The 60939-nt window shown below is 28.3% G+C and overlaps 1 protein-coding gene across 2 annotated transcripts; it reads right to left on the reverse strand.

Annotated features, from left to right (window-relative positions):
- Positions 1-369: 369 nt before the first annotated feature.
- Positions 370-45064, reverse strand: LOC107448516 (organic cation transporter protein). Of its 2 annotated transcripts, XM_071183304.2 has the most exons (11): positions 44545-45064; positions 18840-19312; positions 13014-13117; positions 11662-11816; positions 9661-9829; positions 8546-8675; positions 6903-7018; positions 5405-5610; positions 4370-4551; positions 3548-3711; positions 370-986 (listed from the first exon to the last, which is right to left on the reverse strand). In XM_071183304.2, the coding sequence occupies exons 2-11, from the start codon at positions 19200-19202 to the stop codon at positions 389-391; spliced, it is 2187 nt and encodes a 728-aa protein (XP_071039405.2). In that variant the 5' UTR covers positions 19203-19312; positions 44545-45064; the 3' UTR covers positions 370-388. The 2 variants fall into 2 exon arrangements, with proteins under 2 accessions (XP_071039405.2, XP_087024179.1); XM_087168053.1 differs by lacking the exon at positions 44545-45064 and having other exon boundaries at positions 18840-19720.
- Positions 45065-60939: the final 15875 nt, after the last annotated feature.

Raw genomic sequence — 60939 nt, forward strand, 5'->3', positions numbered from 1 at the left:
AGTTGGATAACAGAAGAACCACGCGTTGAACTTTAGAAAATAAATAAGAAGAATTCCGGTATATTTTTCTTCTATTTCGTATATCTTTTATACATTGTAATGCGAAATAGCTCCGAAATTATAAATATTTAAAATCTGGTCATTTATTGTGATAATCCTGAACAATATTAATGCGATGACATTGAAATAATTTTTAGGCTTGAAATTTCCTTCATTTTGCTTTCGTTCAATAACTAACATTTCCAGCAAAAATTTAAAATAAAATGAAAAATAACAATTATTCTAATTTTCAGATAGCTGCATCCCCATCAGCGTTCTATATACACCACAACGAAAATTTATATTATTTGGTTGTTTTTTTAATCATCATTTTATTTTTGACTTCATTTCATCCTTCATCAGAAAAGTTTTCTTTGGAGTTTGAATCATTTATCTTTCCACTTTTTAGTTCACGATGATGAAGATTTGATGGTGATTCATCAGTTTTTGCATCTAATTTATTCACATTTTCTGTTTTGTCATTAGTTTCAAACACCTCATTTACATACGAAAACTTTTCTCTGTCCTCTTTTAAATTTGAAGCGTCTGTTCTGAAACCCGCTTGAACCTCGTCATTTTCCGTCTCTGTTTCTGACACAATAGCTGAGTTTTTTAATTTATCGTTCAAAGGATTAAGACTGTTTGGTGATTTTGGAATGGGCGCAATAACATTCCCAAGATCATTTGACGTAAAATTGTTGATGGCGTTAAGACGGTTTTCTGTTTCATTTGGAATTGAATTGTTTTTAGTGGATCCATTCAAGCCTTTAATGGAGTCAGATACCATTAAGGTGTTTTCGATGCCGGGCACCATTTCAATATTCGTAAATATTTGGGAAGATCTTTGCTGTTTAGAGTCATGTTCTTCCATTCCGCAAATCGTATCAAATCCTTTTGTTTTCAACCCAAAGGAAGCTCGTCGTTCTTTACTTACTGACCGTCTTCGCCTGGAAAAAGAAAAAAAACTTAACTGTCAGTTTATAAACCAAAAGCAGTATATATATATATATATATATATATATATATATATATATATATATATATATATATATATATATATATATATATATATATATATATATATATATATATATATATATATATATATATATATATATATATATATATATATATATATATATATATATATATATATATATATATATATATATATATATATATATATATATATATATATATATATATATATATATATATTTGGTATTGGTATATATATTTATATATATATATATATATATATATATATATATATATATATATATATATATATATATATATATATATATATTTGGTATTGGTATATATATTTATATATATATATATATATATATATATATATATATATATATATATATATATATATATATATATATATATATATATATATATATATATATATATTTGGTATTGGTATATATATTTATATATATATATATATATATATATATATATATATATATATATATATATATATATATATTTCCAATGCCCACCTGTAGAATGACCTGGGTCATACAGGCATCTGAACGGCAGATTTGTTGACCACTCTTTCTGGGGCACCATATTATGTGGGCCAACGTTGCTCCCACAGTATGGACAGATAGTACAGAGAATGAAAGAACATCCATGACTCGTCTGGGATTCGAACCCAGAATATTTCTCATGCAAGGCCAGCTCCCTGACCCCTGCACAGGCCGGTTGGCTTCAAGAATTTATATGCATAGTTAAATTAACCCTTTCAGGTGTAGAGATACGAAAATAATTCCACTTAATTCTGGCAACATTATAAACTACGTGGTGTTTAATCAACTTCCTTAAATTTTGAAAAGTAAACATATAAAGCAGATTTCAGGATTTGTATTCGTTGATTACAATTGATATGATTTTTCCTTCAATAAAAACTGGAGTTGAAGTTTTTCTGACCAGTAAAGAGCCTACATATTTCAATTAACTAATAGATTAATGAATTTTTGATTATCCTGATTATATAATGAATCTATACGAGGTTAAAAGTTCGATATATAAACATAAATTTTTATTTTATAAATTTTAATATCCAAATTAAGGATTCATTTACTGTAAAAAATTTCCGATCAAATCACTGTAAAAAGAATCGGCACTCTCGGGATGCAGGTACATTTTACCGTAAAATCAATTTTTACCGGAACATATAACGGAACTAAGATGTAGTAATAATTACCGTTTTATCACTATATCACTTTAATCAAATAAATGTTACTTAAAAGCCACGGTATAATATTTTATGGTAGAAATTGATGCAATAATATTTTACGGTAGATACGGATGATGCATTCAAAGTGCCGGTACTTTATATCGTTATTTTATCTTGAGTTTTTCACAGTGGGATTATGTAATAAACATTTACGAGGTGACTAGAAATTTTTTATATTTTTTTTCCAATGCCCACCTGGAGAATGACCTTCGTCATACAGGCATTTGAAGGGTAAAACTGTTGGCCACTCTTTCAGGTAATTTGAATCAGAATTTTTTAAACTGTAAGGATTACTCACTGGCATTTAGAGTATTTATTAATTCAAAAGTATTACAATGAAGTAAGACTTTGATAAGCGTCATTTATTAGACTCAGATAATGAAATACTTATTTCTAATTATCAGCAATTGAAGAATGTGCAAATACTCTAAAAAAGGCTATATTAAAATATTCAAAATATCAATGCAATTTTGCAGATATAAATACACTGAGAAAAAAATATATAGTCAAAACTGCCAGAATATTGTAAAAGTACAGTGTTTCTGGGTCTAGGAACATCAAAAATACAGTAATTTTTACCGAAAAAAGCGATTTGATAAAATTAACAATAAAACATTATTTTATAATCTCTGTGTTAGAATTCGGTAATTGGTTGTGAAATTTGGTAGTTTTTTCCTTATACCTGGCATAAAAAACATTTATTCAGATACATTTACTTTTCAGATTTGTATATGTTACTAAATGTGTGGTAAAAAGAACTATAATTTTGAAAACCCGAGCTATCTCTGACCGTTACCATATAAACGAAAACATTACGAAATAAAGAGTTTAAATACTGTATATTTTTACTTTTATTTCAAAATTAAGGTATTGCTTTTTAACAGAAATGTCTCTACCATAAAGTTTGGTAATTTTATCAGGATTTTTTTTCTCCATGTAGAAAGATATTTTATTTTATGTTTTAATATATTAAGGCAACAAAAAAAACGTATAACATATTACTATATATATTATAAAAAGCTATATCTCTCAAGAATTGCTTACCATTATCTTTTGTTACAAAGTAGCTTTTGTTTTGATAGCATTGAGTAAGTAAAATTAAACATTGGGTAAGCAAAATTGAAACTATTAAAGATATTTTATTTGAATGCAAAATTTTTTAAAAAAATAGATGTTTATCAATAATACCCGGAAATTAAAATTCTTTAGGAAAATTTTTTTAAAAATCTCATAAAAACAAAAATGGTCTTTCACCTGTTCCAGGAAAAGAATTTTTGAGATCTACCAAATTCCTCAGCTTCAAATATACTTTGCGGTAGATTTTCATTCAGAGTTTCTGGAAGGAGAGATGCTAGTAGACCAGAAAGAATGCAGCACAACCCAATGATCACAAAAGGAATAGCTTTGCCATAAACACTCTGAAAAGTGAACATCAAGTCATATATAAGTCGGCAAAAATAAAAAATATAGTTAGATTCCAGACTTAAAATCACGTTCAAACTGTAAGTAGTTGCTTTAACATTCGGAAAGAGATAATGTTTCATGCATGTATTTTATCTTTACAGTACAGAAAAATAGTAATTTGTGATGTTGCGAAGAAAATATTAAAAAAGATAGTTTTGATGAGCTCAATTAAATACTTAATCTGCTTTTGAAAGATTTGCAGAAGAAACATTTAACATCCAGTTTCCAAGAAATCGAATTTCGGGAAATGTTTGCTATTATTTTAAAGAAAAAAAATATGGCTACGAATTTGCAGAAGTTAGAAAATGTTTAATAAGTAAAATTATGATTCTTTCGTGCTTAAATTTTTGATTCAAATTAGTTCGTTTTAGTGTTCCACGAAGATCATCATCAAAACCTCCCTCAGCCATCTTAATGAGCAGTTGGACAATATTTATTAACCAATATTATGATTGTTTCCTGTGCTTGCAACTAGAGAAAACTAATTGCTAAAAATTCCAAGGGCATAAGAAACAATTAAATGATACATTAATCTTTATAATTACCAATGGATAATTGAATCATGTTCAAAAATGATTTAGAAGAGAATTTATAAAGAGCTTAATTACTCACCAAGTAAACCAGGTAAGGGACAATAAGTGTTGCTACCATGGCTATAGTGCTGCTCATTCCCATTCCCAAAGATCTGATAACAGTAGGATATAGTTCTGAACTTTGTTGATATGTAGCCATGAACGTTCCAGCAGCAAAAAATTTACCAATCATGGAACATACTACATCCATGTAAGGTAAATCTGAAAAAATGAAAAACAATAGATTTAAACCTTTTTCTATCGGAGATTGTGATACTGAGTGCCCCAAAAATAAAAGATCCATGCATGATCAAAAATACATTAAAAAATGTCGTTTTTCTTAAAATAATTCAATATGTGTTAGAATATAGCATCTATGCCTCAACTTTCTTTCTTTATTTATTTATTTTCTGCGTCTTTAATCCAATTCGTAGAAATTCATTATCCCACTGTCGGTTTTGAAATATTTACATCTTACCGTTCTTATTATGGCACCTTAATGTACTATAGAAAGAGAGTCTATAGGAGGAACAAAGCAACTGCTACTTTTTAAAAGAGCTTTGAACCTTCTTCTACTCTAAAAACACTTAAATAATGTCACTTTATGCATCCATCCACTTAGAAATTTAAAAACGAGGCAAATTAAATTAATGCTGTAAAGTTTGATGATACTAAAATAAGATTTTTCAGGTTCCTGTCTTACTCTCTTTCTCAAAATAAAATGTGAATCATTAAATTTTTTTTTACCGAAATCATTTATTTATTATTAAATAATTTGAATGACCGATTTATGCCCATTTTAGAGACTATATAATTTTTCAGTCTTTGTTAAATTTAACTGTTAAATATTATAAGAAATTAAACCTCACTCCAATAAAATATAGATTTACAAATTTACCTCTCCATTCAAGAGATTATTAAAAATTATTCAAATATTTATGTTACAAATATTCAATTTTTAAGGTAATAACATTTTAAGTTGGAACAATTTAGATAAGAATTAGATATGATAAGAATTGCTTCGATTCCATAAATAAGTGGAAAAAAATTCAACATAACAAATAAATTATTTTACCAATTGATGGTAGCATGCATGCTACGCCACTCAGCAAAAATCCCACAACTGAACACCATCTTCGGCCAAATTTTTCCATGAAAACCCAACTGACCATGTACCCTGGCACTTCAACCAGTGACAGAAGAAAAAAGTTAATGAACTCGTTACCAGCAAGATTGGACACGTTGATTTGTAGTCCATAATATGCCATTATATTTGCCATCCTAAAATTAAAAGTTTCAAATATAAAGATCTTAAAACAACTTAAAAAAGACCTCAAAATATTAAGGAAAATACCTATAATGAATTAATTGATTGCTAATTAATACTATTAAATTGTGTAACGTTTTCTGAAGATATAATTGGAGCTTTGACATGGTTAGCTTTTCAAATAAGTGTTTTAGAACATTTGCACATTATTAACCTATAAGTAGTTGGTTACCAGTGATGGAAAAGAACAATGTGATTTCTTCACATTCAATAAATGGACAATTGCGGCTTTAGCCAAAGCCTAGTGAATCTTCATTCATCGTTCCGAAGATGTACGGATGGTCCATAATTATACGGACGGTCATTTTTTGTGCGAACCAAAAATTGTCCCTTTCTTGAAATCAGATAATTAAATCATTGGATCAGGGATTGAAATCAGATGGAAGATTATCTTTCACACAATTAATGGCAATGTTTTGTTCCTGTTTCCTGTAGCCCAAAGTATCCCTGGATATTGGTATTTCAGAATAAAATGTCAATCCCATGAAGCAGTCTTGTGCAGAAATCCTTAAGAGTTCAGTGTTCTTCGTAATTCGCATTTGAATTCAGAAAACGAAATTTAAAATGTTTTCTAAAAACAAAAGGTGTGTCCTCTTTTACGAAAGAACAAAGAAAACTAAAAGCAAGAAAAACTTAAAGAATTAAATTTGCAACTTTTACTTTCACGAAATTTGCTTCATAAATCGTATTCTTTCCACAGTCGTGCTGATGCCTGCTGAACGACTGTATGAACGATGCCTGTTGAACGTTGATGCAAGTGTAGAATGTTAAAATGAATATAAAATTTAGTTCTTTTTTGAATATTTCAGTACCGAGTTTATGTTTATACGTGTTTAATAATTTGCATTATACAATTTTTTTATTCCTGGTATTTTTAAACCTTGCATATCCAGCTATAAGCTGCGATAAAATTGTTCGAACAGCGTGACAAGTTTTGCAGCGTGCCTTAAGTTATGATACTCAAACCATGTAGAGAAAATGCGGTAAAATCCCGATGCCCGTGATTTTATCTTAATGATCACGCAGTTAGGAAATATGCGCAATTCGTAAAATGCCTTTGGAAAAAAGTTTTTAGAAGAGCCTCAGAAATTTTATGCAGAATCTTAAGAATCCGACACTATTCCTAAGTGCTTTTAAATGACGAAACTAATTCCTATTGGATGAAAATATATGTCTGTAATTACAAAGAGTTCTTGTTTTCTTTGCTCATGGGATAATTGTATAAAAATGGTTGATTGTTTAATACCAGCATGTTGTGATGATTAGAAACTTTTTTCTGAGCTGCGGATATCGAAGGAGATCTAATGATGAGTTTTGAACGCCATCCACAGTTTTCTCTTTCTTCAATTTCTCTCCAATTGTCTGAAAATAAATACACCATTAATTGTAGAGTGAGTTAAAAAAAAATAGTTTCTTTAAAATTCAATTTCTCTGGAACTATTTGACCGATTTCGTTCAAATTTTGTATTTTGCCACGTAATAATACATTCTTAAATGATGTAAGAAATTGCATACCTTACAATTCAAAATTTTTCCGATTATTTTTAAATAAAATGACAATAAATATGTATAAGTGTTTGTGTTAGATGTGTTTCACATGTTAACTTTTATTGGAAATTATTTTTAGTTGAAATAAAAAAATCACGTGTCTAATAGTTTTACATAAAGAACATATACTGATAATTATAACAAAAATCAAAAATGCTAAATATCCATACTTCCTGATTTACTTTTTTTTTCTTCCAGACGTGGACACGTACCTAGGTTTGCAAAACCCTTAACCGTATAGTCCACGTCTGGCCACAGGTCTAGCTCGCATAATACATAGGTGCATCACATTAGTTAAAAATAAAATTTAAAAAAAAAAACGATTAAAGAAAGTGGAAATGAAAAACAAAATTTTGAAGAAAGTTACAATAGATGACAGTAATTAAAAACTTAATGGATAAGTAACATTGAAAGGTGAAAAGATCAGAGTTTCTACATGCAGGGTATGAAGCGCTCTCTAAGAGGATGTAAAATAGGAATTTTGAAATACTTGGAAAAAAAAGGTAATTGAATCTCGTAGAAGAAAAGAAAATGAGTCTTTAGAGTTTCTTATTAAGGGGATCAATTCAACTAGAGTTTGTGAATAAGAGAGTTTTGAGCATTTCTCATGGAGAATTATGAGTTCAACTGAAAGTTTGTGAATTCAAGAAGAATAAATTAAAGTTTTGAAGTAGTTACTGACTATAAGAATGTAGGAGTCACTGAAACTGCCGGGGTGGAGGCGTAGAATTTTGAATCGATACAGATCTCTGTGCGCAAAAATCGCACAGGAGGATAAGTTAATGTGGATTAAAATTTGATCGAAGTGCGGAGAGTGCTGTCTTGTAGCTTGGGCAATCTGCAACATAGGCAGGGTGATGGGGATTGTGTGAAGTACCAAAGTACGTATTAGAGTGCCAGCAGTTGATGCAGTGATGGGTGTTTGAATTGCATTCGCTGGAGTGATGTTGGCTACCACAGATCACACATGTTGCGAATTCCTGTTGACATTGATGAGTCTGGTGGTCAAGACCTTGACACCATGAACATCTCCTGAGGATTGACCTTTTCTTAACTATGCACTTATTCAGTCCTACGAAGATGAATCTAGCCGAAAGGAGATTAGTTGCGAGTCTATGGGAGACGTTGACTATGATGTAGTGTTTGTCTGTAGCTCTTTTATGAGGTATGGAAAGTTAAAAAAAACAGGTTCTCAATATGTTACCTCCAATGAGAATATTTTTTTGACTTAGTTTTTGACTACTATTAAAATAAAGGCCAGTGATTGTGAAACACTCAGAATAGACCTTGTAGTATATAACATTCTTTTTAAGGCTCTGATATTAAAAAATGCTTCTGTACCTTGAGTTTTTGTGAGAGTACATTTTCATCCTGTTGTTTTCCATTCTTTTTAGCAATTTGCATCATGATGTCTGTGGCTTCTTCGTATCTTTCTTGAGAAACAAGCCAACGGGGAGATTCGGGGAGAAATCTAAAATAAAAAGTAATTAATTTTTAATCAAACAAAACATTATAATAGGTATATACATCATGGACTTTTCTAGAATTATTCTGATGAACCACGATAAAAAGCTCGTCGTCATTATCTCACAATATTTTTTCCCTAAATCTTGCAACCATAAGTTAATATTCATACTTTTTACGATTTTACAATTCGCAGCTCTAGTTAACAAAGAGTTTTTTTTTAATAATATTTTGTTCATTATCATGTGATTGTTAAAATTAAGCATCTGAAAATATTGTTTTCTGCACTGTGAAACATTGCAGATTACATGAAATAGTATTCTTAACTTAAAAATGGGGGAAATATATGCTTACGGAAACCCGTTGATAGTTAGGGCTTTTAATAAGTTAGACAAATTTCGATTGCGTAGATTTCAATATTTCGTAAACATTTTTATGTATCTAATAATGATAATAGGTGTAGTTTGTATAAAAAATTTTAAGTACATAATTTTCATTGTGGAGCTAGTTTCAGAACATAATGTTGCAGGTTTAAAACAACATTAAATTACACAATGTATGTAATTTTGACCTTAGAAAAACCTTTTTGCAATTCTTTTTTTTAAATTTGTTAAAAAGAAGTTTTCTGTAATTTGTTTGAAAGATTACAATGTTAATCAACCACTGTTTCACTCAGGACTGATATTCCGCTGGAATTTTCTAGAAGTATTTTGTTTTTAATAATATACAAATTATAGAAAAATCTTCTAACACTAAACGTTGCATTTATTGAAAAATTAGTTTCAAAAAATTTATTCTCATTTGTATAGAACGTTGCTTTTTCAAACTTTGAGTAGCATTTTACTCAAGAAAAATGTTTTATATTCTTCTATTAGTAAACTTCTTTAATATTTACCTTATTTATATTAAAAAATTCACAGTTTGAGCATTATAATTTTAATTTTTACTGCACGCTTGTACAAAACTGAAGCATAGACGTCAGTTATACTTACTTCCAATACAATCCATAAATGAGAGTTACCGATGATGTCACTAAACCCAAGATAACCCAACTTCTGGAATAATAAGCTAGAAGAGGCAAGAAACAGAGACCAACAGTCCACGAGCAATTTACCAGTCCGTTCATTCTTGTTCTCATTTCTGGAGATACGAGTTCCAAAACTGTTGAAAAGTCAGAAATAATAAGCATTCCTTGCCTTATAAAATGAAAGATCTCCCAGTATTACATTTTAACTCTTACCAAGTCCAAAATTGACTGATGAATTTTTGAAATCAAAATTAGGGAACGTATTAAAAACGTATACTTTATGGCTTTATGCTTAAAAAAAACTAGGTAATTTCATTCCACCAAATTGTGCACTAGGTGGTGCCACAGGCATTCGAGAGACTGTAAAATTTTGTTTGAAAACATAAATTTCAGTCGTATTCAAAAATCGAGGATTATTCAATAAGTAATTAATTTACATGATTGCCTAAAATAGCTCAAGTATAAAATAAAATTTCAGACTACTTTATGAGGAAATAATCATAATGGCAAACTTGATTGGGTAAAGTAATCATAATTATTTTATGAAATTAAAAACAATTAAAAGGAAATTATTCTTGTCCATTAATATTACTCGAGAATGTCTTTTTAGTCACAAAAATAATTTTATTTTATTTCAAATTTTAAGCTTCAATAAAAGTTTTCTTTATAAACTTAATCAAATATTAAGGGTACAATTTCTATATCAACAATTTGCGATAAGACATGCATTTGATTTCATACAAAATCATTAACTCAGTGGCAATTTTTTAAAATATTGAATATACGGCTTTAAATAAAAACTACTGAATGCAATTTCATAAGTATTCGAAATATTTTTGTAACCCTGGAAAACAAATTTCTAAAATTAAAAAAAAGTGAGAGGTTCTTTAAAAAAAAGTTTTTTAAGAAAATTAAGAATTGGTATATATACATACAAAAGTATTTTCACAAAAGTTTCCTGGGAAAATTTTTAATTTATTAAATGGAGGAAAGAAAATGACAGTATCAAAATAGTATTAAACTTGTATTTTCAGTGAGATAAATGTAAGCTTCCATTTTTTTTTTTTTTTTAGAATTATGTATAATATGTATTTGCCTACATATTTTTTTTAGAAAATTCATTTTCCTTACATTTTTTTTCAATGGATGTTATTGCTTATAAAATTAGAAGATAACACAACCCCTAGATAAATAAAGTAAAATTGGTTGATCATGCATAATTTACTGAAAGTTAATTCAAAATGACGTATAGCCTCGTATCAACTCTCATTTACTACTAAAGATTCTTATCTAAAGAGTTGAATTTCTTATGTTAAGATAGTAATAAGATTACTCAAATCATAGAGTGCATATTTTTCGTTTGAACATAAACTTTAAAATGATAAGATGCTTAATCTTTATCATTGTTTATAAACTGAAGAAGTAATTATACTAATCATTATAACTACTTTTTCATCTCATAAGCAGTTTCACTCAATAACTTTACTCACTGTTTACTGTTTTTATCTAAATAAATTGAAATTATTTTGTTTTGTCTCATAATAAACTAAGATGGATAAAAATATATCTTTAGACACGAAACTCCAAATCTCAAATCTTTGGCTACAATAGTAGTCAGTTAAGTGAATGGTAGATCTATATCACGATATATATATATATATATATATATATATATATATATATATATATATATATATATATTGGCCCAACACTATTGTTTTACTTTCTATGAAGTTATTTGAAGTCAAAGGTGTATGTCAAAAACCCCATATCCACCTGTATATTGATGGAGATTCATTGACGAAACGATCAATGATAAAATTTAGCCACATTATTGTAAAATGGTCATGAAAACTTTTTGCAAAAGAGTGTGCATGTGCCAGCAAAGCCAGCTGTAGATATCATCTGCCCGATGTGCTATTTTATACATAACCCTATCCTATATTGTACCATAATGTCCACTTACCAATAATGTAAGGTAATTGAAAAACAGATGGCATGAGGCTCCCGTTAATTGTTTTGATGACAATAAATGCTATGAAGTTATCCATGACGACTGAAGTTATTGCAGTGACAGCAGTGACAAAAATGGTGATGAAGAACGTTATTTTTCGACCGATTCTGAAAGAAAAAAAAAGGAATTGCAAAGTTTTAAATATTTATGTTGCGATATTTTATCTCGGTGAGAAAATTACTAACATACATCAACACATCCACATTAACTTAACCACACTTAACGTATCCACTGTCCTTTTTTAGTGACAGTTCTCAAAATCCAAAATAAACTTGCCGGAAAATAGTTTTTCAATACGAAATATTTCCAAGTATTTTAATTATATTAACTGGAACATGTATCGCGCATTTGCTTTTTCTTTCCGCATTCTGCCTTTATACGCTTATAATCTTGTTGTACAATTATTTGTACGGATTAAGCATTTTAGATCCAAAGTCGTTAAACTCGAGATCAAAAGTTTCTTTTTAGATATACCATGCTTTTTTATTATTATTGTTGTTATTATGTCCTGAATAAAAATGATGTTAAAATGTCAGAATCAAAATTTGAAATAAATCGGTCAAATAGCTCCAAAGAATAAATATTTTTAAAAAGAACGATTTTTTAAGCTGTTATTTCTCGAATATTATCCAATGCATGGTATCGGGTGCTATTCTATCTTTCCTAACTCATATTTTGAGTGGGTGATTGTGTTTTATTTATTTCATAATTAGCGACGTTACTTTTTTAATAGATGCAAATCTAATCGTAGGTCAAAAGTTATTAATGGTATTTGAATTGGTCCTTTTATTCTTATTTCCTAATATAATCATAGTTAAACTAAGAGTTTCAAGATGCCAAAATTTAAATTTGAGATAAATCAGTTGAATAGCGCCTGAGTAAACGATTCCTACCATGATTATGGCGGGTAATTGCAATGATTTTGGCGTTACGGCATTATGATGATGGTCATGTGTTTCATACGACCAATATTAATCCAGTTGAAAGTTTACTCAATAATGATTATTATAAAAAAAACTCAACACATGCTTTAAATATTAAAAATATTTCTTTTAATTTATAGAATTTTATTTACTTCATAAAAATATAATTGCAAATTAAAAATTGGAATTGTAAGTAGAAACTTGAAATAACTGAAAGCTTTAAATGCCGAAAGTTTTTAGGAGAATAGAATGAAATATCTAGTGACATCTAATGTTCTACCATTCGATTCTTAACACTCAGTTTAAACATCTTCACGTCTTACGTGTAAGATCGTGAAAATTTTTAAGGTAGATAAATAAATTAGAGAAAAAGTACCATACTTATCTGACAGCATCCCGTAGATGGGAGTTCCTAAGATACTTCCAACATTGAACAGAGTCAAAACGAGACTGTTATAATGACCGTCGTCACACACCATATTCCACTTAAAAAATGAAAATAAATAAAATAATCAAAAACCAGTTTGTTTGTCTAGTGAGATTAGAATGCATTCGTTTATTAGCAGATACCATTGAGTTTATACTTTTCCATTTAAATGCTTGTTTGCAAACACTGAAGCGCTTAGTATTTTATTTTCGACAAGGGTTTTAAATAAGTAACCTAAGGGTAGCCATTACGAAACACTTTGTTTACAGTGTGAAATTATGTGGTAAAACTTTCTATGCCTTAATTTTCACTTTCAAGGAATTTTTATCGATGTTTTTACTTATTTATATAGTATCACAGAATTCAAGAAACTTCTTTTGGTAAGACTTTTACCCTAGCTGCTGCCATCTCACTTTCTCACATACGGTGTGTTAGAATGTATTGCGTCCGAAATAGCAATCTGCAAACATAATGATTGCAGAAAAGCATGTAAAGTTAGACTTTGATCCTTATCTAGCTTATGCCCACATAATATCGAACACTCTGAAATTTACATTGAATTAAATTTGTGCCTTATAAATTGCTATTAGAATTCATTAAATTCAATTAAATATATAGAATTGTTTTGCAACTTTGTGTTGCTTATAGCTACTTATTGCTTTTTCTTATGACTTTCAACGCTTTTTCTTACAACTTTCAACTCTTATAAATTTTTTCTCTGCTGAGCAACTTATCATTATTCTTTATGTAGAGCTTATATACTTTTCTGACCACTATGTTGCCACCTCATTTATCAAGATTGTGTAGTCCATCCTTACATCATTTAAAAGTTTAGTTCAACATGTTTCATACAATAATATCGAACCCCAGTTTTCTTATTCGAAGAAAAAATTCTTTAGAGAAAACTGGTGGTTAATCTTAACCATGTACCCATAAGAAATTACAAAAAAAATAGTTCTCGCATAAACCATAAAATAATTATTATGAAATAATAAGTATATGAAAATGCATTTTAAATTCTTCAAATATTATTTCTCCGAACCTATTTGTTATTTATAAGCTACAGTATTATTATTATTTTTGCAATACTATATTACAGCAATCAGAAAAGCATTTTTGGTTTGACATTTACTGCTTTGTCTCAACTATAACTCATCTTTTTTCTACTATTTTCATTGAATTACATTTCATATTTTGAATTACATTTCACATTACATTTCATACTTTCATTGAATATTAAACAACCTCTCACAAAACATATATAAATGGAACACCCGATTAAATTAATGTATCTACTTTGCGGGACATCGTCTGCGTCTTGCTCTAAATAGCGATTTTTTTATAATTTAGAAAATTAATTAGCATATCATTTCGGGTCAAGTTTCGAAACAGAAAAGCAGTATTTCACTTTTTTCCCCTCTCATTTTCTCACTGAAGTAATAGAAAACCGGTGTGTCTCAAATCAAAATAGAAAAAGAAACACTTTCGATATTATTCCTAATCGTTTGTAAAAGAAGCGCATTACATAACGATTACAATAACAGCTATTTTGCCATTTATCTTCTTATTAGAAATTCAGTTTTGTCCTCATTCAATCCGTAGGGAAATTGAAGAGAAAGGTTAAAAGCCGATAACCTATATTGTCCTATCGGTGGAAAGGTGAGCTTGACATATATAGTGACCTGATGCCCTTGCAATTTGCATCAAGGAATCCTGCAAACAAGATGACCACCCTTTTATTTTTCAAATGGAATGAGTAAGTTACTCTCGTTTTCGTTTACCGCAGTGGGTCAGTCACGCAGAAATCCAACTTGACCTTTGTCAAAACAATAAAATAGGGTTGTTTGTTTACATATTCAGAAGCTCGTGTGTGAGCGTTTTGTTGATTTCGGGTTGTTTTCGAGTTGTTTTTGCCACTTTTTCTTTCTTTTTCTTATTAAATAATTTGTGAGATATTCAAGAAAATTTTTAATTGAATTTCTGATAATTGTAGCCAAAATTACACCTTTATTATTAAAATATTGTTTGACTCTAGATAGTAAATTGAAGAGTTCACTTTAACTATAAAGGATTTCATTTCCTCATTGATGATCTGCGGAGAAATGTATAATCGCTGTGGTTTAACTAGCATGTAACATGTTTCGTTTCCGTTTTGCTGATTTTGAATAGGTTTTGAATATCGTAAATTTTTATTTTGCACATTTTTTTTTCTTTTTTCATTAAAAAAATTGATGAAGTATTCGTGATTGTTTATACATAAACATTCTAAGAATTATGACCAAAAATGAGCTTTTGTGATTTAATTAAACTATTGATTAAGTATAATAACTAAATTTAAAAGTTCTCTTTAGCCAATAAAGGGATTATACTTCCTCTTTGTTGACTTAAGGAAAAATGGAGAAATGTATGAATGCAGTGACTTCAACAAAAAACTAATTAATATCTTAGAATAGTTTTCGTTTCATTTTCGCTTTGCTGGTTTCGAGTAACGTAAATTTATATTTTGCTATTTTTTATTTTTGATTTATGAAATAATTGCTGAAGTATTCGTGATTATTTATAACTAAACATTCTAAGGGTTGTTACAAAAACTGAGCTTTTGTGATTTAACTAACCTATTGATTAACTCAAAAAACTAAATTTAAAAGTTCTCTTTAGAACAAAAGGAATTTTACTTCCTCTTCGTTGACCTACGGAGGAATATCTGAACGTAATGACTTAATTAACATAGAACTGATTAATGCCTTAGAATAATTTTCGTTTACTGATTTCGAGTAGTTTTCGAGGTTTTAAAGATATTGTTCGGAAAAGTTCTGAAACTGAATTCTGAAACTTCGGAAAAGTTCTGAACTGAACTGACAACTGAATCGCCTTTTCAGTTGTTTGATTTAAAAGCTCGTCCGGGGGCCAGTATTCCTAATTTGAAAAATCTGACATTGTTGGCTTAATTTACAGCATGCTTTTAAATTCTCTTTATGTATTTTAAACGAATTAGAGTATTTTTAGATATAATCTTAGACAGCATAAAAATATTATCACTTATATTCTCTTTGCATTTCATTTTTTTTATTAAAACAAAGAATAAGTATAAAAATTATTGATCAATATTGATAACTTCAAAACTCATGTTTTAAAAATTAACATATTTTTCTAAGGTTATTGTGTACTTTAATATTTTTTGTGTGCATCAGACAAATAAACGCCATTTAATTATTTTCCTTTTATGTATTATCAAGCATATTATCTTTGCATATTAATTTTTTTTAAGGAAAAAATAGAAAAATATTTAAATTCAATACTTAAAATCGTGACAAATGCTCTCAAGGTCGAGAATAGTAACGCTTTGACATAGCAAAGCTAGCTGAGAGTTTTATAGCCTATTTTCCCTAATTAAGAAAAATTAGGCAAATATTATGTTAAGACAGAGAGTTTTATATTTAATAAAAATAATTAGTAGAAATATTTAAATAATACCTACACAAAAGTTGGATTCATTTATTTTAGTTATTATTAAACATTAATTTTGAAAGAATTTAATAGTCTTATAAATAAATATTAAGCGGCTTTAAAACTTATAAGAACAAATAAATATAAAATCGAATTTGGTATCATTGATGTTAAATAACATTATGAAAGAAGTTCTGAGAAATTAACAGTGAATTTTTAAATCGCAATAGATTTAATGTCACCCTTCATGAGTTGGCCGAAAGTTTTCTCTATGAAACAGTTGAAAGATTACTATATTATCTAATTCTGTTCTCAAGTAAATTTTCTTCAAAAAAAAAAAAACTTCCATACATTCGTCCATACATTTTATTAAAAAATTCTCTCGCAGAGCTTTAATGTCTCACGACTTCTATGTTCCAATGAATGCTAGCTATATATATATGTTGTATATATATATATATATGCTGACCAATATTTGTATAAAAGGTGACATGAATATTCAAATATTATGTAGAATGTTTGATTTTTGTGAATAACAAATGACCATACAATTTTGTAATAATTTATTATTATTATGTATATATATATATATATATATATATATATATATATATATATATATATATATATATATATATATATATATATATATATATACCCAGTAGCAGAATGTACGGAAGAATTAATTTGCAGCACTATTATCAAAGATCCAAATTTATCTGCCACTTCAACATAGCCACTTCAGGCATAGAGTATTATCATAAAAACTCCTCTTTAATCTAATTCACCTACACCCAATTTTGCAAATTTAAGGTCCTTAAAAATTATACATAAAAACATTACGTTATTTAAATTTAAGTTGAATTTTATAAATTGATACTAAAAAAATGAAATAAGTTTAGGCTGTAATCAAGTAACAGAACTCTTTTCTCTTTGGGTTTTGTGGTGTTTTCTCAATTCAGTTTTCAATTTTTTTTAGAAACAAGTTTAAAGATGTTTTAAATGGGAATTTCAACAATTTTCCCCTTTTTTGTTTCATTTTCAAAAATAAAATGAAAACTTAAATGAAAATATTCTGCTGATGCTGTCTATAATCTGCAGCGCCTGCTCTCAGCGTAGCAGGGTTTCTGCTTAGGGGTATATGCAGAATTATTCATAAAGTATATTAATGCACAGTCATATGAATTATACAATATTTAATTAAATAATAATTTATATATATAATAATAATCTTTATTTTTTAAGGTATTTGTAACTTTGGATCATAATATTATAAAAGCAGCTTTCAATCAACAAAGCGCATAAAACTTAATTTGTTACAATATACTTTTTTAATTAAATTTTAAATGTAATAAGTCATTACTTATTAATTGTAATAAATTATTTTTAATAAATGATATTGTAATAAATTATTTTTAATAAACGAGTTCTAAGATCTTGTACTATTTTTTAAACTCATATAATTATTTGCAGATATATAATTTAAACAGAGAATGAGAAAACTTGTGATATCTCTAATTAGTGAACACGAACTCATCTTTAATCTAGAAAAAGCCTGGATTTGAAAATACACCGGGTGGTTAGAAAATCTTGCCTTAGCATCAAAGTCTACTTTTTTCCATTGACTTTGTGTAAAATGGTTAATATTTACAATTCAATCGTAAATTAAAATCGTAATTAATCGTAATTAATTATCTATATGATAATAATTAAAGCAATGTACATTTTGCTATGAGACCGAAAGTTTTCTTGATACATACTTTTTATTTTATTTTAGTGAGCAATTAAAGTTAATTATGTATTTACCTAAGCGTATATATATTTTTTAAACCATCGTAGTATATATATACATTTTAAACCGTTTAAACAGCTCACCCAATTTTGAGTCTCTGACTATTAGTGTTTAACTCCTTATCCCAGTAATTTTGAACCCAATCTAGAAAACAAGGGAACTCCTGAAACATGTATTGGAAGAAATTTGCCTTCGTGGAGGATTTCTTTTCATAGAACTAACCTTCATTTGCGTTACAGGGACAGGGAAACCACGAAAACCACCCACGGTTAGCCTGACTGTGAGGAGACTCTAACCAATGATCCAGCTATCACTGAGAATATTTCACGTTACCACTGTGGTCAGTGTGAGCCGGGTGCGGAATTCGTATTGACAAGCCATCGTTAGGATTCGAACCACCGGGTCACTTTATTTGAAAGCGAACTCTCTTTTCCTTGAGCCACCGCGGCTCCGCTTACATATAGTGGAATTTATCATTATTAGTACTTTCAAATATTAGCATGCCATGGTATTTAGTGAAGTAAAACATAGGTGTACTTACCTTTGTCGAGGCTGTGGTATCCCAGTAAGTGTTATCATATTGCCAGCCATGATTGCAAGGCCTAGTCGTAGTATTTTCTGGAATAATATAACTTCCATTACTCAAAAAGTCCGTGAAGTTGATATTGTACATATGGCATTTATCTCCGGGAGGACTAATGAGAGATCTTTGATCAGAAATGCTTAAATTAGATGAGACAAGTTCTGGCACATTACACCAATGATCAGGTACGGAGACCATGAAAAGAATATTCATAGTAAACCATGGTAAAAGAGATGCAGCGGGTATTAAGAAGTATTTTATGAGGCCTTGTTGATATTTTCCGTAGTCACCCACGTCAAGTAAAATGTCCTCAAAATCCATCTTGGATTGTCTCTGATGACTGTTTGGAAATATTAAAAGTCACTTATTCGGTGTAGTTGTCACATCTGTATGATCAATTCTAACTGTTAATCGGTAGCATCTTGTCACTTCTGGAAGAAAAAAAATTGTAAGTATCAATTTAACAAGCTCCAGTTTGCTTTATTTTGATTATTAAAAGTTATAGTCGAGTCTTCTGCGACTGATTCAAGTTCTTCCCAACAAAAGCAATCTCAAAAGTTCTGTTAGGATTTTATCAATGGTGGATAAATTGCTTAGCAGCAGAAGGACTGAAGGTCCACGGTGGTGTGACCTTCTAAACTGTGGTATCGGTATCGGAATATCAGAAGTGGTTTTAAAAAAATCGAGCTCTATTGTGAGAAGATACATAGATATTACAAAATTTCATGTGGAAGCGCAAAAAAAACTGGGTATTATCTCAGCCAATCATCGTTCTAGTTTATTTTTTTCTTGTCTCTCTATCAAAATAAAGAAAATTGTGTTGAAAGAAAAGAGTGGGAGAAGAGTACATTTTAACACTCAACATGAAATCTGAGGACGAAAAAAAATGGTGAATATGGTATTGATAATAAGGATAATGGAAAGTAAATTATTCACACGGAATCAAGGCAAAAAGGGAAAAATATTTCCTCTTATTTATTCAGTGGTTAGGTATCATCACGCGTATTGCAAAGTGAAAAAATATTTTATTTTCATTCCTTTTGTCTTGTATGGATTCTTTTTTGTTCAAAAATGATATTATGATATGCATACAAAAGGAATGCATAATTGGCGTGAAAAATAAAATTTAGTCATAAATTGTCTTGTTTGTTTGATCTCATATGGCCATCAAAAATCATAAAGGAAGGAATTTGTTTTCAAACTTTTTCTTCTCTCTGTGTTATTTATTCATGTGTAACTATAAAGGAAAATTCTTTTACTATTTTATAGTAGTAGTTATTAGGGTAAAAATAGAACCCAATAACATCATTTTAGTTCAAAATATTCCACAATAGAATTAAAAAAATTTAGAAATGCACCCTGAATCAGAGCTATGGTGTCAAAACTTGAAATCCTAACTCCGACTCCAGAATTTTCTGTGAATCCGATTCTGACTTACACTCCAGTTAAAGGTTTCTTTTTCATGTTATTAAAATATTAATATTTTTACTAAGTAATAAATATTAATTTCATATTATAAATTTCTATTTTTTTCTAAATTAGAATTATTTTAATTTTATCCAAAATTATAAACATTATTTTAACAAAATTTATTTTTATGATGTGGTGATTAATTTTACAAATAAATTGACCTAATAACAAAATATTTGAACATTGTGATAAGTAAAAAATGTCATAATATTCATATAAGCAAAATTTTTGTTTACATAATCCTAAATATTTTGTCTGAACTATTGGATCCAACTTTGTAACCAATTTATAATATGCACTATAACATTCTACAACATTTTTATTAATATTCTACAATATTCTTTTGTAATTTTCTGTAATATTTTTGATAAAATTCTATAATCTATATATATCTAGATATATTTTTCTTATGTGGCACTATAAACTCCGATATTTCTCTATTTATTGTCAACACTGTAGTTATTGTTCATTTTGTTAGATTCTCTTAAATATTATTTAAGTAGTGTTAAAAAAAATTAGTAATATTAAGTACTTATGAAGATTCATTTTGTTAGTCTTAAGTAATAATTTAAGTATTGTTGAATAGTTAGTTACATGTTAATTATTTATTTAGATTAATTTTAAATTTATATAAAAATAAAAACTTAGCTGTAAAGTAATTATTTAGATTTATTTGTGATTCTTTCTAAAATGGCTGTTTTCTTAATTTTTTAAACATTAACGATGCTATGGTAAGGCACTATGTCATATAAATTATTTTTGGCTAAGCCTGCCATTTTCTAGAAATAACTTTCATACGATACTCATGTTACGGATCAAGTTAGAAGTGCGTGAGAAACCGAACGCGAAAAAAATTGGTTAATATATATTGTTCAAAACTAATTAAGATGTAAAGATCGGAGGAAGGATTAAAGAAATGCAGTATTTCAATACGGTTGTGCAGTGGCTTGGCTACATTGGCTTGGTTACTATTAAAGTTTATATGTTGGACAGGATAATTTTGAAAGGTGAACAAGCTAGTAGCCAAAGGGGGCTAGTATTCTATAATATTCTATAAAAAATGTCTTTTCCTCATGTTCTTATCTACCATTCCAATGTATTTTTCATAAAATTTTAAAAGATATCTTTGACAAATACTAAGTTTAAAACAATTTTTCATATTAATACAGATTTTAAATGTTACTTTTGGTTTGTATCTCTGTCAACAACAACAACAGAAAATTACTGACTTAAGAAAAATGATAATTGATGGCGTTTCAATAAGAAACATAAAATAAATAAGTTTTGAGTTATGAAAAATATTGAAAAAGAAAGAAATCATCACCTTTTTTAATTGTATTTTATTTCTTTTAATTTATTTTTTTCAAATAATTTGAAGCGATATTGCGAAAGCTATCAATTTTCTCTAATTTTAATAGATAGTAAATCATTTGGATTTATTGTTTATTATAATCTTGATCCTCAAAATATGAGTTCCGAATAAATTAATATTCACTTTTATAAACATAGTTTAAAAAGTTCTAAGCAATTAAGTTCGTTCTTGTGAACTCCAATAGAAGTATATCTCAAACGTTTTTCAGATACTTTATTTAATTTAATATTTTTGTAGTGTACAAAATTTAGAATGAAACACCATTTCAGTTCTTTCTTAAGCACAAAAAATAACATTAATGAAGTTTTCTGATTTGTATATCCTCAACCCATTTATTTTACCCCATATTACTAACCCATTTATATCCCATTAATAACTTTTTATCTAATAAACAAATTTATACGTACTAAATTTAAAATCATAAATGTTATGTACGCTCTAAAAATCCTAATTAGTTATAATTTAAGAAATGAAATTATTCGAAAAAAGGTTCTTTTTCTGAATAACATATTTCTTTATCGACAGAAGTGAATTTTTAATCCTGAGGGTTGTATCTATATATATGTTATAAAGTTTAAAAATATTAAAAAAAATAATTGGCTAGCAAAAGCATGAATAAAAATAAAAATATTAAAAAATAACTGGCTAGCAAAAGCATAAATGAAATGAATAAAACGCATAAGGAGATAAACAATAAAATAAAAGCAGACGATAAAGTTAGAAGACCTTTTTAGAACAACTGAGAGTTGTTGTGGAATTTGAGTTTTCATATATCCTGTTACGGGCACTTTATTTAGTTTGCTTTATAATATTTTATCTATCCTGTTGCTGGTGAGTTTTCATATATCCCGTTAGGGGCACTTTTTCTAGTTTGTTTTATAATATTTTATCTACCCCGTTGCTGGTGAGTTTTCATATATCCCGTTACGGGCACTTTTTCTAGTTTGTTTTATAATATTTTATCTATTCCGTTACGAGTGAGTTTTCATATATCCCGTTACGGGCACTTTTTCAAGTTTGTTTTATAATATTTTATCTATCCCGTTACGGTTACTGTATTTGTTGTGGTGTGAAATAAATGTCCTTTAATAAAATAAAAGAACTGTTTCTTAATATAGATTGATATGTTACAGTGTTGTTTATATATATATAACATTTTATCTTTTATAACTGGAATTGAAGGTTTACGCTTACATTTTAGTTCTAATAATTTTTACCGTTTGTTCTTCTCTACGTTTACATTTTGTCTTGCGTATTTATCCCTAGAACTGAAAGCGTATCTATCGTGTTCCTGGAACTACTAAATAACAACATCTATTGAAGAAAAATATAAAATTTTAACGTAACTTTTCTCCACTTAGACATGCATTTTCAGCGTACCATAAATATAATTTTCAGCCAAGTGTTTCTTAGATAAATTTTCTTAATTCATTAATGAGTTTAATTTAATTACTACATAGTAAATATGTCGAATTGTGTAAATTGCTTAACGGCTCTGAAATATTAAGTTTTATTCTGCTTTAAATCCCCGACGATAATTTTAGAAAGAAATCCTAACCACTAAAACACGGATCGGAAAAAGAGCAATCTACACCCAACTTATAGTACAAAGATCGAACTCCGGTCGAACCGTTATAAACGAAAGCTCTACCCATCACATTAAATAAGAATCTAGTTTTTGCTGAAATAAATATTAACGCATTGAAATAAGAAAGTCCCTTGGAAGAAAAACGTAAGGGAAAACCGGTATTTTTCGTAACTTCGTTAGCTAGAAACATTCTCCAATTAAATTTTGAACAAGAACTTGACATTCTTATTTTTTCTCTTTATCTTTTACATATTCAGTGTCGTATCATCTTTTTAAAAAATGAACTGAAACTGTTTCCCATTCTAAAAATGTGCCTCCAATCAAGCTTAAAAGTAGAAAGAATTTCCGGTATTGCGCTTTTACACTATATCTTGCAGTCCAGTCATATTCCGCTTATACCGCTGTAAAGAGGTTAAAGAATTTTTTTTACTGTATGAATAAAAATGCAATTTCGATGTAAATTATCGATCAGCTCGGCATCGAGTCACTGCAGCTCAAGGGATAGAACGCTCGCCTCCCAATTAGGTGTCCGAGGTTTGAATCCCTAGGGTGGCTGGTTGATTGAATTCTGAACCCGGCTTGCACCGACCACAGTGCTGACGTAAAATATCTTCAGTGGTCGATGTATCATGGGTTAGAGTTTCCTTGCCGTCAGGTTAACCATCGAAGGTTTTCGTGATTTTCCTCTCCATGTAACGCAAATGCGATTTAGTTCCATCAAAAAGTCCTCCACGAACACAAATTTCTCCTAATACTTGATCAAAGAGTTTCCTTGGCTTCTGGATTAGGTGTAAAATTACAAAGCTGCGGAATTGAACATTAGCAGTCATAAACCCAAGGAATTGGGTCGACTGTTCAACGACGGTTATAAAATAAAATAAAATGGTAGACGAATCATTTGCCATCGGGTTAACTGTGAGAAATTTTTGTAGTTTCTCTATCCGTGAAACGCAAATAAATGCAGGTTAGTTTCAACGAAAAGTTCTTCACGAAGGCTAGTTTGTCCCAATGCTTCATCCATGAGTTAATGACAAGGCTATGGAATTGAATATTGATAGTCGTAAACTCAGAATTGGGTAAACTGGTCATTATTAAAATAAAATAAAAATATGAATCGGCATTTAAATTTTGTATATTGTTCAAAAATTGCTTTTTTTAAGAAACACGTGTGAGATATTTAATATTTATATTTTAAAACTAAAACATTCAAATTTTAAAGTATACTTTTAAAGTTAGTTGCATAAAAATTGGCAAAATTTAAAAGCTTATAACTATCCTTATTATTTTTTTAATACGTAAGCAAATAGGCAGTATACAAATGTAAAATACAAAGATAGAAATAAAATGCAACAAATTATCTCGAATAAATAGATAATAAGAATAACCCGTTGCAAGGATATCTTAGATCGAGTATTGATTTTAATGAAGTGGTTCTCGGAAGGAAGAAATAAATGTTGTAAACAGAAATCTGTGTGTGCGATTTAGAAAGAGATAAAAACCACAAAATAAATTTTAGAGAAAACACACATATTTTATAACGCAAGAACATGATTTTTATTTATTTGATTATTATTGTTATATGTTTTATTTGAATTGTTGCTAATAATTGTACAACTGTGTCATATATTTGTATTAGTTAATATTTTATCCGTAGGAAAGATAAGTCAAAACGAAAAATTTCATTGATTCACGCAGTTTTCAGCTCATTTCATAACGTTTCATCTCATTTATTTCATAACATTTTTCTAAACATAAAAATGAGTTTATTGCTACATGTTATGAGTGATTGGTGTCCTATAAATATAAACTTAACAAATAAACAATGTCATATTTATAGATTTATTTAATATACAATGTAGAAAGTATCAAAATAATGAAAAGAATGAAAATTAATGATTAGGATAATGATTATACAGGGTGAATCCTAATGAATTTGATGAAACTAACCCACCTTTGCGTTTCATGGAGAGGAAAACCACGAAAACAATCAGTTACTTAACTGCAAGGGGATTTTAATACACGATCCATCTACTACAGTGGATGTTTTACGTCAGCACTGTGGTCGGTGCAACCCGGGAAAATAGCTTGTATTAACCTACTATAGCTGGAATTCGAGCCTGGGAGCACCCCATTGGGAGGCAAGCTCTCTATAACAGAAGCCACCATAACTTGTTTCAGGCTAATTGAAAAGGCTAATTTACTTTTGTTGAATCCACCCGAAAAGCCTCTTTTAACTCATACACTATATTGCAATGGTAGCAAAAAGTTCAGCTTGAAACCCTAGCATCATAATAAGCACTTATATTAGACTAAAATCTCAGTATTATTGTGATATACTCTTTTTTTCATGATGCATAAGTATACGAAATATATAGGATGTTAACTATTGAATTATGTGATATAAAAACTAAGTTTTTTAAAAACTACTAAGTTCAAAAACTTCATGCAAGCAACAATTATTCAGACTTAGTTTACGGCATCGACGCATCGATGCAATGCACGCTTTAAACATGGTGCATTTCGACAATGAACCAGAATGCGAGTCCGCATGCTCAAACATTATCCCAGCGTGTCCTGCCTTTAATAACCAAGTTAATAACTGAATCTCGTCAACTGTTCCAAAACTAACTATGATTTTTTTAACAATAAAAACTATGAATCACTCTTTTTAGTCTCGTCAGTTTCCTGTTACAATAGTTTTCGTTAAATCAAAGAATAAAAGAAGCATTTTGCATAAAAAGGATATTTAAATTGTGTCACTAAAGAAATTACTAAATTCTATGCTCTTACAAAATTGTCAGCGTTTAATCACTGCAAAATTTTAACAAAGCTCTTCTTTATGAATAGCTTCAAATGCAAGGTCAAACCAAGTTAAAACAATTCATTCAATAGAAAACGCACGCTTACATGCTGTTTTAAATTAGTTGGGTACCTAATTTTCTTATTGCAGAATTGAAAAACATATATTATATTCCACTTACAACATTATCCTTTAAACCATATGTTTGTTTGTTTTTCAAATAAAACAGCAAACCATCACGGCTATATTACCAAACTATAATTGCATAAGTAAATAATAACGTGATAAAATAAAACTAATAATTTTAAAAACTACGTTTTTCAAGTAGACTTAAATGGAGAAAAAAAATTTATTTTGTTTGACCTAATTTTAAAAAATTATGAGACGCATTACTTTCAAAAGACGTGAGGAAAGTTACATTGGCAATCGAAGACTACCACGAAAATGATGCGACTTGCATTTTCCTTTATAAAACTATTTCTTACTTGAAAAACATAATTTTTAAAATGTTTGTTTTACTTTATCATTTCCTTTCGTTTTGCGTCTGCTACTTTGTTTAAGTCGTAATGTGGACAAAATTTCTAAAGGCTATAATTATTGCTTAAGAATTTAGGAAACAATGGAAACTTGTGTTAGTCAGAGGCACAAAGCTGAAATATAAGCACTGTAGCTAATCGGAAAGTGGTAGAGATTTCGATTAACGATAAAATCTATTTGAGCAATAGAAAGCGAAATAATTTCTGCTTGCGACAGTCAGGTGACAATGGAAACTTGTATTGTCATACAGCAAAGAGTTCCTGTTTCTTTTAAAACACTCTAGCTAATCAGAAAATGGTTGAGATTTGGATCATTCGATCTTCTAGCTTCTGCTTATATCAATTAGGAAACGATCGAGATTTGCATTTTCCCTTAGAAAACAACTTCAGAAGAAATTTAAATCATTATATCAACATTCTTAATTTATGTTTCAACAAAATTATGTTAGTATACGCTTCAAATACATTAACTATACTTTTTTTTATTGAGAAAATACAATATTTTTTTAATTGTAAATAAATTATCAATTATTAAAAGAACACAGAAAAAAATGCATTGACAAAACTACCCGAATAAATAAGGTAAATTTTACAGTGTTTCAGGCACTATAGGAACACCAAAAAGATATATAATTTTTACTGAAGAGCTTTGGTGAAATTAACAATAAAATTCAGATTCATAATATACGATGAAATTCGGTAATTTTATCAAGATACACTAGAGCATGTTATAAAAACATTTATTAAGTTTAACTTCAGTTTTGTATTTTTAACTAATTGTGTGGTAGTAAGGAATATATAATGTGCGGTAATAAGGAAAGGAAATTAGAATTTCTGGTTAACCATTACCATATGAACGAAAAAATCACCAAATGAATGGTTTAAATACCCGATATTTCACTTTTATTAACCAGAATTATGGTTTCTTTTACCTGAAATGTCATTACCACCCAGTGCGGTAATTTTACCAGAATTTTTTTCTCCGTGTAGAGTCACCGTGTAAGAATAAAAACTTTAAATACCGTTACTTACCTTTAGTTTAGAAACCCACATAGTGTTTTATAACATAGTTTAATGTTATTGAAGTTCCAACAGGGATTTTCAAAATAGAGAGAAATACTTCACAATTTATTCTTTTTTAAGCATGAATTCAACAAGTATTGCATATATTTTCCGTTTTCTTATCTTGAATAGAAAACACTATTTCTTAAATTGCTAGCTAAATAAAATGAAAACTAGTTCAGGTCATTATTTACGACAAAAGACTAATTTTATGCTTATCTTCAATTTATATGAATGCAATCTGACCCAAATATTTCTGTAAACGAAAGGGTTGATACTGCAGTTTTTTAATAGTACCTACACTTTCATGCTTGACTTATTTCAATTTTCTTAGAAATTATTTTTTTGAAAAATAACAAGAGAAAAGTGCCATCACGTAAGAGGTAATCTATCTCTATCTGCTTATCGAAAGTGTTTGTTTTGGTACTAAAAATAGTTAGATGTAATTATCAAATTAAATCGCGTTTTGTATTTTCCGTTACTCTTGTATATTGCAATAAGAAAAACAGTAATTAAAAAAATATCAATTCTGCAGTATGTATATGCATTTTATCGTTTCTAGTCTTAACTTATGGTATTTAAAACTATTTGTCGATTTTTTTTATTGTAATATCCTTGTTTAGATTTCCTTATTTTTTTCACTTTATTGTATGAACTTATATTGTTTTATTTTTTAGTAACTATTACACGGAGAAAACAACTCAGAAAAAATTCTGTAATGTCAGGTAATTACATTTAGGGTAAAAAAAAAACATAATTCTAGTTTGAAAAAAAGTATATGGTGTTTAAACCGTTTATTTGATAAAGTTTCTGTTCATGTGGTAATGGTTTACCGGAAATTTCGGTTTTCAAAATTATTGTTCGTAATACCACACATTTAGTAAAAAATACAATATTGAAAAGTAAACTTAACAGAATAAAGTTTTCTCTAAGGTATCATGATAAAATTACCAAATTTTGTTCTATTTATCAATTTTTATCTCATATTCTAAAACCATATTGTATCGTAAATTTTACCAAATTCCTAACCAAAGTGCTTCAGTAAAAGTAACCAATCTTTCTGATGTTCCCATATGGCAAGAAATAAACTAAATTTCACTATATTCTGGTAATATTGACTATACTTAGGGAAATTTTTTAAGAAAAACATATTTTTATTAACTTAATGACTTTATTAAACATTAGTATTAAAATAAAGAATGATAATGAACAATAAACATATTATGATACACATTTTAATTTAATTAAAAACTGAATTAAAGTATTCTCAACATAAGGATTAGAAATTAACCGAAATAAGATTTGCATTTATGATATAGTTTTTGCCCAATAACTTACGTACCAATAAACTTAGCTTTTTCCATATAACATAACTAAAAATCTGAAAAGAATCACAGTAAATAAAAAGCGTAAATGTCATACTCCAGATTTCAATAATAAATATTATAGCGTTTACAAAGATAATGAATTGGTTCTTGCAAGAAGAATTTTAAAAGTAAAACTGAAACCTAAAATATTCAATTTCATTTTTTGCTGTTTAATCATATACATTAGGTAAATTACCAACTTTCAAACATGTAGCATTAATTTCATGAAACAAAAAATTAAATCAACTTACTCAAAAATGAATGGATTTCCTTGAATATAACTTTTCTTCTGTTAATTTTAAAGCATTAATAGTTAGACACAAAGTAGTTGCTAATGAACTGAGCTAATGAACTAAATGAACTGAGTATTAAACAGCGATAATAAATATTAAATGAAGTATAAAGAAAAGGTCTATTTTAATTAAGTAAAAAATTCTTAAATTAACTTACTCAGAAATACGTCGATTTTCTTAATATAATTTAACTTCGAAGAATTTTGAAACATTAATAGTTAAATACAAAGCAGTTGCACTAAATGAACTACGCATTAAACAAATATAATAAATAAAACTCTAAGAAAAACATACATTTAATTAAATAAAAAAATCTTAAATTTACTTACTCAAAAATGAATCGATTTCCTGAATGTTAATTTAACTTTTATTGATTTTAAAACTTTAAGAGTTAAATACGAAGTTATGCTAAATGAAATGAGCATTAAACAAAATTTTATTTTTAAATTCTTTCATAATTTAAATAATTTTAATTTAAATTTGTATTAAATCTGTTATTTTAACTTTAATTATAACAATACTTTCTTTAATCAATATAATATAAAACAAATCTCACTCATTTATCTAAGTTAGGAACAAAATATTTGTTTTTCGGATAAGAAATCTAAAAACAGCATACATACACTGAAATCTTTAAGCAACGACAGTGAGAGACGAATTTAATTTGAAGCTTTTAAATTTTAGCAAATACCTGCAAGTATTTGTGTTTAATAAATGTGTTAAAGAGTACAACTCAATGTCAAAATTGGTCTAAATAAAATATCGGCTCACTAACAAGAATGTGGCGTGACTCAGTTAGTATTACTTCCTATGTTAATTCAGTCATTATATCTATCGCAGAGGATTTTGTTTTTTGTGTTTTAGTTAAAAACAAAGACATTTAAACTGATTTAAACAAACTGTTCGAAAATATAGACTCAAGGAAAACGTCACTTCGCTGTTTTTAAAAAGTCTGTATCTCGATGTATCATGTTTGATGTATCAAGGAGAAAAACGGGAAACTTAAAACTTGAATGATTTCAATGAAATAAAGAACGACAGTTGTTTTCGTAATCCATCCAGAAAAACTGAATTTTGTTGTTCTTAAACCATCAACTGGAGTTATTGAAATTTAATAATAAAACCTGTTGCGTAACTGAACTATTTGATTCCTGTATTTTAAAATAACTAAGAAAAACTTTAATATTTAGAATTGTAACACTTTTTTTTACTTATGTCATAATTTTCAAATTTTTATTTTATTTAAGGGGAGTCGGTAGGGCATATACCAATAATGCTAAAACTGATCTTTTTCGGTTTACCTTTTCTCAGCATCTAAACAAGATATTGCTTCAGTTTGCTTGTTTTTTCACAGAATATTTATATATACATGTTTACACTGTGATAACTGTTAATACAGATTTTTGCCAAGAAATACAAACAACTGATACATGCAGCATACAACTTACATAATCTGTAATATCCCCCAAAAAAATTTCAAAACGATATCATAAGAAGGCCATCGAAGAAGGCCAGTTTTAGCATTATTGATATATGCCCTACCGATTCCTCTAAAGTAAACTGAGAAAAATATTAGCACAATGTTTTAAATATTGCACAACATACAATTTACCAAAATGGATTTTCAATATATCTATAAAAATCAAATGGAAACGTTAAGTAAATAATCCCATGAAACCGAAGCGATTGGATATTACTTGATGAAAAAGAAACTTCAAAGACTTTATAAACATGCAGATGGAAATAAAAGTCTACATGTTTCAACTGCTCAATAATTGGCTCCCATTCTCCAGACGTGCCTGGAGTGAACGAGAAGACTTTCAAATTTCTTTTGTTTCTTCTCAATTATTTCATTCTCATTTTTGTTTCTTTCCTTTTTTTAATCAAGCAAATATAAATGCATTTACTTCAAAAATATACAGATTGGAAATCACTGTAGCTCATTTTTTAAGCGCTCAAAAATAAGAGCCGATTTTCAGGACTTGCCAGACGCGAGTGAGAAGAAACAAAAGTGATTTCAAAGATCTTACTTTTATTTACTGTTTGAAAGATCAATTTGCTTTTGTTTCTTATGACTCACGTCTGACAAGTCTTGAAAATGGGTGTCTATTTTTACGGTGCAAGCCGGGTGCGGAATTCGTTTCGACCAGCTATCGCTGGGATTCGAACCTGATTCACCTCATTGGAAGGCGAACGCTTTATTCCCTGAGTCAACACGGCTCCAAAGTCAATGTTTATCATCACTCTATTCTATTATCTTATATTTTTAATTCTATTCTTTATAATCTTTAAAGATAAAAAAAAAACATATGTTGTTAAAAACAGCAACTGTTCTTAGCCCTAAGCCAATGATTTTAATTTGTGATTTGTTCAGTTTCAAGTAAAGGTGAAATTAAAGTTTTCTCCAGAACTGAGTCTCAAAACTGAGTCTAACTTTTCCTAACCTAGCTTTCAGACTCAACGTGTTTGGATTGATGTTATTTCGTATCATCTCTGGACCTCCACGCCTATGCAGTCTTTAGTTAGCAACTTCTGATTATATATCTACCTACCTATCCTCTTCAAGCCAGCTGACTTCAAGTCTCTTTTCCAGGTCCCTCGTGTCCTGAGCCAGTCCTCTTGCCTCCTCCCATCCGCTTAGTTTCGCTTTGCACAGATCTTGGTGCATATATCTTTGCCAAGTAAGTCTCGGCCTTCCTTTTTCACGTTTTCAATCCAGTGCACAAGTAAGTGAGATATTAGCCCGTTTCAAATGAAGAGTATCTTCAGTCCATCTCCTTCTTCTCTTCAAAATTTCTTCATAAATGGGTGATAATTTCTTCCATTGTTAATAGATCTTTATTTGAAATAGTGGTAGGCCAGAAAATTTCAAATAATTCTTAAACATTTGTTCAGAAATCTTCTGATTATAAATACCATGCAGATATTTTACCTTGACCCCAATTGGGCTCAAAATTGCCTCAATATAGGTCCTATAGGAATATGCACCAAGCAACCAATGTTGGTGTGTCTAGATTTTTCAATATTGGTGCTAGAATGTCTTTTAATATTGGGCAAAAACGATTCTATATAGGGTCGCTATTGGTTGAAAAGTGACTATTATATATCCGATGAAATGGACAATTCTATACATGGCCAATAATGGCTGAGGCTGGATATAAAATATAAGGTTAATCTAACAATTCTACGAAGGGCCAAATATCGGAAAAATATCGGCCTTTTTTACCCTTATTGAGTCAAGATTAATGAATATTAGACCAATGAGGACCCAAGTTATTTTTCTGCTAAGGTGTCCCTGCATTTTATTTTATTCAAATTACTCTTTACCCGTAAAGTGAAGACTATGGGTTATTTGAAAATCGCACGATATCTGTAAAGTTTTCAAACAAACCTATCAATCAGTGATATTCCATGACCTCGAAACTTAATCAAAGCATTTAGTTCGAAGTTTTTTTTCGACACTTTTGCGCAACTTAAGGATCTTAAATGGATTACACTTTAAGTAGAAATATAGTAAACAGTAGCGTTATGATTTACTTGAGTGAAGTGCTTCCAGAAATGTGATACCATCATTTCATGAATGAATTGCTTTTACGCTGAAATAAACACTTTATTTTATAAGCGAAAATATACTTAATTCTTTCAGAGACTTTAATAAGGCATCAAGATTGAAGTGCGCGTTTCCAGTTTAAAATCAAAGTCCACTCTGCGAGGTTAATTGCATTGAAATCTTTATTATTTATGTATAAAGAGAAAGATGTGGCGTTTATTAAGCGCAATTTGTTATTTAAAAATATCACTGATTCGATATTTTAATTGTTTCATTTATGTATGATTGAACACCTTCATCTATATATAATCAATTTTATATTTTATAGGTTGATTGGTTATTAGTTGGTAAGTAATGCCAAATAGATTTGCCACCTTTAAACAAAAATATGGAGGCCTACTATCGGGAGGTTTGTTAGGAAAAAAAATTTTTATCTTTTAATTTGAGAGCAAAAAAAAACTATATTTTTGTAGCTGGACATGCCTAATGACCCAGCAATTTTTAACTCGTGGTATAATAAAACTATTACTATTATTGATTCCGTTCAATTTAAACTCACCATAAAATTTCAACTCAGTATTTTAAAGTGCTCAGGTTGTATATATAGATCAAATAATTTAAACCACTTTATGAGAAATATCCAATACATAAGTGAGAATTTTATTTTCCACTAAAAATTGTTATGCACACTATCACGAAAGATGAAATATATATAAATATAGCTAAATATTTTTTTACGTAATTATCATGTACCTTTTAATTCTGCAACTTTACTTTTGCTTGAAATTACGAATTTCTAACAAATATTACATTTCATATAAATTTTATTAATAAATACTAATTTCACTTTGTTTTTGAAATGCAAGAAAATATAACTCTCTTTGCCTATTTTCTTTTCTAAATGAAAAAAATGAGAAATGAAAATTTAAAACTCTTACTTTATCTTCAATGGAAGAAAATTTATTTAATATAGTTTAAGAATCATAGCAGCACTATTCATCTGAGTAACTCAATCCTCTCACATAAGGATAAAAAATATTTCGGTGGTTTTTCATTTATACACCTTTACATTCGAATGTAATCTTTTATTCATTTTTCAGCTTAATTCAGCCGATTCATTGTTATTTATTTTCGATTATTGTTAAAAATCAAATTCCTTGACTCGTGTCTGATTAATATGCAAAACAGCAGAGTTGACACTTGAAATCTTTAGTGGTAATACGAACTCTTAAGACGTATATTTGTAATTTTAAAATTGATTAGGGACTATAAAATTTTAATACTATAACTTTTTTTAATCTATTTTCTATCAGTTGTTTTAATCTTTTAGTCAGCAAAAAAATATCATTAATTGTTTATTTTTCTATGCTCTTTTCAATTTTTTTATTAAACTGAATTTTAGTTTCAGATGTTGAATTAATGAAATTTAAGTGTCTTCTTTTGAGCTCGTGATGTCGAGGTTTAATAACGTTAAGAACAGCTATCAGTGGCATCAAGTGTCAGGTTTAATACCCTTCTTGTCAGCATTAGAATAATAAGAGGCAAAAATGCATTTAAAAAAATATGACCACGAAATTTATTTGCGATTTCCTCATCACAGCGCTGTAAAAATTTGTGTTCAAACTGAAGTTTCTGTATAATAAGGAGTCTGTTTCTTTGGAAAAATCCTATGGGCAAACATTTCGTTAATAAGAAGAAGTCAGTTCCTTCTTTTAATCGAGGAGGATACGAATTTCATCAAAAGCTTTAAGCATGATGCAATGCATGTCAAATAGCATAATTGTTTAGGAAATACAGCATAAAATAAAAGGATTAGGAATGAAAGAGAATTTATTAATTGCTAGAAATTGAGCCTGGGAAATCTTTTGTAGAATCAAATGCACAAAAACCTGTACCATCCCGCTATACATCGAAAACGGTTTTAAAAACAGAAAAAAATGTAGGAAAATTCTTTATGGCCCAATAGACAAAAAAATTGCTACATGGTCTTCAACTGACGCTAATCTTCACTTCTTTTGGCGTATAAATAACTGTAAAAGTTAAACGTTACTGATGTAGATATTATATTTCCGAGTAACATTATTTTAACAGTCGGGAAACGGTAAAAATGTATAGAATGTAATGAAAGTCAAAGGAATGAGAAAGCTGTTTCGTTGAATAATTAAAGGATTTCGTTTCGTCAAAAATAAATTTCTTTCATGACAAAATTATTGTAAAAAAAAGAAAGAAAGAAATTTAGCTCAAGGACTGCTGTTAAAAATGAGCTAAATTTTCGATAGTTAATACAGAAAATCATGCGAAATAGCTTCTTGCAATTTATTTGTTAGTAAATGTTCAAATGTTTTAGTCTCTTTTAACTACTGTAATGAGTTAGGTTAATATAATTACATTTTCACATTATGAACACAACAGAAAAAAATAAGCAAAATTATATTTCCATCTTAAAAGAAAAATAAATTTACGAATCTTACCTTGGTTCTTAAGTATAAAGTATGTTATATACAATATTTTTCTTTTATTAAACTATATAAAATTCATCATCAATAAATAGTGAGTTGTTTGAAAGTATTTTACCTTTTCAAAAAAATTGTCAATTAAGAACTCAAACATAGAACATATATATTTATTCACTCCTTTTTTTCAGGAAATAAGGAAATGATAATTACTGATAAAAAAAAATAAAAAGCAGTTATATCAAAAACACACCTGGGCTATGTTTGCAGCTTTATCGTATTTCCCTTCAATGATTCATTTCCATTAAAATGGTCCTTAAAAGTAATGAATACTTTTTTTTCCAATTTGAAACTTTTTAAGAAAAAAACTTCATTTTCAGACAAATGAAGCTTATTTCGCAAAAATGCAGAATTAAAATCTTATTATTTAGTTAGATTACCAGGAAATAATGCTCACTTTCGAAGAATTGAGCAGAAGTAAAGAAATTCCTGGGCTTGATATTTCAAAACAATGAAAAGTATTAGTATAAAGTAATTAGTTGAAAAAGTTAATAAACACTTATGAAAAATATTACAAAGCTAAAATGATTGAGATAAAAAGCTGAGAATTGCGGGATTATAAAATGGAGTCATCGAACGAAATATCAACTTCAAATAATCGTGTGTTGTCAACTAAGTAATTATAAACGGTAAGTCATATAACAGGGACAGACAAGTTCTAATGAGATAATTTATTCCATTTCAATTCTGCATGGAAATAATGTTATTGGTACTTAAATGTGCCGTCTACGTAAAGGAATAAGAAAAAAATGAATTTTAAAAATATCTATTTACTGCTAATGTTTAATGTGAGTGCTCACATCAGTGGCTCAGCTCATCGAAAAATTAAATAAATCAACGTAAATTTTCAAAAATCTAGTTAACAGCGATTGCGCAGAAGCACAATGCGTCGAGACGTACACATCTACCCTTTCTGTGAACCTACCATAAGAAAAAGTATTCATCTGTGCCCGTGTAACATATTGAAATCAATATACTAAACCATTTTCTAATTTACTGCACTAATTAAATTTTGCCTATATGATTACTTAAATTAAGCACAAAAAAAGGCACAGTTAAATAAATACTTATCTAAGGCGCAGAATTTTCTATACTAATAAGCGATATACGAGTATATGGTTCAAAGGATAAATCTTAAATATGTTAATTAATAAAAGATACAATATTTTACAGCTACGAAATCAGACACAAAAACGTACTTTTTCCGAATAAATATTTTTCTTCAAGGTTTAGCATTTTTGACTCTGATGGGTAAGCGTAACCAAAATTTCAAATATTTGGTTTCTGTAAATAAGTCAAAAAAGAAATTAAATGCTTGAACAATTATTTTTAATTTTGCTTTTTGCTTATCTTGTCTTATCTCTGGAACTATTGAAGGGAAATCAAGAATTACCCACAAAGATAAAACTCGATTGTTCAAACATAATTGCTTTAAAAAATAATTTATCATTTAAATATTAATAATTATAATATTAATAATAATATTACCAATATATAATATTAATAAATATAATAATTATTCATAATTTACAAGCATCATTTTTATTATTTCAATTAATTTTATAATAATCACATATTTTTGGAATTGTAAGGTATAAAAAATTTACTTAGCTTAGAATTGTGTAATTTTAAATGATAATATCCATATTTTCCAGATAAAGGCAACCTGCACGCCTTACTTTAAAGATTAAACCTCCAAATACGTTCAAAAAATGTTTTTATTTAAAGAAAGTACATAGTACATTATTATATCTGCAACATTAAATTGGTTTATTAGGATGCGAAAATCGATCATTTGATCAAAAATAATTCAAGGAGCTACATTTTAATCACTTTATATTTCAATAATGAGCAACTACGTAATGTTCTTTTTAAGCCACAATATTAATATTGTGATTTAAAAAGAACAATTAAACCAGACGAAACTTCCTATCTACTTTTAGTAAACTTTGATCATAATTTAATGTTAAAAGATAAAATCTTCATCAATATCTATGTGCAACATACAGCATTTAATTAACAGTTTATTTGCAACCTAAAGTAAATTTTTAATCCGAAAAATAATAAACATAAATCATTATGAACATTTTATTCTGCATTTTCTACAGTAAAATGAATTACATTGAACTCTTATCAAACAATTAAAAGTTATTACTCTTTTAATTACTAAAAAATCTTTTTATCTGAATTATCTACTTTTAAGTAAATTTTTTATTAGGATTTATGTAACATATAATACCGGAAAGAAAAAAGACTATCTATTCACTTCGATATTTATTTCAACTGTTATGCTGAGTGACGGCGTGAAAAGTTGTTTACGGAATTTATCATTTAAAGATTTTTATCTTTTAAAATACCTTTAAGATTTAGTAACATTTCAGAATTTTGATTTTTTTTTCTCTTGAATCAGCGAGAAATTCCTAACAATTATTCAAGAAGGCGTCGTAATTTAAAATATTTTTAAAAAAACTAACTATTTTTAATTAATATCAATAACAAAAAAGATATCCATAAATTCTATTTTTTATAAAAATACAATGAAGCAAAATAAACGTAACAAAACAACAAAATAAACGTAAAATATTTTAATTATTTATTTTTAAAGTACTGTTTAAGAAATAAAAGCAAGCCTCTGATTCTTAGAAATGTTATAAAACTCCCTGAAACTTCCAAAATTGTGTATATATATTCTCCATACATCACTATGACGAGAGTGTAAGAGATGGGGGTATGTAAGGAATAGTAGCAAAAAACTAAAAATTTTCACAAGAATTTTTTAAGTCTCTCAGTGCCATAACCAAATAGTTATGATACATAAGATGCATGTGGATGATTTTTTATGTGGTAGAAATATTTGTCACCGGGAATGTGAGCGTACTCAGATGGAAGTATCCGAGGAAATTGGAATGGCCCAGAGTGTCATGCCTATGCTTTGGCAACGATTCCAAGATGATGGAAATGTCAATACAGTACAGGTAGTCTTCGAGTTACAGCGCTGAATGAAGACCAGAATTCGGCTGTAACTGCCAAAAGTAGCAGACGGAGCACAGATACCAATCGTCAGCCATCTGCTGTCACCGGCACCACAGATTCAAGGCAAGTCACACACAGACGTCTGAGAAATATTGGTTATAATATTATATGAAAAATATTGGTTATAATACTACCAGATGTGTTCTGCTCACGAAAACTCGCTGTCGTCAGCGATTAGCCAGGAGTAGAGAAGATGCAATGTGAACATCGTCACAGTGGGTATGCGTGATATTTTCTGACCGGTTCAGGTTTGGTTTGCAGTCTGATTCACGTCGGATTTTAATATGGAGAAAGCCAGGTCCCCGTTCCCTCCAAAACAACATCATTGAACGAAACTGTTACGGTGGTACAGGGTACATGATTGTTCACTTATGGTGGAATTATTTTAAGCTCCAGAACAGATCTGCATGTTCAAATCGAAACCATGACTGGCCAAATTAATCGGGACATCATTCTGGAGCAACATGTAAGTTTGTTTAGAGGTGCCATGAAAGCAGGATTTGTGTTTATGTGTGAACACCCGTTCTTATCGAGCCAACATCGTCAACGAATGCCCTCAATCTGAGGATAGAGAATGGCCAGCATTCTCGCTTGATTTAAATCTGATAGAACATGTGCGGGATTTGCTTGGCCGACGGGTTACAACCCTTCAACCATCTCTGCATGTGTACAGAAACTTATGAGAGCATTGCTTGCTGACCCAATGAGGTGAAAAATTCTAATGAAGGGACCCAGATTTGAATAAGAGCTTTGGCTGGTCGATACGAAATCTGCTCCCTGCTTGCACCAACCACAGTGCTGAAATAAATCACCCGCAATGGCTAAAATTCCCATGCCGTCAGGCTAATCAGGAAGGTTTTCGTAGTTTTCCTTTTCGTGTAACGCAAAAGGGAGCTAGTTCCATTGAAAAAGTCTTTCACGACCAATTTGTTCAAATGCTTGATCCAGGAGTTGCCTTGTCGTCTGGAATGGGTTCAAAACGGATATCGAATGCGATGGAGTTGAACATTGATATTCGAAAACTCAGAATCGTGTCGGCGGTTCAACCTTGCTAATAATAATTTTTAAAAAAAAAGATCAGCTCGATAATTTGATACTCTTTATGCCTAGGCATTTCACGGGCTGTATTTCATCACATGGGATACATACTATGTATCAACCATCGTACCAATCATGAATAATATTAAATTTTTAAAAAAGAAATATTTTTCATAATTCCTCCGCATAGTGAAAATCGCAGTTTTAATTAATCGTTTTTGTTCTTTATCTTTTGTTCAATAAATAGGCTTTATGAATAAGTCACGTTAGTTTTGTTTCTGAACCTTTATTTGCATTATCATTTAGGGACTTAAGTGTATGTAACACAACAACACGAAGAAAACAGGAAAATAACTCATAAAAGAAATAAGTTTAAGGAAAGTAAGATTTTTGCTTTTAAGAATTTTTTCAAGTTTTTAAAATGTTTAATAATTTTAATTCTTCGTTTCTAATATCCTTTTTTTTCCCTTTACTTTTTTGCTTTTTACTTATTTTTTTTCTCGTTATATATATCATGGGTTGGTTCGTAACTGGATTTGCACAAAGTAATTATATATTATACTGGATAATTCGAAGTTTAAAATAATAAAAGGTCAAATTTTAATGATTTCATTTTAATTTTGAGGTTTTTTTTGAGAAATTATGAACATCAATTGAAAAAAATCTATATTAAATATTAGAAGATTTTTTACCACGAATTTGTACTCGGCAAAAATATCAATCAAGATAACAAAAAAATATTTGTGATCTAAATTGTCATTTTAAAATTCATATTTTGGAGATAAAATTACCGTCAACATTCATTCAGGAATAAGATGTCAGTCTCTCTTTTTCAGTTTTAGTATTTTAATACTCACCGATAAATAAATAAATAAAATCTGCTTATTAATTTCTTACTGATCACAGCTGAATGAAGATCTCTGGATCTTTTTCATTTATTATGTAATAACCTTGTTTAAAAAGTCAATAAGTTTGTGAAAGAAAGTCATTTGATACTATTAAGTGTTTACCCGGGATTTTCTGGCATATGTTTATTAAACATATCGAAAAATTTCTTTCTCTTATATTTGATTTTTTTTAAACAAACTTAATATTTAGACACATATTTAAAACAAAAGAAAATTTTTTCATTAATTAATATTCTTTTGCAATATACAATTACTGCGAGTCATGCAAATTACAAAAAAAAATAATAATAATCACGACATTGTTCTGTTTTCTCTTGACGCTTGAATTTAACACAAAAAAGTTTAATGAATGTAGAGAATGACAAAAGTTGACACATCACCTACATTGTTCTTATCTTAATAAATTCCACCTTTTTAGAACGTATGTTTACATATAAAACTTCCGATTCTTATTATACAAAAGAAAAGTGTTGTGTAACTAAGCATATGAGTGCCTAAAGTTATTTCAACGTATTTGTTCACCTTTTAAGTATCATAACATAGTGCATGTTTTTCACGTTGAATATGCTTAGTTTGTTCTTTAAAGAACAATAAAATGTGAACATTAATTTGAGCTTAAACAATAACGCATGCTCATTTCTTGTACGTTATTTAAGAAAGATTGCGTTAGCTAAAAGTTTAAATGATAATTAAAGAAAAATTGGTACGCCTAATTTGTTTCAATATCTATATTTATTAGTCTTTCCTATGATGAACTTATAAGGAATTTTGATTAACTTTTCCGTGGTTACTTTAGTTCTTGATTAATTCTCCTTCTTATGGATGTTCTTTGTGCATTTTCAAATTAAAAAAAAAGTTTATTTTTGAAAACATTAGAGAGTTTTTCTCTTGAATTTATTTCAGGATAATAAAATTTTTATAACAATAGTTTTTTTTTTCTTTTACACACTTAACAATTCTAAAAATTCAATTTTTTATTTCAAACGATTTTTTCCTGAATACAATGAAGGCCACAAACTTAGCGAATCACAAATATTAAAAATAATTAAAGTAAAATTAAATCTTACATATAATCAAAAGCCATTGTCAAAACTTCAGATTTATGAATTGATGTGAAGAGAGAGAATCAAAATATAGAAACGGATCGAATAAAGAATAAAAGAGGATTTTGACTGTAGTAATAATCAGAAAAATATTGTGGTAGTTACGATGGATTACAAAAGAATAAATATTTTTTAAGTAGAATTCAGAGAGTTCTTTAGTTTTTATATGAATAAAAATTTATTCTATTTATTAGATTAAGAAAAAGCTATTTATCTGTTAGCTTTTTTTTTTCACAATATCTTCGGCCGTGGTAGCCCAGTGATTAGAGAATCTGATCGATACGTGCTAGTAAAATCTGTGGAATCGGTCGCTATGACAGGTCTCTGAGCAGTGACAAACCGGTAATTTTCTTCCTCTTTAGATCTATGTCTAAATTGAAGAAGTCGCCTTACAAATGTTTGGTGATGCAATCTATACGTGGAGTTCTGAGCCAAGACGTTCTTTCAACCTTGCGGTGCTCTCTTGTCAAACGAAAGGCGCACCTTCCTAACTTAATTTGAAGGCCAATGCCTGCCAAGCTTGACTTTTCCAATTGTCATTAGAAAAAAACATTCAACAGAATGTCTTTGTCACTTTGACATTTTAAAAGACCGAAATTGAGAATAATCAACATTCCCCAGTAAATATCAACATTCACATAGTCGATAAATATCCAAAATATTTGTTAGATTAGATATTAATTTATTTATTAATATTTTTATATTAATTCGATATATTAGGATATTTTGAAAAACAACAAATAAATGTTTACCGGGGATAATAAATGTTTACAGGGGAATGTTTTTAAGGTCAAAAACCTTAGTCTGATATTCCCCAAATTGATGTTTTTTAAGGCAAGTTCCCCTGCCCGGTATTTCCTACACAGTTGTTTTTTAAGGTTAAGTGTCACTGTCCGGCATAAGCTTGCCTAATATTCCCAACACTTATGTTTTTCCAAATCTGCCCTATTCGGATATTAAAATATCGATTAATAAATTAATATCAATTCAGATTTCAATTCAACTGGATTCCGAAGTATTTCGGGCATTCACTATGTGATTGTTGAAATTTACCGGTGAAAGTCCACATTCTCCCAGATTTCGGTTACATCTTCAGCATAATTTTGGAGGTTCAAAGTTATAGGAAATTTCACAATATAATAGAAATTATCTTCAAAAAGTGCTTGGTCATAGATTGCATGCATGTCATGATCATAAAAGTAAAATAAAATAAAATAATAAAATAAAAGATTTTTATAATTAATGCGAGATAATAGATTAGATCACTATAATCAAAATATTTCGATTATCCGAAGTCCCGTTGGATCTAACGGGACCGTAAAGAACGGTCCCGTTGAATTACTTTGGATAATCGAGGTCTTACTATATTTAGTACCAATAAAGACACTTTTTTCACTCCTTTATTCCATTTCTTGAGCTTATGCTATTAAAAAATGAAACAAACATGATTAAATAGAGCAAAATACAAAACGGAACAAATGGTTATTGATTGAAGTGATAATTCCATCAGAATAATTTATTTCTGGTAAAATATTAGTATCAGAGAAAAGGGAATAGCTTTGCTACAAAACAAATTGTTAAATAATAATGCCAATTGATAAGCGAAGCGTGAACTATAATTTTCAAGTTTTAACAATAAGAAACAATGATACCAAGTTTAAGGTTTATCGTCTGATAACACGCGACTTCTTGACTTTTCACTTTCTGGTTTATTGTCTATAAGTGAAACCGGAAGTTTTAATTATAATTAAAGTGCAGATAATAGCGCCATAAATGGGTTACTAAAACTCATGCTATAGTAATATATTTCACTTTTTAAACAAGTGTGAAGGAATTAGTTGTTTCCATTTATTTTTTCATGTCTAACAGTTCAGATATCAAGTTGTTAAAAACTATCAAATAATATTTTATCTTTACTTTTATAAGGTGCCTTGCACATATTATTTACATTTGCAAGCATTGTACAATCCTCAATTCTTTTTAAAATATTTTAGCATTTAAGAAATAGTTTTAAAAAAACATTAAACGGAATTTTTTTTTAATAAAACAACATTTAAAGCATATTAAACAACAACGACAAACATTTAAACATTTAAAAAATGTTAAAGTATCATTTATCAAGCTTTGATACCAATTGATAAAAATTAGTAACAGCTGAACTAGATTAAATATTCCATTAAAACTACATCAATTCTATATTTTTATTTTACTTTTATTTTATATTTATAGTTACTTATTTTTCTCTAGAGTAAAAAATATTGAAAGGCATATTGGAAACTTTTAAAATGAATATCCGAAAAATATCCTAATTCGGAGACAAAATAATTTAACAAATAAATTATTTAAAAAATATTCAGAGTATAAGAAAGTAATTATCTGTCTTTTGGTTCCTTGAAAGTATCGGAATTGTTTAGGAAAGCGATTTTGGTGAAAGGATACCACAGTTTCCATGTCGGTAATGGGATATTTTTAAGTATTCTGCAACTTCTCGAAATCACGGAAAAGTTAAAATACTTATCAGGAAACATTACTAAAGAGCAGTTAAATTCATAAATGTCACATATAGAAAAAGTGAGGTATATTACTATGTAGCCCAAAATCAATATTATTCTTTTGGTATAAAATAATTAAATAAAATAATACTTATTTCAAAAGATACTATCAGAAATAAAATGAAAATTAAAACATATAGTAACTTGCCACGTTTTCATATTGTTTAGGAAAGTGATTTTGGTGAAAAATACCACAATTTTGATATCGGTAATAAGATGCTTCTATATGTTGCGCAACTACTAGAAATCACGGAAAATACCCATCAAGAAGCAATATTCGAGAGAAGTTTGATTTATGAAAGTCATATTTGAAAAAAAATGAGACATATCACTATAAAGCCCCAAATCACTTTTATGGTTTCTGGTAAGAAATGACTAAATAAAATAATACGTGTTTCAATAGATACAATAAGAAATAAGAAAAATTTAAAGAATATATAAACATACAATTTTTTTTTTTGAAAAAAATACCGCTTACCTCTGTTCATAAATTCATCTGATGTGTGTGTAATCAGGAAACGGTCAATTTGAAAGTTTCTAACCTTGGTTCAAAATTAAAATCACATTTTTTCTTTAAAAAAAAAAAAACATAGAATACCCACAAAATGTAGAAAGGTCACACGATCTTCTTGCTCGATTGAATTTACTTTCGATTTCCCACAACAATTTCAATATCCGTCGATAATGATATAAAAATCGAAAACATAACGAAATTTAATTTCAAATAAAAAGGAACAAAGCAGTTAATTATTGCAGAATTTCTGAAACAATAAGTATTTTTTTTTCTGACTGCGATAATATAATTTCATTTTCAACTTTCCACTTGAATGAAACTTGATTAACACAATTATAAAAATCAGTGGTGGAACATTTTATTTTTTAACCCTCGACTCGTTTGTTCCCTATCAACCTGATTCTGAGAAGTGTGTGATTTGGCCACATCCTCTGTGACCCCGGTCGATGTATGTCGACATCGAAACATTCACTCAAGTTGTATCTCATTCATTTAATGCAGCTTATTTTAAAAGATCCGCCTACAAGTAATGTAAAAACAGTTGATACATTTGATACTCAATATAAATTTAACTTGAAAAAAATTCAAACATTTGAAGTATATCTGAAAAAGATTAAGTTGTCCTTTGCTAAACTGCATTAAAATTCATATTCTACATTTTCTTTAAAAATATATAAAAATTATATATTAAATATATGTATAAAATTTTTATACATTATTTTTTTCAAGTTGTATCTCATTCATTTCAATGTAGCTTGTTTTAAAAGATCCACCGACAAGTAATGTAAAAACAGTTGATACTTTGATATTCGATACAAATTTAATTTGAAAAAAATTCAAACATTTGAAGTATATCTGAAAAAGATAAAGTTGTCCTTTGTTAAACGGCATTAACATTCATATTCTATATTTTCATTAAAAATGTAATTATATATAAAATATATGTGTAATTATGTATAAAATTTTTATACATTAGTTTTTTTCAAGTTGTATCTCATTCATTTAAATGCAGCTTATTTTAAAGGTTCGTCTACAAGTAATGTAAAAACAGTTGATACATTTGATACTCAATATAAAATTAACTTTAAAAAAATTCAAAAATTTGAAGTTACATTTATATCTAAAAAAGATAAAGTTGTCCTTTGTTAAACTGCATTAAAATTCATATTCTATAATTTCATTAAAAATGTATGAAAATTATATATAAAATATATGTATCAAATTTTTGTACATTATTTTTTTAAAGTTGTATCTCATTCATTTAAATGCAGCTTATTTTAAAAGATTTGCTTATAAGTAATGTAAAAACAGTTGATACATTTGATACTCGATATATATTTAACTTGAAAAAAAAAATCGACAATTTGAAGTTAAATTTATATTTGTAAAAAATAAATATTGTTCTTTGTTAAATGCATAGAAATTCATCATTTATATATTTCCATTAAAAAATGTATAAAGATTTGTTTTTAAATTTTTATACATTATTTTTTCCGCGTTGTATCTCATGCAGCTTATTTTAAAAGATCCGCCTACGAATAATAAAAAAAACAGTTGATACATTTGATATTCAATATAAATTTAACTTTAAAAAAATTTGAAAGTCTTAAGTTACATTTATATTTAAGAAAATAAAGTTGTCATTTGTTAAAATACATAAAAATTCATCAATTACATTTTCATTAAAAAATTTATATGAAATTTGCTTTTAAATTTTTATGTATTACTTTTTTCACATTGTATTTCATTCATTTAATGCGAGTTATTTTAAAAGATCCGCCTACAGATGATGCAAAATCAGTTTATGCATTCAATCTTGATACACATAAAATTAACTATATAAAAAAAATTTAAATTTAACCTTACACTTACGTCTGAAAAAAAATAAGGTTGTCCTTTGTATGCATTAAAATTCATTATTTATGTTTTCATTTAAAAATATATAAAAATTCGCTTTTAAATTTTTATACATTATTTTTTTAAGTTGTATCTCATTCATTTAATGCAGTTGATTCTCGTTCATTAAGTTGATTCCGGTTCATTTTAAAAAATCCACCTACAAGTTATATAAAAACAGTTCATGAATTTGAAACTCAATATAAATTTAACTTGAAAAAAAGTGAAAATTTGTAGTCACATTTATATTGCTAAAAATAAAGTTGTCCTTTCTTAAAATGCATAATAATTCATCATTTATATTTTCATTAAAAAGTGTTAAAATTGGTATTTGAATTTTAATACATTATTATTTATTTCAAGTTGTATCTCATTTATATAATGACGTTTATTTTAAAAGATTCGCCTACAAGTAATGTTAAAACAGCTTATGCATTTGATACTTGAAAGAAAATTTCAAAAATTTGAATTTACTTTTATGTCTAAAAAAATTAATGCTCTTCTTTGTAAAATTTCATAACAATTGATCATAATATTTTTGCTAAAAAATATATAAAAATTTGTTTTAAAATTTTTTTAACATTTGAAGAATTCCATGAGCAACTCAGATGCATAGTTTTTAGCCATTTGACTGATAAATACTATTAAACATAGTTTCATACTTTTTTCATTATTTTGTATTAATTTCGGTCTATATAAGAGAAAAATATTATATTTATCATTCTAATAATTTATATTTATGAAATACAGCATGAAAAACCGGTGTCTTTTTTCTGCGTTAAAAACAAAATCTTCCAAACACGACTCACTTCCTAACAAAAAGTTTTCAAATTTGCCCTTATTTGTAGTTATTTAGATCTAAGAGAAACTGTTATTCCTCATCTAATTTTCTTTCATTCAAACAAAATTTTGGATTTTATATTTCAGTACAAAGATAATTCCGATAATCTAACAAACTTTTAGTAACTATTAGACTGCTTTCTATTATAAGAAAAATACCAAAATATATTTTTGTTTGTAATTAGAGTATCAAAAAAAATCTATAATAGGGACACCGGTGTCCCATCTGCTTCAAATGGTTAAGGTGAGCGAAATTAAAACTCTCAGTGTTTGTAATTGGAATATAAAAATAAATCTACAATAGGGACACCGGTGTCCCATCTGCTTCAAATGGTTAAGGTGAGCGAAATTAAAACTCTCAGTGTTTGTAATTGGAGTATAAAAATAAATTTATAATAGGGACACCGGTGTCCCATCTGCTTCAAATGGTTAAGGTGAGCGAAATTAAAACTCTCAGTGTTTGTAATTGGAGTATAAAAATAAATCTATAATAGGGACACTGGTGTCCCATCTGCTTCAAATGGTTAAGGTGAGCGAAATTAAAACGCTCAGTGTTTGTAATTGGAGTATAAAAATAAATCTATAATAGGGACACTGGTGTCCCATCTGCTTCAAATGGTTAAGGTGAGCGAAATTAAAACGCTCAGTGTTTGTAATTGGAGTATAAAAATAAATCTATAATAGGGACACCGGTGTCCCATCTGCGTCAAATGGTTAAGGTGAGAGAAATTAAAACGTTCAGTTTCAGTAGTTCTCAAAATTAAGCATTTGAGGGAAAAAAAATGACAAATATTTCTTTCATTTGTTAAATACTAGCAATATGATTTTTTTTTCTTAGCTTCTTAGTTAGCCTAATTTAAACCAATGATTACTTTTTACTATTTGTTTGAAATATTTGGGGTGACATTTTGAGATTTCTGATGCCCATTTTTCCCCACGATCATTCCTTACTAAAAGAAATGGTAATGTAGATTTTTATTTACACAGGTAATTTAATCCATCTTATTTTCTGGGACATTTACTTTTAAATTTGTTATCAAAATTGAGAAACGATTACAGTATAATTATTTAAAATTCAGCTAAATTTTTAAAAAAATAATTCTCAATTTTTAAAACATTTAAAAAAAACATCCCTTAATGCGATAAATGGTTATGAAGGTTGATGTTGACTAGACTTCCGTATTCTCATTTTATAATATCATTATTACCGAAATGAACTTTAAAAATATCAAAGATTTTAAAACTTTTACATAGTAGAAAAGTTTTTACCCTGTAAATATTTATACACAAAAATCCGATAAGGTAACGATTTTTCTTCATTTTTTTTCCTTTTTCCCGCTCTATTGCAAATCACAGAGACTTGTTGAAAATGCAAAATTGTTTGGTTGTAATTTTACAGGTCATTTTTTTTCAAAACATATTCTAACATGTTAAGTAAAAGGAAGGGGAGTCTGTAAGGCATATACCAATAATGCTAATGCTGACTTTCTTCGAGGTACATTTTAAATCTCAGCATCATATTGCTTCAGTTTCTTTTTTCACAGAATATATACATATACATGTTTACACTGTGATAACTGTTAATACATATCTTTTTCAGAACCATTTAGAAAAGTTATGAACTGAGAACTTTTAATTTTTTAGCAAGTTTCATAAAAAATCTTTCATAATTCACAAAATATTCCCGTTAACGATAAAATATTGTCACAGAATACAACCGACGTAATCTCAGATATCCCTAAAAAATTTCAAAGCGATATCAAAAGTGGTTTCTCAAAAAAGGTACTTCAGAAAAGGCAAGTTTTAGCATTGTTGATGTATCCCCTTGAAATCATAATTTTATTACAACATTTAATTTGTATTTAGCATTTCTTTTTAAAGAAAGGAATGAGAAATAATAAGGTAATCAAATTGGAAAAAACTATAATTTTTACTGTCGCAAAAATAGCTATTTTCCAAGAGTTAATTTGAAATTACTTAACACAGCCTTATTTAGCAATCAATTGAATTTTGTTAAATAATTATTCAAACGTTTTCTTCAACGTAACGAATTTCAAACGTTAAAACAAAACAACTACCAAAGAACAATAAATTTATTACACTTTAATATAATTTTATGTTTCAAATATCAGTTTCTGAGTTTGTTTCTTTAATTTCATACATCTTGAACACAATCATAATTCTTGAATATACATTCTCTTTAATAATAAATAAATAAATTTCATTGACTTTAAAATATAGTACAACCAAACAAAGTACATTCGAATACATTTATTATATACTTCATTGCAAAGTTAAAGATTAAAAATGGCGATCAAAATTAAAACTTTTCACCAAATTTCTCTAAAATAATTAATTTTGAACCTAAATTAATCAATTTTGGGTGAAATAAATTCCCATGCTGCAATAATTGAGGGCAAAACATTATATTTGTGTATGTTTAAACATCAGGAGAACTTTCTAAATGAGTTAATTAGTTAAACTCTGCCTAATTCTGTGCACTTAATCACTTAATTTCCGTTTAATACGATATTTAATTAACATAAAACAATTTTTACAATTTTCGACCAAAGCTAAAACATTACAAATTTTTTACATGTTTCTTAATGGGATTCCATAGATAAATTTAACTGATCGTATATTAAATATGAATGAGATATGGGGATAGACTATAAGGAGACCTTCTATGTATGTTCTAATCAAACACCTGACCAAGGACTCGAAGTTAAAGCTGGAACCGGAGCTCTCCCGAGCTGTGTTTCCCCTAAAGCTGAGGCCGGAATTAGAGCTCTAAATATTCCATTGCTCCAGAGCTCCAGAAATTTCGTTATATCCAACAGACATTCAAGAGGCCTACCCCATAGTAACAACCAAGCTCTGTGAAGCCAAGCCAAGCTCTGTATATTTTCTGTGTGAGCTGATGATTCTATTATTGTTTTTATAAAAAAAACTCAAATCAAAATCAGGAACTCAAAAGCTCGTAGTAAAATTATCGGAGCTGGAGCAATAAAATTTTTCGACTCTGGCATTTTTAAGTGCTAAATTTCTCACTTTTTTAGATAGTCAAGAAGCACTTTCCTTTATAAAACTCTTCAAACGTGTAAAATTATCCACATTATCATTGAGATTTAATTTTTTTTTTTTTTTTTTTTTTTTTTTGCAGGAGAAAGATTTATACAGCATGATAATACACTAATAAAGTTTTCAATAATGAAGATTGTTTTTCAATAATGGATACATTATTTATCAGTTTAAAAAGAGCATTATTTTGTATCTTACAGGATAAGAATTTGGGCTGTCAATAACCATTACTCAAAACCGAGCAATTAGTTTGCTAGACTATTCTCGGAATTGAAATACATTTATAATGATTTAAGACCAAATATGAAGAAGGATTTATTAGATTCAGTCCTTTTCGTAAAAATGAACAAATAACTCAACTGTAAATTAAATTAAATTTATATTTTCTGTGTGAGCTGATGATTCTATTATTGTTTTTATAAAAAAAAACTCAAATCAAAATCTGGAACTCAAAAGCTCGTAGTAAAATTATCGGAGCTGGAGCAATGAAATTTTTCGACTCTGGCATTTTTAAGTGTTAAATTTCTCACTTTTTTAGAGAGTCAAGAAGTACTTTCCTTTATAAAACTCTTCAAACGTGTAAAATTATCCACATTATCATTGAGATTTAATTTTTTTTTTTTTTTTGCAGGAGAAAGATTTATACAGCATGATAATACACTAATAATTAAGTTTTCAATAATGAAGATTGTTTTTCAATAATGGATACATTATTTATCAGTTTAAAAAGAGCATTATTTTGTATCTTACAGGATAAGAATTTGGGCTGTCAATAACCATTACTCAAAACCGAGCAATTAGTTTGCTAGACTATTCTCGGAATTGAAATACATTTATAATGATTTAAGACCAAATATGAAGAAGGATTTATTAGATTCAGTCCTTTTCGTAAAAATGAACAAAAAACTCAACTGTAAATTAAATTAAATTTATATTTTCTGTGTGAGCTGATGATTCTATTATTGTTTTTATAAAAAAAACTCAAATCAAAATCTGGAACTCAAAAGCTCGTAGTAAAATTATCGGAGCTGGAGCAATGAAATTTTTCGACTCCGGCATTTTTAAGTGCTAAATTTCTCACTTTTTTAGAGAGTCAAGAAGTACTTTCCTTTATAAAACTCTTCAAACGTGTAAAATTATCCACATTATCATTGAGATTTAATTTTTTTTTTTTTTTTTTTTTTTTTTTTTTTTGCAGGAGAAAGATTTATACAGCATGATAATACACTAATAAAGTTTTCAATAATGAAGATTGTTTTTCAATAATGGATACATTATTTATCAGTTTAAAAAGAGCATTATTTTGTATCTTACAGGATACGAATTTGGGCTGTCAATAACCATTACTTAAAATCGAGCAATTAGTTTGCTAGACTATTCTCGGAATTGAAATACATTTATAATGATTTAAGACCAAATATGAAGAAGGATTTATTAGATTCAGTCCTTTTCGTAAAAATGAACAAATAACTCAACTGTAAATTAAATTAAATTTATATTTTCTGTGTGAGCTGATGATTCTATTATTGTTTTTATAAAAAAAACTCAAATCAAAATCTGGAACTCAAAAGCTCGTAGTAAAATTATCGGAGCTGGAGCAATGAAATTTTTCGACTCTGGCATTTTTAAGTGCTAAATTTCTCACTTTTTTAGAGAGTCAAGAAGTACTTTCCTTTATAAAACTCTTCAAACGTGTAAAATTATCCACATTATCATTGAGATTTAATTTTTTTTTTTTTTTTTTTTTTTTTTTTTGCAGGAGAAAGATTTATACAGCATGATAATACACTAATAAAGTTTTCAATAATGAAGATTGTTTTTCAATAATGGATACATTATTTATCAGTTTAAAAAGAGCATTATTTTGTATCTTACAGGATAAGAATTTGGGCTGTCAATAACCATTACTCAAAACCGAGCAATTAGTTTGCTAGACTATTCTCGGAATTGAAATACATTTATAATGATTTAAGACCAAATATGAAGAAGGATTTATTAGATTCAGTCCTTTTCGTAAAAATGAACAAATAACTCAACTGTAAATTAAATTAAATTTATATTTTCTGTGTGAGCTGATGATTCTATTATTGTTTTTATAAAAAAAACTCAAATCAAAATCTGGAACTCAAAAGCTCGTAGTAAAATTATCGGAGCTGGAGCAATGAAATTTTTCGACTCTGGCATTTTTAAGTGCTAAATTTCTCACTTTTTTAGAGAGTCAAGAAGTACTTTCCTTTATAAAACTCTTCAAACGTGTAAAATTATCCACATTATCATTGAGATTTAATTTTTTTTTTTTTTTTTTTTTTTTTTTTTTTGCAGGAGAAAGATTTATACAGCATGATAATACACTAATAAAGTTTTCAATAATGAAGATTGTTTTTCAATAATGGATACATTATTTATCAGTTTAAAAAGAGCATTATTTTGTATCTTACAGGATAAGAATTTGGGCTGTCAATAACCATTACTCAAAACCGAGCAATTAGTTTGCTAGACTATTCTCGGAATTGAAATACATTTATAATGATTTAAGACCAAATATGAAGAAGGATTTATTAGATTCAGTCCTTTTCGTAAAAATGAACAAATAACTCAACTGTAAATTAAATTAAATTTATATTTTCTGTGTGAGCTGATGATTCTATTATTGTTTTTATAAAAAAAAACTCAAATCAAAATCTGGAACTCAAAAGCTCGTAGTAAAATTATCGGAGCTGGAGCAATGAAATTTTTCGACTCTGGCATTTTTAAGTGCTATATTTCTCACTTTTTTAGAGAGTCAAGAAGTACTTTCCTTTATAAAACTCTTCAAACGTGTAAAATTATCCACATTATCATTGAGATTTAATTTTTTTTTTTTTTTTTTGCAGGAGAAAGATTTATACAGCATGATAATACACTAATAAAGTTTTCAATAATGAAGATTGTTTTTCAATAATGGATACATTATTTATCAGTTTAAAAAGAGCATTATTTTGTATCTTACAGGATAAGAATTTGGGCTGTCAATAACCATTACTCAAAACCGAGCAATTAGTTTGCTAGACTATTCTCGGAATTGAAATACATTTATAATGATTTAAGACCAAATATGAAGAAGGATTTATTAGATTCAGTCCTTTTCGTAAAAATGAACAAATAACTCAACTGTAAATTAAATTAAATTTATATTTTCTGTGTGAGCTGATGATTCTATTATTGTTTTTATAAAAAAAAACTCAAATCAAAATCTGGAACTCAAAAGCTCGTAGTAAAATTATCGGAGCTGGAGCAATGAAATTTTTCAACTCCGGCATTTTTAAGTGCTAAATTTCTCACTTTTTTAGAGAGTCAAGAAGTACTTTCCTTTATAAAACTCTTCAAACGTGTAAAATTATCCACATTATCATTGAGATTTAATTTTTTTTTTTTTTTTTTTTTTTGCAGGAGAAAGATTTATACAGCATGATAATACACTAATAAAGTTTTCAATAATGAAGATTGTTTTTCAATAATGGATACATTATTTATCAGTTTAAAAAGAGCATTATTTTGTATCTTACAGGATAAGAATTTGGGCTGTCAATAACCATTACTCAAAACCGAGCAATTAGTTTGCTAGACTATTCTCGGAATTGAAATACATTTATAATGATTTAAGACCAAATATGAAGAAGGATTTATTAGATTCAGTCCTTTTCGTAAAAATGAACAAATAACTCAACTGTAAATTAAATTAAATTTATATTTTCTGTGTGAGCTGATGATTCTATTATTGTTTTTATAAAAAAAAACTCAAATCAAAATCTGGAACTCAAAAGCTCGTAGTAAAATTATCGGAGCTGGAGCAATGAAATTTTTCAACTCTGGCATTTTTAAGTGCTAAATTTCTCACTTTTTTAGAGAGTCAAGAAGTACTTTCCTTTATAAAACTCTTCAAACGTGTAAAATTATCCACACTATCATTGAGATTTAATTTTTTTTTTTTGCAGGAGAAAGATTTATACAGCATGATAATACACTAATAAAGTTTTCAATAATGAAGATTGTTTTTCAATAATGGATACATTATTTATCAGTTTAAAAAGAGCATTATTTTGTATCTTACAGGATAAGAATTTGGGCTGTCAATAACCATTACTCAAAACCGAGCAATTAGTTTGCTTTCTGACAAACATGATCTGTTAATATGACAAAAATGTTTACAATTACAAATGTTGGCGAAAGTGCAATCATAGCTTATTTGCATAATATATAACACGAAGAGGTAATCTAATGTAATAAATTCAATTCAAACTACTGCTGGTTAATCTATTTTATAAATGGTTTAAAATTGGCATTAATGTAATCATTTGACAATAATGATAAATAGTAGTCCGTTAGAGGTAAAAAATTTAAGCATTAAACATTTTTAATCAAAAATCTAGAGATAAAAATAGTAATCGTAAAAGTATGAGATAATTCTTTGTCACACCTATTTGGTTTACGACTTTTCAGATCAACATCTTCAGATCATTTAATTAAATATTATTTTTAGTAATAAAGCTACGGTTTTAGCATTTTAAAGAAAATAGATTTTGTAAAGTGTTACGATTCCTCTTAACTCTAATGTTAACGCTATTTGACAAAGCGTAATGCTGTAACTTCCAGACAAATAGCACACTGACGTAGAAATTAATGCTAGCGTCACTGTTAATAAATAGTAGGACGAATTCTATGTCAAATCTCCATATTAATGTAAATAAATCTTTAGTAAACTCTAAAACATTCTTTAAGAACAATACAAACATTTTGAATATAAATCTTTGTAATAAAGTCTAGATTTTAAATTAATTATTTTTAAACAAAAATCTGGAGATAAAAACAGCAAACCTAAAATTGAGGGACTCATATCTATCTCGTTTATGACTTTTCTTACCTTCAGATTTTTTACTTAAATATTACTTTAATAAAGCCATAGATTTGGTTCTTTTATTAGATAATAGAAAAATTTTGCGAAGCATTACGGTTCCCCCTACAAAAATTAGATTTAACATTATGGTTAGCGAAGGGCAAGTCTCACTATTGATAAATAAATGTTTAGTAAATCCAAAAACATTTTTTAAAAGCATTTATAATGATTTCGGTATAAATGCTTGTTTTAAAATAATAGAAACATTGTTTAGGAGTTCAAAAAACAGTTTAACCCGTATGTCGTAAAAAGGAATTAAATTATAAAATGCTATCCAATCAAAGTATAAAATTGATTTAAGCAAATTTTAAAGGAAAAACTTTAAGAAAAAAACATTAAGAAAAACCTTCAAAATAATAAGTCAAAATGGTAAAGCTCTGAAAGCAGCTAAGACCAAAATTGTCTTATGTAAACAATTTTAAAAAGAAGTTCGAAACCAAAAACAAGCAAAAATGAAATTCTAAATATATGTATGTTAGCAAAAACGAAATTCTAAAGAAATGTTTGTTAGCAAAAACAGCACTTCATCAGAGGACACACTGCCTGCTAACACACTGGTAGTACTAACACTTCTGTAGTCATTGGTTGAACCAAAAACTGACTGTGCCCCGAGGCCCCATAATGGATAAACTAAGCAAGAAAATGCACTCAAAAATTCAAATATTTTTATATAAATATACAGAAAACAATAATCAAAAATTAAATGTAAATTTCCCGATTCCCTACTATTTTATTTAGCTATATACATAATTTGCTTTCGAAATAAACCTTTCTTTGAATTTATGGATGCTTGTTTGACAATATTGAAAACATTGTTTAACAGTTCAAAAACCCCGGGCGGCACAAAAAGGAATTAAATTATAAAATGCTAATCGTATTATTTTTAATCATATTCGTTGTGAATATTGGAAGTCAATGACCATTACACAAAACAAAACAATCGCTAACAATTCAACGTAAATTTTCCAATTCCCAACTATTTTACCTTTACCTAGATTTGTAAATTGCTTTCGAAATTAACCTTTCTTTGATGATACGGGACAAAAATCAAACAAAAAAATATTGCTCGGTAAATTTATGGTTCGTTAAACCTACGTGAAATTTAGTTTTCTAGTTTGTTTGTTTTTTTTCCCCCTCTCTCTCTCTCTCTCTCTCTCTCTCTCTCTCCTTTTAATTGAACATATTTTTTATCTTAACTATATTTTTTCATTGTTGTGAATATAATTATGTTTTCGCGATACAAATGAAAAGAATAAAGAAAGAGATCTTAAATTAGGATATAATAATAGGTAGGAAAGTGTGATCTCAAACGTTGTAAAATGAAAGACAAAATGATGAAGTTAGGAATTATCTGCCTTTAATATAATGGTAAGATTAACAGTACTCTGAACACTGTCTATTAGTTGTTCAATGATTCAAATATTATTGATGATTTAAATATTATTGGTTAATTTAAATGCAGTGATTTTTAACTTATTAACTGCTCAATTATTTAGTTGTATAGATATGTAGATAGTATTGTAGATCGGCTGTGAGCTATTTATCCAGGACACAGCTTGAAATGCGTATTTAAGAAAATGGACACAGCTTGTAATGCGTGTTTAAAAAAATTGACATAGTTCGAAATGCGTGTTTAAGAAAATGGGCACAGCTCGAAATGCGTGTTTAAGAAAATGGATACAGCTCGAAATGCATGTTTAAGAAAATGGACATAGCTCGAAATGCATGTTTAAGAAAATGGACACATCTCGAAATGCGTGTTTAAGAAAATGGACACAGCTCGAAATGCGTGTTTAAGAAAATGGACACATCTCGAAATGCTTGTTTAGGAAATGGACACAGCTCGAAATGCGTGTTTAAGACAATAGACACAGCTCGAAAAGCGTGTTTAGGTGAATTTATATAGTTCGAAATGCGTGTTTAAGAAAATGGATACAGCTCGAAATGCATGTCTAAAAAAATGGACACAGCTCGAAATGCATGTTTAAGAAAATGGACACATCTCGAAATGCGTGTTTAAGAAAATGGACACAGCTCGAAATACGTGTTTAAGACAATAGACACAGCTCGAAATGCGTGTTTAAGGAAATTTATATAGTTCGAAATGCGTGTTTAAGAAAATGGATACAGCTCGAAATGCGTGTTTAAGAAAATGGACACAGTTCGAAATGCGTGTTTAAGAAAATGGACATTGCTCGAAATGCATGTTTAAGAAAATAGACACATCTCGAAATGCGTGTTTAAGAAAAATTACATAGTTCGAAATGCGTGTTTCAGAAAATTGACATAACTCGAAATGCGTGTTTAAGAAAATGGACACAGCAGAAAATGCGCTTTTTCAATGCTCAATCCAAAGTTTAAAGCTAAACGAGGTACTTCGTACTTTTTTTTTCTAACTTTTCTAAACGCTAAGCTAAGCATAAACCTTTGGCAACTTAGTAATATCTTGATTTATTTATAAGGAATACGAAAAAATCATCAAACTCATTAAAATTCCGAAAGCGTCATTTTTAGATTACGTTTAAAATTAACGTTAAGCGTTAACGTTAATTACGTTAAAAAAGTACCCTCTATAGTTAAACTTATTGTTACTAAACACTCAATCGCGAAAAGAGATAAAAGCAGAAATTTAAAAGAGGAAAATATAAAGACATTACTGTGAGAAATAATCTATTATGTATCCTTGTACTTAAAAGATTATTTCTCCCAAACACTTAAAAACTTACTAAGAAAAATATTTGAAAAAATTAATAAGTTTACACATGCACAGCTCGAAAAAACACCAATACTTTAAGCAAAAATTTTAGTTAAATCAAAAGAAACAGGGATAAAAAAAAAATAATAGAGTCATAACTTTAAACGACTTTATCACTGATTATTATGAAATGGCATAAAAGTATCAAACATATAACATCAATCATTCCTACCACAATAGTTTTCAATAAGTCACTTAAAAGTTCTTCAAAAATAGATTTGTGGAAAGATTTATGTTGCGTAGTTACCGATAAGAAATAACTATTAGTATATCTTATTTGTTTTTGTCACGTAATGTCTGTAGTTAGTTTTTGTTGAAATTTTTACAAAGCACCTTTAAATCAATATAATTATTTAAGCAACGTATTAGAGTTTTTAATTAACTTATTTAAATACACGTTAAATACATTCTGGGCAATCATTATGCTTAATTAGGCCATGATCACAGTTGTTAACGCAAGAAATAATAAAAATGTTTCCAAAATTGGCACGATTTTTTTAAGGAAAGAAAAAAAAATACAATGAATAACGATTAAGACGTGGAGGCTCAGAGGCTAGAACATTCGTCTTCCAATGAGGTGAACAGAGTTCATATCCCAGCGATAGCTAGACGACACGAATTTCGCACCAGGCTCGCACCGACCTCAGTGTTGGCGTAAAATATCCTCAGTGGTAGACGGATCATGGGTTTGAGTCCCCTTGGCGACAGGCTAACGATGGAAGGTTTTCGTTTTTTTCCTATGTAACACAAATGCAGCTTAGCTTACTAGAGGGGTTTACTTAACCCCCTCCCTGCGATTACTTCACAATGAATTTTGCTTCATGAAAATTAACAGATTTTTACATCAAAACTAAAAATTATTTTAGTAAAGAACAGCAAAATTTTTATTCCATTAACATAAAATTGGTACCCCAGATATAATTTCTGATGCAATTAAGATAAAATTTAAACCTTACAATTTTGCTAGGTAACCATTGCGACTTCATCCACAAATTTAATTTTTTAAATTATTTATTTTCATGGCTGATATTAGCGCAAATATTTTATTCTTAGTAATACTTTTAAATTTTTAACAGTTAATTTGTAATAATTATTGACTGAACATAAAAAGAGAACTAAATGATTTTGTCATAAACGTTGCATAATATGGTAATATCGTGTGATTAATTTAAGATTTAATAAATGAACACTTATAATTTAAAGCCTTTAAATTGGAATAATAATCAAATTGTAGGCGTAATAATAACAAGAAATAATATTAGGGATAAAACATATAAGGGATAAATAAATATTTAACAGATAAATATTTTTTTAAGAATTTTAAACATCAGCAACCGCTTTGCTTATTGATGATCATATCATACGAATTTTTTGGTCCAAATCAAAAGATTACGTCTTATTTAAATTTTACTAACTGAAACCCAATATTTAAGTGTTAAAATATTAAGGAATTGAAAGCCAACATAAAATTGTTAATGGAAGCTAAAATTGAATAACATAGTAAACCAGATACTTTTAAAATGCTGTAGGTTTCTCAAAATCAGCTAATTTTTTTTTCCTTCTAATCAGTAGTGTTTATCAACAAGTTTTAGAGAAAATGATTAAAAAATCTTTCATACTCTGAAGTTACGTGATTCGTATTTGTTGAAATATTCTTTCAGTTTCCAAGGTTTTAGAACGCTAAAATCGAAGAAAAATAACAAATATTTCTGTAAAAAAAAGTATCAGATATTTTTTTTAAGAAATAAAAGAGTTAAAAACAATTTCTAAAAATTACGCAATAATTCTGAAGGTGTCCAACGTATTTAGAAAAACGCATGCTATCACAGCCGTACGTAAGCAACAATGAGCGGTCATGAAGCAGGCAAGAAATTTGTCGCCTGGATTAATTGAAAAAATTCTTCAATCAATCAACGCTCACTTGTAAACAAAGATTAGAGCAAAAGTAGGTTGTTGAAAAACTGGTGATAAGAAATTTTGTAGGGTATTAAGAGAAGCGCTAATAAATAAAAAAATTTTATAAACCTATAAAAAAAAAGGAACAAGTTTAATCGCTCGGCCGCAGCCTTTACTTTCAGAGCATGGAATAACACCAGTGAAATCACATTTTTAAATTCAAGTAGTTCATCACACTTCAAAATTCTTAGGCTTTTATGGACAAGACTAATTACTTGAGCCGGGATAGCCTGGTTGGTAGGGCACTAAGCCCATGTCCAAGAGGTCGTGGGTTCGGTCCCTGCCGGCCGAAGACTCCGTGTAGTAAATGGTGACTGATACACGTTAAATATGTCGAGTCACAAAGTCCTCCCTGTTCCCATAACAAATCAATACTTCTGGGGATACTGATCCCGGAGTTTCATTGTCTTCTGGATTGGTTCAAAATTACAAGTCTATGGAGCTAAACATTAGTAGTCGTAAGCTCAAAAAATTGGGTCGGCTGTCCAACGGCAGTTATAAAATAAAACTACTTCTTATTGTATTGTTTTTAAATGCTGAAATAAAGTCTATTAATATTGCCTCAGGCTATTAGTTACCACAAATTTAATTTATCTCCAGTTATAATCGAGTAAAATTAAACTTTTTAATTTGAAAACATTAATGCCAAAGAATTTTTTTTTCCTTTTTCGAAAGCTTTGTTATGTTATAATAAGCTAGCTGAATACCAGTTCTTTATACGGGGTTGTTAAACTTTGTTTAACAATAATGCAGGAAAATGCATTGAAGTGAAATACTTGTTTAACAATAACAGTGAAAAAATAAACAACAATAAATCAGTACAACATTACAAAATTCGGCACAAAACTAAAGACATATACCAACACATGATGAAACTAAAGTAATTTCAATGTTTGTT

Source organism: Parasteatoda tepidariorum, chromosome 7 (assembly GCF_982258835.1).
Source record: "Parasteatoda tepidariorum strain Cologne lab strain chromosome 7, Ptep-v5.0, whole genome shotgun sequence".
Lineage (NCBI taxonomy): Eukaryota > Metazoa > Arthropoda > Arachnida > Araneae > Theridiidae > Parasteatoda > Parasteatoda tepidariorum.

Coding starts and splice junctions, on each gene's coding strand:
- LOC107448516 (XM_071183304.2), bottom strand. CDS start 19,202: ATGGATTTTGAGGACATTTTACTTGACGTGGGTGACTACGGAAAATAT. Junction 11,817..13,013: donor TACGGGATGCTGTCAGATAA/GTATGGTACTTT, acceptor TTTTTCTTTCAG/AATCGGTCGAAAAATAACGT. Junction 8,676..9,660: donor ATTTATGGATTGTATTGGAA/GTAAGTATAACT, acceptor TTTTTATTTTAG/ATTTCTCCCCGAATCTCCCC.